The following is a 72,089-nucleotide window of genomic DNA, read 5'->3' on the forward strand; positions in this document are numbered from 1 at the left end:
CTCTCTCCCTCCCTCTCTCTCTCTCCCTCCCTCCCTCTCTCTCTCTCCCTCTCTCTCTCTCTCTCTCTCTCTCTCTCTCTCTCTCTCTCTCTCTCTCGTTCGTCGGAACAGAGTTGCCGGCGAGAGGTCGGCCGCTGGTTGGCCAGCAGCGGCCGAGCCCCTCCCCGCCGCTAGGTCCCCTCCTCGCTTCTTCTCTTCTTCTTCTTCTTCTTCTTCTTCTCTCTCGGCTTCTTCTCCTTCTCTTTCTCAACAGTGTTGGGCTCGGCCTAGCACTTTAGCAGGCAGCGTTGGGCCGAGCCCAGCACTGATGGCAGTGACTTATTATTTATTTATGTTAAGTTATTTTATTCTATTTAGGTTATTTATTAGGTATTTCCCTCTTAATTAATGCAAATAGATTATTTAGACATTAACTATTTTAATAATATTATATATTCTTCAATATGATTATTATTAATTATAATTTATATAATTAATGATTAATTAGGTATAAATACACGTAATACTTATATTTATTTATTTATATATTTATTTATATGTCTATTAGATTAATAGATAGATTTGTAAATTAAAATTATTAGATTTATATTCTAATATTCTTATGATATATATTTTAAGTAATTCTATTACGCTTTTAATTGTTGGCAATTGTGTACACAATATTCTAAGTGCATTTTTACATGTATATGAGACCAAGCTTTTAACGTGGAAAAACTCAAATGGGAAAAAGCTACGGATCCAAACTCGGATCAAAACCAATTACTAGAATACTAGTAGTTACAAGACGGACTCACAAAACAACCCGTTGAAGTCCAACCTCAGTAGCCCTCGAGATTGATCTTTCGTCTAGATAGCTCTTAAGACGAAAGATTAACTTTTGTAGATGAGTAAAACCTTGTTAGTTGAGGAACCGATGTAGCCTCAAGAAGTCTCCTTCAATAATACTTATTTAACCACCCTAGAGATAGGGCATCACAATCCTTATATATATGATCTCCAAGATAGAGCCAAATCCAAGTCTTATCCGAACTCACGAGAATCCAAGATTTTCAAACTTCGTTAGTGCGTTCGAATGCGGCCCAGGTGCGTTCGAACGCCTGACTTGATCTCAGGTGCGTTCGAACGGGCCCAAGTGCGTTCGAACACGACAGCTTGAATTCTTCAGGTTGTGTTCAAACGCGTTTTTGAACGCAACTCTCGGTCTATGTGAACGCAAGTACCCGTATTCGAACGCGTTTGTGAACGCGGTGTGAACTCAACAACTTTTCTCCAATAATCTTGCAATTCTTCAAACCTGCTTTCGTTCTTAATATTTCTTTGGACTTTTACTTAAGCGAACGAGTGATATCATTGCCTAGTATTTAGATACATACTTGTGTCTAGTAGTTTTTCAAATTCTATTACTTTATTATATATTATTATTCTGCAACAAATAAAATACTAGGCTTATTTAGTTATTTATTTATTATCTTATCGAGTAAAGACTGCATAGTCCCTAATTAATCGAGATAGAGTATGAATTATAAAATTAATTATAATTAGACCTTGTCTATACTTATAGTTATTTAGCCTTTTATTTTATTTTATTTTATTTTGTAATTATATATTTAGAAATATTCTAATATAAAAGAAAACAGACCTGTTCTCCTTATACTATAATTAACATTTTACGTTAATAGTATAATTATAATATTTGAATTGTATCTATAAGATAGATCTAGTTATGTAATCAAAAATAAAAAGAAGTGATTCTATACCTAATAAACCTTTATATTTTACTTGAATTAATTCTAATTAGATAAATGACTAACTTCATGCTACTTAAATATTTTCAGATCACGAACCCTCTTATTTGAAACCTCGTGGACCTTGCTAGCGATGAGTATCACTCGGTTGATTGCTAGATGTAAGGGATACGTGATTTGCATCTTTTGATCAGTGTGAGTAGTCTTATCCCCTAGACGCCTTTCTTAAATTAGGATATATTGTATATTATGTATTTGCATATTTTGGCCTCTAGTATGATTATATGACTTTATCTAGAGATGATTACAGGTGAACATATTTTTATCATGCATCTAATTAGGCTGATCTTGGATATGAGTATCATGATGATAAATAGGGATGATGAGAGATGATTATACTTTTCTAATGTTATATCTAGTATTCTATAGCACGAGTATGCATGTAATAGATTAGCATGAGTATGGATGTGTTGACTACATGATCGGAGACTATACTGCATTATTTTTCTCTTGATTTCTATTCCACCTAAATTCCTATTATGCATTGACTTATTATTGTACTGGATATATGCATATGATCTGTCATTTAGAAGGAAAGCATGAAATGTGATTGATAGGATAGTTGATAGAAAGCGTGAGGATTGTGAGGATACCCGAGTGGGCGCGAGGGTTAGGACGCGCTTGGTGAAGATTGATCGCTTGAGAATACCCGACGTCCCCACCGCCTCTCTCTTCCCCTTTATAGTCCTCTCTCTCTCCTTCTCTCAAACTCTCTTTCTCTCTCTCTCTCTCCCACTGTTATTGTCGCCGCGCCATCCTTGGAAACCACCGCCGCCGCAAGCGACGGTGAGCCCCTTTCCCTCTCTCTCTCTCTCTCTCTCTCTCTCTCTCTCTCTCTCTCACACTCGAGCTCGGGCTCGTCGGAGCCGAGCTACCGGCGAGAGGCCGGCCGCTGGCTGGCCAGTAGCGGCCGGTGCCCTCCCCGCCGGCTCGGCTCCGCACTTCCCTCCCCTCCTCTCTTTCTTCTCTTCTTCTCTTCTCTTCTCTTCCCTTCTTCTTCTTTCTTCTTTCTTATTCATTTCTTCTTCTTCCTCCTTAGCTGCTTCTTCTCTTCTTTTCCTACAATAGTACTAGGCTCGGCCCAACACTATAGTAGGCCAATGCTGGACCAAGCCCATCATCCTTATTTTTATTTATTTATTTAAGTATTTTTTCTTAATTAATGCAAATATATTATTTAGACATTAATTATTTTAATAATAATATATATTCTTCAATAAGATTAGTATTAATTATAATTTGTATAATCAATAATTAATTAGGTATAAATCTAAGTAATACTCATCTTTATTTATTTAGATCTCTATTAGATTAATATATATATATATTTGTAAATTATAATTATCAAATTTATATACTAATATTCTTATGAGATACATTTTAAATAATTCTAATAATTTATTATACATTATTATTTTGTAATAAATAAAATAATAGGCTTAAGTATTTATTTATTATTTTATAAAGTAATGACTACATAGTCCCTAATTAATCAAGATATAATTTAATTATAATTAGGTTCTTATCTATACTAATATTTTTATTTATCCTCACGAGGTTTCTATCAACTATGTCGGTGCCCGGTCTGGATGGATGTTGATACCCTAGGGGGTGGCGGGGTATGATTATATTTGAGATACTCTTGTGGGTCGCGGAATATGCTCTGAGCCTTCAGACATGATGTTGAGACCTGGTACTAAGTGTTGATTGTGCACAATGGTCTAGTATGATGATATTATATTGAGATGTCGGCGATGATTGTGATGTTGAGAAATACATATGATTTCATTATCATGTGGTTATTTGGTTATTGAGCGATCAATATGCATCATATATGGTTGTATTTGATATCATAGCATAGTCATGATCGGCATGTATCATGTAACATATTTGAGAGAGAGTTGTGATGATAGTATAACATGGAGATCTATTTACTCATTGTTGAGGATTATATACTTTTATCAGTTATGACATATTATCTACTTTTTATTTATATATTATTGAGGATATATTCATATACTCATTCATGACATGACGCTCTTGCTGATTCATATTATCCGGTACATGATTTACTCTCTGTTTGGCATCATTAATTCAGGGTAAGGTCTATTCACTAAGCGTTTTGCTCATGACTCTCTTTATTTCTTTCTTTTTAATCCCAATAGATATTATGATACGTGATATCTCCTTGAGATACCCTGATGAGATATTTTAGAACAAAGATGAGGTATATAGCTGCGAGACGGTATAGATGATAGTTTATATAGAAATTGAGTTGTACCAGTATTTGATATTTATACTCTTTTGTATTAGACGATGATCTATATGATATAGGTCGAATCATGGCGTACTCTTGTATTAGTTGTTTTAGTTGTATCCTGATGGTTTGTTGTGGTCTGTATGAGTCATGCCAGATTATGTAGTGGTTTAATGTATTAATTGTGAACTAGGATATTTATATGTTAACATGTTTATTTGGTTAATAGTATGATTTATCTAGTGATGGATTATGTGATCATGGTTAGGTTAGCATGTTTTATTTGATGTTGTCATGATTATATGTGCACAGGAGAGTATCTGTGAGTGACGGGCCCCGCCCGATTTGTCGCGTGTGCCGCGCGTGTCGTGTGGGCGCGTGGGTGTGCACGTGCCCGTGCCGGGCGAGGGCGTTACAATTCAGGTGGTATTAGAGCCTAGATTTAAGGATAATCGGGCAAACCATCAAGTATAGTAGTTGTCGGTTTATTTTAGGATTACGTTAGTAGTCGATCTCAATTAGTTTAATATTAATTGGTTGAGATAAAGATCTAGATTGTGATGTTGAGATTATTAAGTTTCGATACTTTGACTATATTGATAGAAATAATTTGTGATATTGGTATATTGAGAATTTATTTGAGCGACTAATAAATAAGAAGAGATCTTACTAAATCATGCATTGATGTTATCGATGTCGAGGTGTTATAATCTGTGAAGCATAATATTGGAGATGTAGACATGTTCATATGATGTGATAAATTATAGAAATTTCTAAACATATAGAGATATTTATTTATGCAGAAGAATTATTATCAGTATATTGGAGGTTATTCTGAACAGATATAGCATATTTTTGGGATTTTTGATCTTTTATGGATATATTTGAGATTATGAGATTGATGTAAAGAGATATATGTGCAGAGAGACTATTCTGATTCTTATGAGGATTATAATTATTGATTATGGATGAATAAGTAAGATATGTGATGATTTGGTATAGTTGAAAAGATATTAAGTGATGTAATATAGATGAATGTAGATTGTATACGGAAAAGAAATTTTGGGACGAATAGAATGATAAATTATGTTTGCAAGATACTTGTGTTAGTAGGTATAAAATTTTGATTGTACCGACAAGATGGATGATTTAATAGGGATATGTTTGTCGAATAGTACTACTAGAGGATTAACGTATTGCTTAAATCTTTAAGTTGATGATTACCAAATAGGGTAATGAGCATAGAAAATATAACATAGTTATAGCTATTGGATTATGAATTATTTCGATAGTGGAGACTTAATGTATATCTTTCTAGATGATATGATAGTAGGTTTAGTTTAGACGTTGCTGATTGTGTGAATTTGATTAGATGGAAAGAATGGTAATGAGATGAATTATATAGGGTGATGATAGTTGCTAAAGTTGATAGTCTCATGATATATCTTATATGACAGTGAAAATATATTTTGATTATTAGTTTAGTTTTGGACATTGATTGAGAGGATAAGAATATTATAGCATGAAGATCGTGTATTTTGGGTGATGAATTTTAATTACAAATATATAGACTTATTTTTTAATGATGCTATGGAAATTTTTTGATGATGCTATAAGATTAAATCGTTTAGTATATGTGGTGGACTTTACATAGAGGATGTGATAGAATATTAAGTTGAGACTCTTGATGAAATATGAGGTTTAAGTGATTTAATTAGAAATTAGATATGTTGATTTTTAATCATAGATGTTAAATTGAGATATTATGTGCTTTGACATGTTAGTTGTTTCGATGATACTAATTGGACAGATAACTTGATAGAGTTATTCATACAGCCTATAGACTTAATCATTTGTTATGACTGATAGATGGTTTGGAAGTTGAACTAATTGCTTCATAGGACGGATCGTGTTTAGTGTATTGATAGATGTTTATTATACTACTAGAAGATAAACATATTAGTGATGTATAGGAAAGTGATTATTTTAGTATTTATTTAACCGTTGGCTTTCAGGTTCGATTATTACTAGAGGTTATTGAGTGAGCCTTTTAGAATGATGAGATTGATCTTAATAATTGTAAAGATTTATAGGCTTACATTTGAGTCTTAAAATAAAGATACTTGATTGGGAGATAATGATTTCATGATCGGTTCCATTATAGTTGTGAAAATTTGATATTTTAATAAATTGCAAAGTTAAGGTTTTGAGTTGATCTAAAGTAAAATGGAAGATATACTAGTAAAGTTGTAATTTATATTTTTGGATGTCTTCTAATCTATATGAATCAGTTAGTGTCAATTATTTTATAAGCAGATCATAATAGCATTACCAATTCAGGAGATTAATCTTAGTAGCTTTAGTTCATGTACAATGATTTTATGAATTTGTCTAAGATATGTTTATATATTCTTAAAGATCAAGTATGATAGATAAGTAAATATTTGGTTGTCAATGGATTTATATTATGAATTGAATATTATATCTGTCGAGATATTGAAGAGATTATTTGATTACTTAGTTAAACTCAGTGGATAGTCTTTGGATCTGAATATCGATATTATTAAGTAATACTTTGGTGGATATACTAGTAGTAATAGTAATTTAAATTATGTGAATTGAGGAATGAATAGTTTGGATATAGAAAATGATTGATAGAAAGATTATTAGAAAGTTTATCATCTATTTTTCTTGAGATAGTTTGGATTTAACCTTTCAGATATTGCAGATTAAGGAAGATAATGTAGAGAATCAGAAGAGGATATAAATTCCATTTAAAGTTGCATTAGGATTTATATTGATAGGCTGAATTTGATCCATTGCATGTTATTCTTAAGAATGTATTATGAATACACGTTGATATTGTAGTCTTATATGGATAGGTGTGATCCCTTATATTGATTTATCTAGTAATTTGTATAATGATTTAAGCATATCAGCAGTGCACTTTAAATAAGAGACTTGGTGCTATTGCCTAAATTTTATGAGAATATCGGATGATGCTGAGTACGTTTAGATTAGTGAGATTATTGTCTAGAAAGAGAAGCATAAGTTAAGTATTTTGGATGTCCTTGAAATAACTTGTATTTATCGTTCTACTTGGTATTGGTGATAGTATTCAGGGATAATCCATTGAGTATGTTTGGGATCGGAGTACATATTTAGTAGATTGAAGATAATTTAATAGGTTGTATCGTATTATCATAGGTGATTAAGGCATTACGATGTTGTATTGTTGTAGTTAGCAAGAAAAATGATAAATTAAGACAGCTTGAGGTAATTTGGAGTAAAATATGATTCAATTAATAGGTGACGAAACTTTTTATATTGTAGAATGAATGTATGCTTTTTTGCATACCAGTGGTATTATTGATGTTTATGTGATTACATGACCGACCTAGATCTAGGAATTTTAAATTTTGTAAGTGAGTTACTTGTGGTTGTCTAATGTTAGGAGTTAATGAGTAAACTAATAAGTGAAGTATAAGTTATACATCTGAAAATGTGAGATTGCACAGTGGTTGATTTGATTAGAAAGTAGTGGGACTAGATATGTGGATTTTCTTATAATACCAGTGCGATTTAAATTTCGGGGTAGAAATTTTTAAAAAGGGGGAAGGAAAATGTAACAACCCAATCCAATCCCCAAAAAAATAAAAGAATTTTGCATGGCACGACGTGGCCGGCCTCGTGCCATGGCTAGTAGCACGGGCTAGGGGTGCCACGCACCCCCAGCCACTGGCCCGACCAACCAGGCCGGGCCAGCTAGCTTCGGTGGGCCCGCCGGCGCCGCAGCCGTAGCACCGATGTCCCTACCGCCTCTCTCTCTCTCTCTATCTCTTTGTCTCTCCCTCTCTCTCCCTCTCTTTCTCTCTCTCCCACTATTATCGCCGCTATCGCCGTCCTTGGAAACCACTGGCGCCACCTTCGTGAGCGACGGTGAGCCCCTTTCCCTCTCTCTCTCTCTCTCTCTCTCTCTCTCTCTCTCACACACACACACACACACACACACACACACACACCCAAGCTCGGGCTCGTCGGAGCCGAGCCGCTGGCCGCTAGCTGGTTAGCAGTGGCCAGTGCCCTCCCCGCCGGTCCGGGTCCGCACTTCCCTCCCCTCTTGTCTTTCTTCGCTTCTTCTCTTCTCTTCTTCTTCTTCTTCTTTCTTCTTTCTTCTTTCTTCTTCCTTTCTTCTTTCTTCTTCCTTTCTTCTTCTTCCTCCTCAGCTGCTTCTTCTCTTCTTTTCCTACAACAGTACTAGGCTCGGCCTAGCACTATAGCAGGCTAGTGCTGGACCAAGACCATCATCCTTATTTTTATTTATTTATTTAATTTTTTTTTAATTAATGCAAATATAATATTTAGACATTAATTATTTTAATAATAATATATATTCTTCAATAAGATTAGTATTAATTATAATTTGTATAATCAATAATTAATTAGGTATAAATATAACTAATACTCATATTTATTTATTTATATCTCTATTAGATTAATATATATATATATATATATATTTGTAAATTATAATTATCAAATTTATATACTAATATTCTTATGAGATGCATTTTAAATAATTCTAATAATTTATTATACATTATTATTTTGTAACAAATAAAATAATAGGCTTAAGTATTTATTTATTATTTTATAAAGTAATGACTACATAGTCCCTAATTAATCAAGATATAATTTAATTATAATTAGGTTCTTATCTATACTTATATTTTTATTTATAATTAAAAATCTAGCGAGTTATAAAAATAAGTAGAAATTCTAAAATCTAATAAATCATCATATTTTACACGAACGGATTATAATGGGATAAACAACTAACTTTATGTTACTTGAACATTTTCAAATCCCGAACCCCTTATTTGAGACCCGATGGACCTTGCTAGCGATGAGTGTCACTCAGTTGATTGACGAATGTAAGGGATACATGGTTTGCATCTTCTGATCAGGGTGAGTAGTCTTATCCCCTAAACGCGTTTTTAAAATTAGGTTATATTATGTATTATGTACATGCATGTTTTGGCCTCCAGCATGATTATATAACTTTATCTAGAGATGATTACAGTCGAGCATATTTTATCATGCATTTGATTAGGCTAATCTGAGATATGAGTACATTGGTGATATATAGAGATGATTGTACTGTTATGGTTTTATGTCGGGATGATCTCTATCATGAGTATGCATGTGTTGACTACATGATTGGAAACTATATTGCATTATTTTTTCCTTGATTCCTGTTCAGCCTAAATTCCTATTATGTATTGACTTATTATCGTACTGGATATATGCATATGATTTGTCATTTAGAAGGAAACCAAGAAATGTGATTGATAGGATAGTTGATAGAAAGCGTGAGGATACCCGAGTAGGCGCTATGGTTAGGGGTGCCTGGAGTGATGATTATGGTCGCTGATATGCGATATCTCGTGGCCCATGTCCGAGGTCAGTTGAGTCTGTGCGCACAGACAATCAGACACATGCCGTTCGCTAGAGCATATGTGGCGAGTTATCCTCACGAGGTTTCTATCAACTATGTCGGTGCCCGGTCTGGATGGATGTTGATACCCTAGTGGGTGGCGAGGTATGATTATATTTGAGATACTCTTGTGGGTCGCGGAGTATGCTCTGAGTCTTTGGACATGATGTTGAGACCGGGTACCGAGTGTTGACTGTGCATAGTGGTCTAGTATGATGATATTATACCGAGATGTCGGTGATAATTGTGATATTGAGAAATGCAAATGATTTCATTATCATTTGGTTACCTGGTTATCGAGTGATCAATATGCATCATATATGGTTGCATTTGATATCATAGCATGGTCATGGTCGGCATGTATCATGTGTCATATTTGAGAGAGAGTTGTGATGATAGTATAACATATTATCTGCTTTTTATTTATATATTATTGATGATACATTCATATACTCATTCATGACATGACGCTCTTGCTGATTCATATTATTCGGTACATGATTTACTCTCTATTTGGCATCACTGATTTGGGGTAATGTCTATTCACTAAGCCTTTTGCTCATGACTCTCTTTATTTTTTTCTTTTTAACCCCCATAGATATTATGGTACGTGATATCGCCTTAAGATACCCTGATGAGATATTTTAGAGAAAAGATGAAGTAAGCTATAGATGCGAGACGGTATAGATGATAGTTTATATAGAAATTGAGTTGCACCAGTATTTGATATTTACACTCTTTTGTATTAGACGATGATCTGTATGATACAGGTCGAATCATGGCGTACTCTTGTATTAGTTGTTTAGTTGTATCTTGATGGTTTGTTGTGGCCTGTGTGGGTCCTGTCATATTATGTAGTAGTTTAATGTATATTATTGTGGACTGGGATATTCATATGTTAACAAGTTTATTTGGTTAATAATATGATTTATCTATTGATGGATTATGTGATCATGGATAGGTTAGCAGGTTTTATTTGATGATGTCATGATTATATGTGCACAGGAGAGTATTTGTGCGTGACGAGCCCTGCCCGACTTGTCACGTGCGCCCCGCGTGCCTTGTGGGTGCGTAGGCGTGCACGTGCCTGTGCCGGGCAGGGGCATTACAGCGATCCTATTGGCCTTATGTCCGAGGTCGTTAGTTTGTGTGCGCAGCCGACTTTCGGACACATGCCATTCGCTAGGGCATTTGTGGCGAGTTATCCTCACTAGGTTTCTATCAGCTAGAAGGGTGTCCGGTCTAGATGGTTGTTGATCCCTTAGCGGATGATAGGGTATGATTATATTTGAGATACTCTTTGCGGATGGTAGGGTATGCTCTAAGCCTCAGGGCACGATGTTGAGACTGGGTACCGGGTGTTGACTGTGCATAGTGGTCTAGTATGATGATGACATATAGAGCTGACATTGATGACTAAGATGTTGAGAAATGCATATGATTTTATTATCATTTAATTACTTGATTATCGAGTGGTCAATATACATCATATATGATTGCATTTGATATCATAGCATTGTCATGGTCGGAATGCATCATGTGTCATATTTGAGAGAAAGTTATGATGATAGTATGACATAAAGATTTGTTTACTTATTGTCGAGAATTATATACTTTTATCAGTCATGACATGTTATCTACTTTTCATTTATATATTATTGATGATACCTTCATATATTTATTTATGATATGATGATCTTTCTGATTCATATTATTTAATACATGATTTACTCTTTATTTGGCATCACTGATTCGGGGTAAGGTCTATTCACTAAGCCTTTTGCTCATGACTCTCTTTATTTTTTTTTCTAACCCCTCTTAGATATGTGGTACGTGATAGCAACTTAAGATATCTTGAGAAGATATTTTAGAGCGATAGACGAGGTGAGCTATAGATGCGAGACGGTATAGATGATAGTTTATATAGAAATTGAGTTGTACTTGTATTTGATATTTATACACTTTTATATAAGACGATGATTTATATAATATAGGTCGAATTATAGTGTACTCTTTTATTAGTTGTTTTAGATGTATCTTGATAATTTGTTGTGGCCTGTTTGGGTCCTGCTAAATTACGTAGTGGTCTAGTGTATATTATTATGGACTTAGATATTTATATATTAACTGAGTTTATTTGGTTAATAGTATGATTTATTATGGACTTGGATATTTATAGGTTAGTAGGTTTATTTGATGATGTCATAATTATATGTGTACACCAGAGTATCTGTGCGTGATGGGCCCCGCTCGACCTATCGCGTGCGCCGCGCGTGCCGTGTAGGCGCGTGGGCGTGCATGTGCTTGTGCCGGGCGAGAGCGTTACATTTCTGCTACCCAAAAATCTTTTATTCTTCTTCATTACTTTTCTTCTTCCTCCTCCAACCCTTCTTCTTCTTCCTCCGGTCGTTTTCTAAACCTAAAATGATCTTCCTTATCAACCAAACTGAAACCAAAGGTCTTCTTCCTCAACCCAACCCAATTCAAATATCAAAATCCTTCTTCTTTCATAGCCAAAACAAATCATTTTTCTACAATGACTTCTAGTAATAACAGTATCAATAGCTACCAAACTCATCCTATGACAGATATTAGATATCATTCTGGAATCAAAGCTGGGACTTCATTTACAAAGAATTATCCTAGAAGGAGATTTTTGGGATGTATCAATTTCAAAGTGAGTATAACTTATTTGTAGTTGCTATTTTTTTTACTTATTTTCAACTACTATTTTTCACTTATTTTCAGCTGCTACCATTTTATTTTCTCTAAGTTTATTTATTTTAAGTTGTAGAATAATAATTCATTAGGTGATACAAGCCGGCTCGACCTAATTCAAGGTAAAAATTTATACGAAATTTTCAAGAGAGCTTTCAAAAGATCTAGTCATTGGATCGATATGAAATTTTGATAGGTTGCATCCTTAAAAAGATCTTTCTAAGGAATCTAATTTTCTGCAAATTGAATGGCTAGATTAAAAGATAATTTTAGAAAAGTGGATGAAGGTTGAGGGTCAGCGTTGATTCTAATGTTACAAATTAAATCTGGGCCGATCCGAAAGTAAGAAAATTATGAAAATTTAAATGGTGGTAGCCTCGAAAGTTAGTGTTCTAGTTCTAGTTTCACGTAAATCAGAGGTCGGGATGAAAAGATCTAAATAAAATAGTGGAGGATGGTTAGAATAGGACAGATTGGTAATATTCGACGTTGCGTTAGTCATCGGGGGGGGAGGTAAGGTAGGGTGGCTACTGAAAGGGATGGTGGCTACTCCTAAGAAAATAAATGGCTATGATTAACTTACTTCTACTCCTAGAATATATCTTACTCTTACACCTAAGAATTCAAGACAAAATAATTTATCAATGCTTGGATACTTGAATGAATAAATAAAAAAATCTCAGTCCCTTTATATATGATGATTTGATATAATGAGACATACTCGGACTTAGCCCTAAAGGCTTATACAAATCGAGCTAGGATTTGCCTAAGAGGCTTATATGATTGAATTGAATTTGTCTTAGTGGCTTATGTGATTTAATTGAACTTAACTTAGTGGCTTATATGATATAACTAGACTTTTTTTAAGAGCTTATATAAGATATAAGTATGAATCAATTAAAAGACAAATAGATTCGATCCATCGAGCTCAATGTAGGGTTGAAAATGGGTCGAATTAAGTCTGAACCAACCCGCTATCCGATCTGAATCAGATCGGATACGGATAACAAAATCCTATCCAATTAGGATTTGGATACAGATACTGGTATAGGTAAATTTATTGGATTCGGATCCGAATAATGAATATCCGTTTGATCACACACACACACACACACGTATATATATATACTCAAGATCCACCAACCTAACCCTACCAGCTATCTCCATCTCTTTCCTTGTTGATAGTCACTTTTAATCCAACGCCTCCACCAAAAGTGAGAAATCTCCGTCACCATCACCATCTTCAACTCTGGCACTCCGTTGCCATCACCTCTCCGACCCTCCGCCACCATTGCCTCTTCATCGTCATTGAGCTCTACCGCCATCTCCACTACGTCGCAGTGTCGCCAAACTTTGCCTCCTCCCTCCTCGAGCTCCACCGCCATCACCACTCCATCGTAGCATCACCAAGCTATGCCACCGTTGCCATCTTCACGATTGATAGGGTTGGCTGCCGCCCCCTCCTGCTCAAGTTACTCAATTTGTTCGTTCATTCGTTCTTAACTAATTATCCATAAAAAATTTAAAATTAATTTACCCTTCACTCCTCTAGTTATATCATTGTTAGTTTATTCTTGGAACATTAATCACCATTAAGTTTGGTTTCAATGGTATTGCTGCCAAATCGAGTGGGTACATGATCTTGGTGGTGGTGTTCATCTGCCTCACGGCCTTCGCATGGTCGTGGGGACTGTTGGGATGACTCATCCTCTGGAGATCCAATTAGCAGCGTAGAATATAATAGTGTCCTTCTACATGCTCTTCAACTTCATAGTTGCAGAGGTGTTCTTGTTGATGCTTTGCTACATTAAGTTATTCATCTTCTACTTTTCTGGGTTGTATGAGATCATAATGACCATCTTTATCTATTTCTTCCTCCCTTAGATGAAGAACATCCTCACTGGACCGAATATGGAAGAAGCATTGGTTCTGGTCCACATACGTCACTACTAATGGAGATGATCTAAAGATGAGGAACACCACCACAGCTGCAGCTGCTACCTCCTCCTATAATGTCATCTGAATTACAAAGTAGCTGGGTGGATGCAAAATTAATTGCATACATATACATTATATATATATATAGTCTTTAGAAGAGTACTACTTACTATTGCCCGTTGAAACACTCTTTGTATTATTTATGGAATTGTAATACCCGAACACTAAACACGTGCATGGCATGAACCTACACGGCATGTGCGCAGCACCTGACCATTTGGTTAGTTACTGACAATCAAATAAACTTGTAGCAACATCATAATTTTATCCATAACATCTACACTAAGAATAACTCAAGCCTAACTGTCAACAGCATACATATAACCCTACTTGGGCCCCACACAGGCCACAACATATTATCAAGAGCTTTTCACAACTATATATACACAACGGTGGTATATACATAATTATACAAGTACAAATTCTTCTGCTAAAATACAAGACAAGGGCACAGACACACTTTGGAGGATGTCCACTAATACATCATATAAGATAACTTATCTAGCATATAACACTAACCACACTCTACTCCTCACTCACTGTCAAGACCTCTAAGGGAATATCCTACTCCTCTCATTCACCTGGGTTTTTGGAAAGGAGAAAACAAAGAGAGTCATGAGTTAAAAGCTCAGTGAATAGATTTTACCCCGAATCAGTGAAGCCAAATAGAAAATAAATCAATTACTGGATAATATAAATGAGAAAAAGTATTATGTCATGAATGAGTATATGAATGTTCCTTAATAATACATAATTGAAAAGTAGATAACATGTCATAACTGATAGAAGTGTATAATCCCCGACAATGAATAAATAGATCTCTATGTCATACTTCATCATAACTCTCTCTCAAATATGTGATACGATTCGGACTTCACCGACGTCGTCTCGAGCATGGATTCACCGACGTCGTCTCGATCATGCGTTCGAACGCCTGCATCGCATTCGCAAATCCAGAAGAGCTAATTCAGTGCGTTCGAACGCGGTCGGGCGAGTTCGAACGCGGTCGGCTAAAATTGTGTTTTAGGGTTAATGTGAGTTGTTGGTTAGCCTATAAAAGGATGTGTAGGGCAACCAAGATTATTATGGATTATTGAGATTGAGTTTTGCCTTGCCTCCTTCGTCTTCTTCGCTCTCGTTCTCTCAATCCCCGGCGACGCCGCTTCTAACCTCCCTCGTCCTAGCTAATCACCCTAGTCCCTTAGGGGTGGCCCTCTTCTCCCCCTTCGTCTAATCTATCCAACACTTGCCCTAATCCTTCCATCAACCACAACCGCTCCACCATCACTTTTCACTGGTGCCACCACATTAACGCCGGTCCACCACCATCCACCATTACCTAGGATCTCGTGCCTCCATCCACGAATCCAAAATAGAGCATCCTGACGTTCGTCCACTAAACGAATGATATCTCGGGATCCCCAACTCCGATTCGCCTGTAATTAGATTTGTTGGAAAGCTCTTTTACGAGTCTACAAATATCAAAATCTCACGTCGATCCGACGACCGAATATTTTGGGATTTAATTTCAAAATTCCGTGCCAGACCGTATCAATCTAGTATCAGAGCCTTAGCCCCAAAGAGAAGATCGTACCAATCTGGTATCAGAGCTCCATAGTCAGAGGCGTGACCGTAACAATCTGGTATCAGAGCCACCTTTCCTCGGACAAGTGCTTCCAATGACGACAACCAGATCCATGGCTGCACGGCGAGATGATGAAGAAGAGATTCTCCCAATAGAGGAGGGAGAAACGATTGCAAGGACTTCCACCTGTGGAACCGCCCGATCTAATCAGAATACGGAAGAACCTAGCGTTCAAGCCATGTTGGGGTCTATTTCAGAGCAATTGGCCATCAACAACCAGATGATGATGGAGATGATGCGGGAACTACGGGCGAACGGGAAGGCACCATCGACCCCACGACGAGAGTCCACCCCCTTGAACCCACCGCCACCGGTTCAGCCTTTGCAACCACAAGAGCCGCTGCTACCACCACCCTATGGGCAGAGACAAGCAAGGATGGTTACACCAGGTCCAGTTGTAGGTGAACCCATCCGACGGGTGAACCACTATGGAGACCGCCTTGGAGATCAAGATCTGTGGGCGGGTCAATACGATCCGGAACCACAACTAGTTAATCAAAACCGAAGGAGGGATCATCAACCCTTCATGGTGCATCCTCCCCCGGTTAGACAAGGACATGATCCGGAATGAGACAATGGCATCCGTGGGCAAGTCGTGCGTCTCGAATTCCCCAAGTTCAAAGGTGGCGACCCGATCGATTGGTTGTATAGGGCAGAGCAATTCTTTGCATACCAAGGAACGGCGGAAGAGTACAAGGTGACGCTTGCGAGCTTCCACCTTGAGGATGCGGCGCTTCATTGGTTTCGAGCAGCCAATGCCACTGAGGCTATCGAAATTTGGGCTGAATTTTGCGCCGATATCACACGATGATTTGGAGCATCGTGATATGAAGACTTTGATGCTCTCCTCTCAAAGACGGTGCAAAAGACCACGGTTGGGTCAAGAAGAATTTGAGGGGATTAGTAGCCGATGTCATCCACCATGGACGGATCAGCAACTTCGCAGCACCTTCATCTCCGGGCTGCGGGGTAACATCCAAGCCGATGTGAGGGCTTTAAGGCCTAGAACTTTAAAGGAGGCCTTCGAAGATGCGGTGCTTATGGAAGACAAACATAGGGCTATGAAGATACACTTGAAACAGAGTTGGATGAGCCAAGGAAGCCGCAATCAAGCTCAACCAAACATAGCGGCGGGAAATACTATCGGAGTACCAAGGGTTGCTGCTATAGTGGTACCTCCTCGAGCACCCTTGAAGCCATCCCAAGATGTGAAGTATGCACCTAGAGGTCCGGGACGAGCACTCACACCAGCCCAAGTAGAAGAAAGAAGAGCCAAGGGCCTATGCTTCCGTTGTGATGAAAAGTTTGTACCCGGGCATCGCTGCGCTAAACCGATGGGATCGGTGATGCTAATCGATGGATTGGAGGAAGCGGAGGACGAGTTTGCAGCTGAAGGTGCAGATGTGGCTGGACATCAAGGAGAAGAAACTGAGGAGCAAACCGTGGAGGACATGATAGCCGAAATCTCCCTCCACGCCTATTCGGGGACAGCTGCGCCAAAAACCTTGCGGGTAAACGGGGTAGTCAAGAAAACCACAGTGAGAATCTTGATTGACACCGGGTCCACCCACAACTTCATTGACAAGAGGCTCCTTAGGAAGATTGGGCTCGAGTCGGAACCCATGGAAGGGTTCGATGTGATGATTGGAGATGGCACCACATTGCGAGCGGATTCTATTTGTGGAGGTGCAGAATTGAAGGTGCAAGGCCAAACTTTCACATTGGATCTTTATCCGTTGGCCTTGCAAGGTGCCGATATTGTTTTGGGGACCCAATGGCTTCGAAGCTTGGGGCCCGTGACATTTGATTTTACAAGCCTCACATTGACGTTTTGGAGAAATGACAAGAGAGTGCTGCTAGATGGAAGCCAACCGCTGCTTGAACTTCCAAATGAAGGGGTTGCAAGGGAGCTCGCTTCTTTCTCGGCGCCCACCTTTCCTTTCTTCTCAGATCTGCGGAGAGCTAGTGCAGAGGATAGTGAGCTGGTCCAACTCATGGAGGAGTTGAGAGAGAACCCCTCAAGCCATCCCGAGCACGAGGAGCGCGATGGGTTAGTACTAGAGTGCGGGCGAATCAAGGTACCCCGGAACGAAGAGCTATGGAGACTATTGATGGCACATTTCCATGATACTCCTATAGCAGGGCATGAAGGGGTATTACGTACCTACAAGCGGCTGGCCCAAAACTGTACATGGACAGCGATGAAGACGGACGTGAAGAAGTATGTGCGTGAATGTCAAATCTGCCAACGAGTCAAATCGGAGGCACTCAAGCCTAGCGGGCTGCTACAACCACTACCTATACTAGAGCGTATTTGGGAGGATATCTCCATGGACTTCATTGAGGGGCTGCCGGAGGTTCGGGGACAATCGGTGGTGTTTGTTGTGGTGGATAAACTGAGCAAATATGCTCATTTCATAACATTGTCTCACCCGTTTTCAGCAAAAAGGGTTGCTGAAATTTTTGTTCGGGAAGTGGCACGCTTGCATGGGATGCCTAGGACGATCGTGTCAGACCGGGATCGCATCTTCATCAGTGAGTTTTGGTCCGAGTTCTTCAGATTGCAAGGGACTCAAATCAACCTGAGTTCAGCTTATCACCCCGAGACAGATGGCCAAACCGAGGTGGTGAATCGTGGACTGGAGCAATACTTGCGATGCTTTGTGGCGGAATGACCAAAGGATTGGGTCAAATTCCTTCCATGGGCTGAGTGGTCATACAATACGGCTCATCACTCTAGCATCGGCATGACCCCTTTGAGGCGGTTTATGGGCGCACTCCCCTGTCTTGCGTGCCTATGATAGACTCGCGCGGCGGATAGGACCGAGCTTGACTTGGAGCTTGCCGATCGAGATGAAACATTGAGACTGCTCAAGACTCACCTAGCCACAGCCCAAAACCGCATGAAGCAAACTCATGACAAAGGCCGACGTGAGCGAGAATTTGAGGTGAATCAATTGGTGTTCGTTCGAGCTCAACCATATCGACAATCCACATTGAGACCAATTTTGAACCAAAAGTTGGGTTACAAGTACTACGGTCTGTACCGAGTGCTACAACGAATTGGTCCAGTAGCTTACCGGTTGGACCTACCTGAAGGAACCAGGATACATCCGGTCTTCCATGTATCAGCATTGAAGGCCCAGATCGGGCCTAACCATGTGGTGGGTTCGGCCTTACCCGAACTAATGGAGGAGGATGGCCCCACTGATTCGGTCCGAGTATTAGGCCGCAGGAGAAGACGCCATGGGACCATATTAGAGACTAAAGTGCTAATTGAGTGGCTGGGCAAATCTACTAACGAGTCTACCTGGGAGCTAGAGTCCGATATCATGGATCGCTTTCCGAACTTCAAACCTTGAGGACAAGGTTGCGGAAGCGTGGTGGATTGATACGATTCGGACTTCACCGACGTCGTCTCGAGCATGGATTCACTTTAGGAGTGTTTTTGCTTAATGTTTTAGTGTTTAATTTCCATTAAAATAAGTTTTCTGTAAGTCGCGTTCGAACGCGGGTGGAGTGAGTTCGAACGCGGTTTGTGAATGGGGTTGTGAACGTGGTGAAGAGAATGTACTGTGCGTTCGAACGCACTGTGAACGCCTGCATCGCGTTCGCAAATACTAACAGGCGCGTTCGATAACGCGTTCGAACGCCTACATCGCGTTCGCAAATCCAGAAGAGCTAATTCAGTGCGTTCGAACGCGGTCGGGCGAGTTCGAACGCGGTCGGCTAAAATTGTGTTTTAGGGTTAATGTGAGTTGTTGGTTAGCCTATAAAAGGATGTGTAGGGCAACCAAGATTATTATGGATTATTGAGATTGAGTTTTGCCTTGCCTCCTTCGTCTTCTTCACTCTCGTTCTCTCAATCCCCGGCGACGCCGCTTCTAACCTCCCTCGTCCGGCTAATCACCCTAGTCCCTTAGGGGTGGCCCTCTTCTCCCCCTTCGTCTAATCTATCCAACACTTGCCCTAATCCTTCCATCAACCACAACCGCTCCACCATCACTTTTCACTGGTGCCACCACATTAACGCCGGTCCACCACCATCCACCATTACCTAGGATCTCGTGCCTCCATCCACGAATCCAAAATAGAGCATCCTGACGTTCATCCACTAAACAAACGATATCTCGGGATCCCCAACTCCGATTCGCCTGTAATTAGATTTGTTGGAAAGCTCTTTTACGAGGCTACAACATATCAAAATCTTACGTCGATCCGACGACAGAATATTTTGGGATTTAATTTCAAAGTTCCGTGCCAGACCGTATCAATCTGGTATCACAGCCTTAGCCCCAAAGAGAAGATCGTACCAATCTGGTATCAGAGTTCCATAGTCAGAGGCGTGACCGTAACAATATGCCACATGCTGCATGCCGACTATGTCATGATATCAAATGCAATGGTGTATAAATTATGGTAATTACCCAACAATCAGGTGAAATTCTCCGTTTCACAATCAACACCGACATCTCGGTATACCATCATCACACTAGACCACTTTGCATAGTCAACACCAAGTACCTGGTCTCAACATTATGTCCGAAGGCTTAGAGCATACTCCGCGACTCGCAAGAGTATCTCAAATATAATCATATCCCGCCACCCGCTAGGGTATAAACATCCATCCAGATCGGGCACCCACATAGTTGATAGAGACCTCGTGGGATAACTCGCAACATATGCCCTAGCGAATGAGATGTGTCCAATTGTCTATGCGCACAGACTCAACTGACTTCGGACATAGGCCACGAGATATCGCATATCAGCGATCATAATCATCACTCCAAGCACCCCTAACCTTGCCGCCTACTCAGGTATCCTTACGCTTTCTATCAACTATCATATCAATCACATTTCATACTTTCCTTCTAAATGCCAGATCACATGCATATATCTAGTGCAATAACGAGTTAATGCATAACAAGAATTTAGGTGGAACAGGAATCAAGAGAAAAATGATGCAATGTAGACTCTAATCATGTATCTAACACATGCATACTCCTGCTAGTCTATCACATGCACGTCTAGGGGATAAGACTACTCACACCACTGCAAATACCAAACCACCACTCGTTCACGTTGCTACGATAACGATCAAGCCTCGATAGCTAAGTCCACGGGGTCTTGAACAGGGGGGTGGGGACCTGAAATTATTTATAACAAATAATATCAGTCTTTCTATTAATTAAAATTAACTCGGCAAAAAGATAGTTTCTTGTTGTAATTATGTACTCTTCATTTCTATATTTGTTTTATTATTTATTAACCATAATTATATTATTTAATAGTATATTTAAAACATAATTATCTGCCTATTATTCTCCTTGATAATTAAGAAAATAAATAATTAATTTACTGTAATTAATTACGTAAGAATATACGTACATAACCCTAATAATTACTATTACCTACCTAGGATTAAAATAGTAACTGATATTGCAGGTATTTTGCTAAACATGATATAATTAGAATTATTTACTAACTATGATATAATTATATTTAATTTATATAAATTAAATACATTAAATTAACTAAACTAATTGAATAATTAATAACATAATCAAATATAATTAGAAATTAATAATGTGCATATATGTATATATAAACTATACATAGTGCTAGGCTCAGCCTAGCATCATGCGCAGCTCGGCCCAACACCTTGCGCTGCAAGGTGCAGTCTAAGAGGAAAGAAGGGAAGAAGGAGGAGGAGAAGAAGAAGAAGAAAAAGAACAAGAACAAGAACAAGAACAAGAAGAAGAAGAAGAAGAAGAAGGAGAAAGTAGGGAAGAGGGTTGGCCCGCAGGGGAGGGGTACAGCTGCTGGTGGCCACTTAGCGGTCGGTCTCTCGCCGGCGGCTCAAACCTCCAGGGTCTCGAACAACAACTGACAAAGAGGAAGAGCAAGAGATAGAGAGAGAGAGAGGAGAGAGAGAGGAGAGAGAGAGGAGAGAGAGAGAGAGAGAGAGAGAGAGAGAGAGAGGAGAGAGAGGAGAGAGAGAGAGAGAGAGAGAGAGAGAGAGAGAGAGAGAGAGAGAGAGAGAGAGGAGAGAGGAGAGAGAGAGAGAGAGAGAGAGAGAGAGAGAGAGAGAGAGAGAGAGGAGAGAGAGAGGAGAGAGAGAGGAGAGAGAAGGAGAGAAGAGAGAGAGAGAGACTCATCAGCGGACAGAAGGGCCAACGGCGGCTCTTCTCGGCGGTCGGTAATTATTTGTGGACTAGAGGGAGAGAGGGAGAGAGACAGCTAGAGAGAGAGAGAATGCGGGGAAGAGAGAGAGAGATTATTAGAGAGAGGAAAAGCGGGTCACCCGGCGGCAGTAGAGTGGCCGGTGGGCCGGGTCCCACCTCCATGCATCGCTGCGGCGTGGAGAAGAGTGGCTCGGTGGGGGTGCCACATGCCACAGCATGCATGGCATGCTGGGCACGAGGCCGGCCAGAGCGTGGCCGGTCGCGTCATGCCCAGCAAGCATTAGTTTTTTTTTTAACCCTACTTGGGTTGTTACAGGAATGACCCTTGTTAAGCTTGTATTCAATTACAACTTGTTGTTTTTGCTTAGATTTTAATGATAATAATTTCATTTAATTTGTTGGAAGAACTACTTGTAAGTGGATGGGAGTTGCGAGATTGGAAGCACATTGATAGTGCTAAATTTATTTTAAAATCTTAGCTTGTTAGAAGTAGAATATGATTTATTACCAATGATGTGTTCTATCATTTTCTATTGTTTGTAGAGATTAGTTTTACTAACTTTATATATATTTGACATGCAAAAAATTATTTTTTGACACTATTAGTATATTATGTTAATTGTGTCTAAAAATAAAAGTTATAATCCAATCTATATTTATTTAAGATCTGATATGTATCTGTTTAAGATCCGATTTGTATTCGAAAATTATTCGATCCATATTAAAAACTTATTCAATCCATATCTGAAAATTATCCAATCCGTATCCGAACATTATCCGTATCCGTTTAGTTAGGATACGATTTTAAATTTTGTCATCCGTCTAATATCCGTATCAGAACTAAAAATATGGATCAAGATATGGATTGAGCACTATTTGATTCATTTTAACCCCTAGCTCAATGTCCTCATTATGTGATCCAATCTTATCCGATTTGCATTATGTAGTTTTTTTAGTTGGATTGATCCTCCTCAAAGCAATGAAATTCATAAGGAAAAGACTACTACTTATAACTTACTCAAGAGGAATGACGAACTAAAAGTTTACATTAGAAACATACAAACAAAGCACATGAGAGTTTATTTATTTAGTTGTTGTATAATTATTATTTTATGTTTACTTATTTGTATTAAGCAATCAAATGCTACAAAGCTTTATAAGCAGTCAAGCACTACAAATCTTTACCTACTTTGAATAGAAAGCAGTCAAACACTACAAATATAAATCTTGTAAGCACTTTTTCATACACTTCTTTGTAACATGTCCAGAACTTTATAAGCACTCAACCTATTCAATTTTATAACAACATGTCCAAAACACGTCTAACCCAGAACTATTAAACATACAAATATGTCTAGAACATTCAGTCAATATCAACATAAACATACTAACAACATCCAAAAACAACAAAATCATATTCAGAACAACATATCCAACATAGATTTGCCATTATATAAACATCCAAAATGATATGAACCGGGTCAAATCAGATCACATCAAGGGGAGATTGGGCTCAATGGATTGAGTCTAGTTATCTTATCTACTTATTTGCTTTAATTAGAGTCCTATTAGGTTAGAATTGTTAGTTAACTAATTCAGCTCTGCATAGTTTTGGAAAGATATTCGAAGGATATTCCATAGATGACTAAATATTATGAAACCACTTAGAAAATATAAGACATCATAATCTACAACTTTCGTATTCAAGATTTCTCCAGATTCGAACTCTATCTATGGCAGAATGAAAAATCATTCCGAGAAGGATAAGGAAGACTGATTTAGCTAAGCCATGACAGCCCTTAAGGTAAGTCTAGTTAACTCAAATAAGTCTTTAAGGCAAGTTCAATTAAGTCATATAAATCTTTAAAGTAAATCCTAATTCAAGTTGTGTCAGCCTTTAGAGCTAGTTCTAGTGGGACTTGTTGTAACCGACCTCTATATATAGAGGGGTTGGGCTCCTTTGTTAAATATACAAGCATTCAGAAAGTATTCTAGCTTTGAATTTATCTTAGGAGTAAGAGTAAGATAGCCTAAGAGTAGAAATAAATTAATCTCTCTTCATCACCGCCATGGTAGCCCATCATCTTCCTCACCATCACCACTATCATCATCCCTTCTTCCACCCTCCTCTCCATCTACCATCCTTCACTCTAATTAAAGCCTACATTCCCTTATTGTGGATCATCTCTAGTGGTTCGTAACACAGAACATCCAATACATTGTCTTAAACACATATAGAACATTCTGTCCGTATCAACATAAATCATTGTTTTAAACACATCCAAAACACATCCAGATAACATATAAGCTATTGTCTAAACATCCAACACATTCATTAAAAAGGCAATTATTACTTCTTCGCAGCTAACTCTTGAGTTCCCAAAACATATTGTCTCTCACATTGGCTCCTCTGGGTGCATCTAGATATTTGTGAAGGCTTCTCAGTGCTATTTGATTTCTTTATAATCCTCTTTCTTCCCCACCTTGTGTTTTCATTGTGTTTTCATTCACTCCTTTTCTTTTAGAAGATTTTCTATCCTAAAATAAACAATTATACACCTTAGTTAAAGGTTGCAAAGGATAATGACATAATTAATTAAATAAATTACTATCACCTATAATGTAGAAGAACTAGGTGCTGATCTACCAATTGATCTACATATCCTAGAACTGTGACCAATCTATTTGTAGGGATTGTATTTTAGTAAGGCAATTTGTCTCCTAGCTAAGTAGGCTTATTTTGGCTCATCTTCGACTCTTTTACTATTTTTTGCCAAGCTATCTTTCTGATACGATTCGGACTTCACTGATGTTATCTCGAGCATAGATACACTCTAGGGGTGTCTTTGTTTCTTTTTTTAGTGTTTAATTCTTAAAAAAAAATAAATTTTCTGTATGTCACGTTCGAACGTGAGTGGAGTGTGTTCGAATGCACTTGTGAATGCCTGCATCAGGTTCACACATCTAGAGAGTGTGAAATGTGCGTTCGAACGCGCCTACGAACACCTACATCGTGTTCGCACATACAGAGAACGCAAAATGTGTGTTTGAACATGATCGGGCGCGTTCGAACACGGTCAGCGAAAATCTACTGTTTTAGGGTAAATAATCATTATTTTTGAATTGTTTGGTTAGACTCAAAATATGTGGATGACAACCATGGAATCATTATTGAATGAATTGAGTTTTGCCCTTGTCTCCTTCGTCTTCTTCTCTCCCGTTCTCTCGATCCCCGGCGTCGCCACTTCTAGCCTCCCTCGACCGGCCAATCACCCTAGTCCCTTAGAAGCGGCCCAGTCCCTCCCCTTCTTCCGATCTATCCATCACTTTGCCCTAACCCTTCCACCACCATTTATTCACCGGTGCCATCCCATTAATGTTGGTCCACCAACCTCCACCATCACCAAGGATTTCGTGCCTCCATCCACGGATCCTAAGATAGACTTTCCAATATTTGTCCACTAGTCGGATGATATCTCGAGATCTCAAATTCGATTCATCTGAAACCTGATCTATTGGAAATTTCTTTTCTGGGGTTACCATATATCAAAATTTCATGTCGATCTGATGGTTGAATATTTCGAGATCTAATTTCAAAGTTCTGTGTCAGATCCCTTCCATATCTGAAAAATCAGAAAGGATCAAACCTTGGCCTAAGGGGAGATCGTATCAAGCTGGTATCAGAGCCACCATTTCTCGGACACATGCTTCCTATGACGACAACCAGAGCCATGGCTGCATGGCGAGATGAGAAAGAAGAGATTCTCCTAATAGAGGAGGGGAAACGGTTGTGGGGACATTCACCCACAGAATCGCCCAACCAAATTGGAATACAGAAGAGCCTAGCTTTCAAGCCATGTTTGGGTCTCTTACCGAACAAATGGCCATCAACAACCAGATGATGATGGAGATGATACGGAAATTATGGGCGACAAGGGAAGCCATGGCAAACGGCAATACACCATCGACCCCACGACGCGAGTCCACCCCCACGAACTCGGCGCTATCGGTTCAGAACTTGCAACCACAAGAGCCTCTACTGCCATCATCCTATGGGCAAAGACAAGCAAGGATGGTTCCACCCGACCCAATTGCAGGTGAGCCCATCCGACGAGCGAACCACTATGGAGATCGCCTTGGAGATCTAGATCAGTGGGCGGGGCAATACGAACCGAAACCGCGTCGAGTTAATCAAAATCAAAGGAGGGATCATCAACCATTCATGGTGCATCCTCCTCTGTTTAGACAAGGACTTGGATATGATCCAGATCGAGATAATGGTATTTGTGGGCAAATCGTGCATCTCGAATTTTCCAAATTCAAAGGTGGCGATCCGATCGATTGGTTGTATAGGGCGGAGCAATTCTTCGTATACTAGGATACAACAGAAGAATACAAGGTGACGCTTGCGAGCTTCCACCTTGAAGATGCGACGCTTCATTGGTTTTGAGCAGCCAATGCCCATGAGGCTATTGAAACTTGGGCTAACTTTTGCGCCGATATCACGTAGTGTTTTGGAGCGTCGGGGTATGAAGACTTCGATACTCTCCTCTAAAAGATGGTGCAAAGGACCATAATTGGGGCATACCAAGAAGAATTTGAGAGGATAAGTAGCCGATGTCAGCCCCCATGGATGGATCAGCAACTTCGCAACACCTTCATCTCCGGGCTGCGGGGAGACATACAAGCCGACATGAGGGCTTTAAGAGAACCTTAAAGGAGGCCTTCGAAGATGCGGTGCTCATGGAAGACAAAGCTCGAGCCATGAAGTTACGTTTGAAATAGAACTGGACGAGCCAAGGAGGCCGCAATCCGGTTCAACCAACCATAGTGGCAGGAAATGTTATCGGTGTACCAAGAATCGCTACTGCAATGGTGCTTCCTCGAGCTCCCCTAAAGCCATCCTAAGAGGTGAAGTACGCACCTAGAGGTCCGGGACGAGCACTCACACCAGCTCAAGTGGAGGAATGTAGAGCCAAAGGCCTATGCTTTTATTGTGATGAGAAGTTTGTACCCGGGCATCACTGCGCTAAACTGATAGGGTCGGTGATGCTAATCGACGGATTGGAGGAGGTTGAGAATGAGATGGCAGTTGAAGATGAAGGGGTGGCTAGACAGCAAGGAGGAGTAGCTAAGGAGCAACCTGTGGAGGACATGATAACTGAAATCTTCCTCCACGCCTATTAAGGGATAGCCGCACTAAAGACTTTGCGGGTGAACGGTGTAGTCAAGAAAATCACAGTGAGAATCTTGATTCACCCTAGGTCCATCCACAACTTCATTGACAAGAGGCTCCTTAGGAAGATTGGGCTCGAGTCGAAACCCACGGAAGGGTTTGATGTGACAATTGGAGATGGCACCACATTGTGGGCAGATTTTATTTGTGGATGTGTAGAATTGATGGTGCAAGGCTAAACTTTCACATTAGATCTTTATCTGTTGCCCTTGCGAGGTGCCGACATTGTCTTGGGGACCCAATGGCTTCAAATCTTAGGGCCTGTAATATTTGATTTTTCAAACCTCACACATACATTTTGGAGGAATGGTCGAAGAGTGCTGCTGGATGGAAACCAACCGCGGCAAGGGCCGACGTTGCAACCACTTTTGGGACTTCTATGTGTAGGGAATCGAGCTCTACCATTGCAAATGGCTGTTACTGAACCAGAACATCCACCATCAAGGGAAATAACCGCCGACATGCAAGAGCTGCTGTAGGAATTCAAGGATCTCTTTGAGGAACCCCGAGGACTGCCGTCGACCCGTCGTCACGACCATCGCATCTAGATCATTCCAGGGGTTGAACTAGCAAATGTTCGGCCCTATTGGTACCCGCATGTCCAGAAGGAAGAGATCAGCTAATTGGTGGTGGACATGCTAGAGTAAGGGATTATTCAACCGAGTAGAAGTGCCTACTCATCGCCGGTGCTGCTGGTTCGAAAGAAAGACAAGAGTTGGCGATTTTACGTTGACTACCGAGCCTTGAATGCGATCACCGTCAAAGACCGATATCCAATACCAGTGATTGAAGAGTTGTTAGATGAACTTACAGGGTCGGCTTACTTTAGCAAACTTGACTTAAGAATGGGGTACCATCAAATCCACATTGACCCAGAAGATGTGCACAAAATGGCATTTCGTACTCATGATGGCCACTATGAGTTTCGAGTCATGCCATTTGGGCTCACCAATGCACCGACGACCTTCCAAGGGCTGATGAATGACCTTTTCCACCCGCGCTTGAGTTTGTACATGCTCATCTTCTTTGACGATATTCTAATGTATAATAGGAATTGGAGCGAGCACTTGCGGCATGTGCGTGAGGTGTTGAATATCTAGCGACAAAATTAGTTAAAAGTCAAGATGAGCAAGTGCCTTTGGGGTGAGCCATGAGTGGAGTACTTGGGTCATATAATCTCAGCGAGAGGAGTGGAAGCCGATCCAAGCAAAATCAAGAATATGGTGGACTGGCCGATTCCCACTAATCAACGGGAATTGAGGGGATTCCTTGGGTTGACGGGGTACTACCGGCGATTCGTTGCCAACTACAGCAAGATTGCTGCTCCACTGACCCCTTACTCAGGAAAAGAGGGTTTCAATGGACGGGCAAGGCGATGGAGGCCTTCGAAGCATTGAAGACAGCCATGTCTACTGCACCGGTTTTGGCTCCATCGGATTTCAGCAAGCCTTTTGTGGTGGAATGTGATGCTCCGAGTGAGGGCATTATAGCTGTTTTGATGCAAGGGGACAGGCCCATGGCATATATGAGCAAGACATTATCAAACCGGTCGTGACAATTATCCACCTACGAGCGTGAAATGCTAGTAATTCTATACGCCATCACCAAGTGACGACCCTACTTGATTGGCCAATGGTTTACTATCCGCACGGACCAGCGTAGCTTACTCTACTTCATGAAGCAATGTGTGCACACTCCAGCACAGCAACGGTGGGTCGCAAAACTCCTTAGGTATGACTACGAACTAGTCTACAAAAAGGGGATCGAGAACCGAGCGATCGATGCCCTTTCGCGCCAACCGGACACAAGTGAACTCGCCTCCTTTTCAGCACCAACCCTTCCTCTATTTTCAAATATGTGAGGAACCAATGCAGAGGATCAAATCATGGAGGAGCTTGAGTCAGAGTTCAAAGATCGCTTCACTAATTTCAAACTTTGAGGACAAGGTTGCGGAAGCGTGGTGGATTGATACGATTCGAACTTCACCAATGTCGTCTCGAGCATGGATACACTCTAGGGGTGTCTTTGTTTCTTATTTTAGTATTTAATTCTTAAAAAAATAAGGTTTCTATAGGTTGTGTTCGAACGCGAGTGGAGTGCATTCGAACGCGCTTGTGAACACCTAGAGAATGTGAAATGTGCGTTCGAACGCCGCGTTCGAACGCACATTTTAGGCTTTTGAGTTGTGAGGCTTCAACTCATCCAATTTTTTCTTAAAATGCATATGTTGTGTAGGCCGATACAATTGCCCACATCATATCTTTGTATTGTTATTCTTTAAATATCTTTGCAAAGTTTGCATATAGGTGTTTAGCACGATATCTGTGCACTACTCCAAGCATTAGCTCTTGAAAAGTCTATATAAGATCCTGCCATAATAGATAGAAAAAATATTTAATATTTAATTTTTATTAGATAAAAATAAATGATTGTGCAAAATATACCTTTTGTCTATCTAAGAAAAAATTCTACCCTTTATCCTCAGGCCTTCCAATGATAGCAAGTAGATTCTCCAAAAATCATGTTCAACTATTCTTGTATTATGCTTCAGGTACTTGTATAGCTAATAGATACATCTGATTGTTCTCATCCATCCCTACTGCACGCAATAGTTGCCCACCATATGGTCATTTTAGGTGACAAGCATTTAACCCATTTATGGGTATGCATCTATCCAAAAATCCTTTAAATTGTGCATCATACATAATAAAAAGTCGTCTAAACACTAGTTGTGCATCCACAGTAGAACTATCAACTTATAACATGAGATTTTATTTTCTTAGTACTTCACAATAATCTCATAACTTATCATACTGCTCCACATAACTTTCTTCTATTTTCTACAAAGCCTTAATTTTTTGCCTATAAATTTGCATTCTTAATTTATTTAACTTCCAGTCTCTCCTAACTGTCTTCTTCATAAAATTAACTTTCTAATATGGGTTGTCAATTGCTATATCTATTTTTTGGAAAGCCATGTACTTATTGCTACTGCATTTTTATAGACACTTCCACAAGAATGAGACCCTTTAAAACATTAATTTGATAAGTAGAGCTATTTGCTAATGATGATGCATGGCATCTAAATCTACACCCTCTCTTGCATACAACAGTCACTCTAGATGACTCATTTTTAATGAATTGTATTCATAACCGTTCTTGATATGAAATTTCTTAAGAAGTAGTCTAAATGTTTGCACATTAGAAAAAGTCATACTAGCATATAATCTAGGGCTCTCCGAGTCCTTCTCACCCATATATTCTTCATAATCAGGTTCATCATCATCAGTTGAGCTCCCCCTCAAACCTTTTGTCTCTTGACTACTAGCAGAGTCATAAAAAGCATCCAAGTTCTGGGCGCCCGTTTCGTTTGGTAGAAATAGAGATAGAGATAGAGGTAGATCTGGAAACTGTAAACTATTGGCATTTATAAATTCACTTTAACTTGATGATTCCTCTAAATCTGGTTTCTCTTCACTATCACTGGGTAGGTCATTATGACTATCATAACTATACCACTATTTATCACTAAAAATATCATCATTCCATAAATTATCAAAATATGCATCTATTCCATCCTTAGATGAATGTGTTTTTGGCTCCAAAGGTTCTTTTGCTGGCTTAGGTGGTTCATGCACTGTCTCCATAAGTTTTGTTGGATTATATATGTATAATAGTACACCCTCTAACCCAACATGTGTACCAAACATAACTAGAACCTCATTGTCATTAGTAACCTTTCTTAATCCACTATTCAAGTCAAGACAAGGCAACTTGTAAAACAATTTAGCTATAGTGCAATTTAATTATTTCAAAATATCTAACACTTTTATATAAGAACATCAAATCAAGGTCCACTATCATATATGATACATTTTCTCCACCCCTACTAATACAGGGGACACAGTCACACTAAAAGAATTCAACTTTTTAAATCTAGATATCTAGGATCACAAAGAGAAAAACAATCATATTTTTACAAGAAGGAACCAAATGATTCCCCCAAAACAGAGACAACCATATATCCGCACTAAAAATTATATATTTTTTTAATTTTTAATCCTACAAAAATTACATTACCTCCAGGATATTTGTATAAAAAATATTAAATGTTAGGGTTGTCAAAGTATACCTTTAGTGTATAAGAAGAGACTCGTCTTTAAAGTAAAGCTGCTAGTTTTTTAAGTAACGACATACACGGCGACGATGGGAGATTAGGGCACAGAGGCGAGGCAAAATGCTTAGATGAGAATAAATGGTTAGATGAAAATGGAAAGAGAAAATTAGATTTCAAAATGGAGAAGAGGTTATTTTGATATTACGCTATAGTACAAAAGTATTACTTAATTAAAATTTTGAAATAAATAGTAATTCTTGTTAGCATGAGTTTTCAGCTTTAAAGTAAGAGGCTAAGTAGTTCAACATTGTTTAATTGAGCCTATGAGATATTTAATTTGGGAAATTAACGATATCGATAAACAGAGTTTCCGAGGCTTATTTTGGTGGGTCTATCTGAACAAGGTGCTAGTGCTAAATTCCAACTAACTTTTTCAATGCTGAACAAATATTTTATTACATAATCAACAAAGAAAAAGAAAAACAAAGAAAAGATTGAGATGATGAGTGATAATATATTTATATGTATATATTATTCTATTCATGGCTTTTAGTTTCCACCATCTCTGTTCGATGAACAACTACATCATTTTCTAACCTTTTGTTGCTTTCCCATTGAAATGCTATGATCAGATCAATAGTAGTTGCACTAAGAATAAGATTGCATTCATTTGTGGCTCTCCTTTAAAGTTTGTCCCCGGCCCTCTCATCAATGATCGGAACCTTGAATTTGACCATCCATTCGCCTTCTTCTTCCTCTCATGTTTTAATAAAATAATAACAGCAAACAAAGTAAAATAAAAGAGATTTGGCACTAAGATTACAAGATCTCCCATCCACCACGCCACGCGTGGCAGCCTATATCATCCTTACAAATTTTAGGTCCGGTAAATTATAATTTATCTATCTTAGTTTTGCTCCATTTTAATTTAGCTATTATTAAATGCTTAAGCTTCAAGTAGGAAGATGGAAGTTGATATTGGCCAAACCATGACGAAGCAAATTGTAATTTGCCCTACCAAGTGTCGTTCTAAACTCTCACTTATACCTATGACACTTCTTTGTTTTAATTATATTCAAATATCTAATAATAGTTAAATTAATTTAAAAATAAAAGCACCACCTAATAATTTACAATAATAGTTAAAAATAGTTATTTCCCTTTAAATCTTTTTCATTTCTAAAGTTTGGATATTGCAAACATATCAACAAATGATAGACAAGTGCTTCAGAGCATTGGCCTTAGCAGAATACCTCTCTTAGGGTTGTGAAATTTCTTCTCGGGAGATAGGGAGAACTTCTGGGTTAAGTTAACTGTACTAAATTTTTTTTAAAAATATCCTCAATTAAGTCATACTAAGGACATTTTGGTCATTTTAGAAATAAGTATTATTTAGTCATTTTAGAAATATTCTCACGGTGTTAGTCCAAATTTAATTTAGGTATTTTTTGCACATATTCACTAAATCATATAATTCAATTTGTAAATAGTAAAAATGTAAGGTGTAAATCACAATTATGTTAAAAAGCAGAGTGTTATATACAAATTTTCATATTATTATTATTATTATTATTTTATATGTTTGCTTCTTAGGCTTGATTGGATTCATTGTGACCACGTTGGAATCATTGCTTGCGTAGAATCTTTACTTTATTTTGTAATGTGTTCTTAAGGCTTGCTAAAATGTTCCTGTTGTTCTTGTTCAAATTCTCCCCTATTCCTTGGGTATCAGACTTGTAATCATCCGATCAAAATGAATAATATAACCTACAGGCAGTTGCTACCCAAAAAAAAAAGTATGACAGTGTTAACAACGATTTACTCTACTCATTAACTTTAAATAAAAAAAATTTAACAGTTACACATAAGTCGAAAATACAAAGCTAGTTCTCATATAATTTTTTCTCTTCCTTTTAGGAAAAGTCCATATATATATATAGACAGGGTTACAATTCCAATCCTGTTCAATAGTACCATTCAATATTAATCTACTTTTAGAAGCCCTGCTATGATCCCATGACCAACTTTATTTCTCCTATATACCTTTCTACTTTCTTTTCTTTTCTTTTCTTTTTCCAGTTCTTTTTCCTTGCAGACAGTGGAGTTTTTAGAGTCCACAATATGGCCGACCATATCTTGTAATCCTTGTTCATGTCCATCTTGAAACAAAGAACCCGAAAAAACAAACACTCCATACTCCATGGTGATAATTAAGTTGCATATCTGAGGGACATATCATTGACTTATGCTTCCAAACAACAGGCCCACCATTGTCTTTTAAGTTGATAACTTAAACTGATGCCTCCCACTAGTAGTAGAGATTGCAAAGAAGTTGTTGTTGTTATTGTTGATGATTGTGAATTATGATGATGATGATGATGATGATGATGATAGCCCTTTACCATTCTCTTCTCCTTCTTCCCTTCTTCCAACTCCTCTTCCTAGCTTTGCTCACTTACTTGGTTAGAGAAGCCTTAAAGAGTTTGGCAAATGGTAGTAGGATGAGGAGGGTCTCATGCTATCCACCTGGGAGTAGTGGACTTCCTTGGATTGGAGAGACAGTGGCATTTATAGCAGCAAGCAACAGCAGCAAAGGGTTCTATGAGTTTGTTAGAACAAGACATCTTTGGTAACATCTTTTTCTACTTCATATCATATATATGTACCTTACTTTCTCTTGATATTATGTTATTTTCAGTATACATTTGTTTATTACAACAGTGGGAACTCCACTGCCTTTTCCTCAGGATAGTAAGATTTTCTTTTCAGACATAGTAACAGCTTATAGCTTCTCAATTGAACTATAACAATCACTGAGGGCAGTCGAAACTCCCAACCTCTATCTCAATGGAGAATTGGGCGTCTCAAATCCCCTTCCTCTTCCACTTCTCACAGCCTTTGCAAGAGAATGGAAAAACTAAGTTGTTACAAGGAGTGAAAAAATGAAAGAAAAAAAAAAGAGGAATTATATAATTTGCTAATGTGTCAAATAGACGCCTTTTTAATGTGGTTAAGTAGGCTTTAGGAATAAAATGGCATTTTAATTAAGTTTCAAGCTAGACAAAACTAAAAACAAATCATTAATGTTATGGAATAAGTTCCTATAATCTGGCTACGAGCATAGCAGTTTTTTGTCTTGATTTTTAATTCAGCCACATATTCTAAAACATCTATTATGACTTTTATATAGGTATGGTGATTGCTTCAGGACCAACATTTTAGGAGAGACCCATGTTTTTGTCTCAAGTACAGAAGTTGCCAAGGCACTACTTGGCTCCGAATCGTTTGAATTTTCAAAAAGGTATATAAGATCAATCGCAGAGCTCTTGGGAGATGAGAGCTTGCTTTGTTTGTCCCATGATCACCATAAGTTTTTAAGGCGCCACATCTCCAATCTCTTCACGTTAGATTCGCTGGCATCATCAGTGAAAATATTCGATAAGTTGGTAATCGATACTATGGGCGAATGGAAGGAAAAAGAATGTGTTGTGGTGGTTGATGTTGCTTTGAAGGTGATAAATTTGATCCATTTTACAAGTGATATGGAAAAAAATAAACTCTAGCTTTATATTATTTACACATGCAAATAAAATTGCATTAATTGATCAGTATATATATCAGCTACATCAATTACCTCTTTTTTCTCCTTATCTTATACTGCAGATTACCTTCAATGCAATATGTAAGATGCTAATAAGCTTAGATGAAGAGGACAAACTGGAAGTGCTAAGAAAGGATGTTTTTGAAGTAAGTGAAGCTTTGCTAGCTTTCCCTTTGAGGTTGCCTGGGACAAGATTCTACAAAGGCCTACAGGTAATAAATTCACATACCTCTATGTTTAATTTCTTATTTAAGAAAAGGATATAGTCAAGAGGTTTCGTTTATTAATGTGTTAGGCCAGGAAAAGGATCATGAATGTGCTAAGAAAAGAGATAGCCTTGAGGAGAGAGAGTTTGGAATGTCACAAGGACTTCTTGCAAAACCTTCTTGAGAAAGATAAATCGGAAAGTGACGAATCGTTAACAGATGCACAAATTTTGGATAACATCTTAACCCTTATAATCGCAGGTAAGATAAAAGAACTTAACTTTTGTTCATCAAACAGATATGGGCATTCATGATGATTTAATTTACTGCAGGACAAGTTACCACAGCGAGTGCAATTACATGGATGATCAAATACTTGGATGAGAACAAAGAAGTTCAAGAAACATTAAGAGTAAGTACAAGATAAGTAAAAAAGAAAGGTGCATGCTGTAACAAGACATATCATTGCATATTTGTATGATATCACTTTCAAGGGCATAGTGTTTATTTTTTGTTCAGTACCAGACAATGCAATTGGAACATGCAATGAAAAATTCTGGTTTATCTCTACCTCTTGAAGCACTTAACGAAATGCAGTATGCTTCTAAGGTATGCAGTTGCGGAACTTTGTAATGCTACACCGATTAATGTTTGATGTATGATAAACAAAGGAGGTTCATCCTCATCCTGCATGTAGCCTTTATATAAGTCAACTGCCAAACTTTGATATTTACGGTCTTCTATTCATTTCCTTGTAGATTTTGTTGATTTAGCTTTTTCCTTGACCGTTCCTAAAATAACTTTTGGTTTGTAGATTGTGAAGGAATGCTTAAGGATGGCGACTATTGTTTCTTGGTTTCCAAGAGTGGCGCTGAAGGACTGTCAGATTGAAGGTCTGGATGATGTACATAAACCCTGTGCTTTATGTCTAGCATTCCAAGTCTAAAAGGGTTTAAATTCTTGAAGAATATTGCTCTGATTACTTCGATTTCTTTTTCATTAAATTAAAAGACGAGGTGGACTTTCATTGTTGAAACAAAAATTATCAGATCTGATATTTGCTGCAAAGGTAGGACACATTGCACAATTAATAGAGCGCTGAACTTAAGAAGTACTATTACTTTGCCTAATTAATTGCGATGCTCTTGAAATTTGCGAGATTGATCGTCGATGTGATTTTTATTAAAAATATGACTCCTCAAGGTCAGATAATTTCTGAGTATTCCAGTTTCTTTCTATTAAACTACTCTGGATCAAATATTATCAATTATTCACCTAATATTTTGCGTCGACTCAATTCTTTTTCTGAACATTACATTTTCTAAACTCATTAAACAGAACACCCATTTATCTTCTGCAAGATTTTCAATAAATCCTACTAGTGAAAAATGCATGAATTTCCTGGTGTTGTTAAGCTTTGAATCATACAGGATTCCAAATTCGCAAGGGTTGGATTGTGAATGTTGATGCAAGATCGATACACTACGATTCAAAAGTGTACGACGATCCAATGGAGTTCAAACCATCGAGATTTGATGTAAGAAACTAGAAGTTATGACCCCCTCCCTATATTTCAATTATTGAAGCATAATACAACTATACATTGCATTGAAGTTCCCTGTTAGATACCAAGTTGTTACTCACTATTTATATACAAAGAGTTAAGTATATCATTCCTTCTCACCAGGAGGACCCCAAGCCTTATAGCTTCTTAGCTTTTGGAGCAGGAGGGAGGATTTGCTTAGGGATGAATCTAGCCAAAGCTATGATGTTGGTCTTTTTACATAGGTTTGTTACAAGCTACAGGTTGGTTCTTTCTTACTTCCACATATACTTAAATACCATAGTTCAAAGTTTCAGTTTTAGCTTTGATTTCATTTTCAGCTTGATTGAAAAATGAAACATTTCGGTCAGTTTTGGCTAGTTTTTGAACTTTTTTTTTGACAAATATTCTTATTTATCTTATTTTTCATGTAACATTTAAGCAATGAGGTTAATATTGAGTTAGGTATAAGTTGGATTCAAGTCAAATCCAGCTTTGATTTCAAAATATACATTAACAAATTTATTACTATGGTTATTTTTGGTTGGATGCTAGTTTCGAGAGCCAATTTCATATCGGATAAGACCAAGACGCAAACCGTTTTAGAGAAACATATCGGTTTTGGACAAAACTTCAAACCTTGTTTAATACACACACTTTTATAATATATATGTATATATACACAAATACATGTATATATACATGCATACACTGATACTACTTAGATACATATAGATATAAATATATGCATGTCTGTATTTATATATGTATATGTATATTAGCTCTTACAATTCTGAGATGCAACCAATGTACAGAGAAGTGTAAAAGTTTTTCATTTGTAGTAACAAGATTACAAAAGAGAGCTTATACCAAACTCAATATAAGTTTTCATGGAAGAACTAGATATCTGAAATGAACTAATTTTTCCTTTATCTTTTTCTTTTTGTTTATCAGATGGAGGGTGACTGATGAAGACACAAGCCTACAAAAATGGGCAATGTTTCCAAGGCTAAGGAGTGGGTGTCCAATTAGTGTAACTCCCGTTTGAGAAGGGCATGCATTTGCCCCAGAATTATGGGGAGTGGACTCAATTAATGTGAATTATTTGCCTTGATCTGCATTATTAGCTATTAAATTGAGAGGATTTAAGAATCCTATTGTTGTTGTCATTAAGCAGTTGAGGTAGTGCTTTGTTTTCTTGGCTCATGGAGAGCAGAGACAGGTATAGATACCAATTAAGAATCTATTTTCTATGATTATGTCATTCTAGCTTCTCCTTTTTCTTTTTCTCAGAATTATGTCATTCTGCTTCTCTGTATAACATTACATATCTCATCTTTTACTCATAGGATTCCTAGTTATGGAAAGTTAAAGTCAAAATCAAAACCAAATCCGATTTGAACTTGAAAAATTAGATCCTACTTGGACTGGAAAGGTCGATTAAAAAATTATTTTAAAATTTGAAACAAAGTAGGAAAGAGAATGTGGAGTAGGAATATGAAAAGTAAAAATACGGTAAGCAGACAACTATGATTTCTTTTAACATGGAAAAGTTGAAAACCACTCTGAGAGGAAAAAAAATCATGGATCCACTCAAACTAGATTTTATATCATCTGTAGGCGCAAGACGTACTTACAATCCCTTAGACAGTTCTATGTCTAAGTGTTTAAACTCTATTTCTTGCCCGCGATACGTCACAATTAACTACTCTATTAATATATTACCTCTACATCCGACACGCTATATGTCCCTATGGATCGCTCCTCAAATCTTCATGTTGGTGTTGATGTTGATGATGACAACTTCGATTTAGCACTTTCGATGCTTTTGGATATCTAATGTAGACTTAGCACTCCGACATAAGTTTGATGTAAAGGCTATTCTTTGACGGAACATAGAGTTATGCTAAATTTAGAACTTGATTTTCCTTTTAAGTTCTCTTTGGATAGATACTTCCTTATAACCTGTGAGGCATTAATATAAAAATGTGGAACATCTCTTATTCATACTAGAGGAGTTTCTAAGAAAATTCATGTTTCATATTTATTGTCTCCTAAACCTACCTTCTTCTTTCACAAGTCTTTCCAGTTCTTTTTCTTTTCTGTAAAATATTTTGGTAACTAAATTTCTATGATTTACAAAATAAATAATGCCAAATTTATGTAAACCTACACCAAATGCAAATCCAATTCAGACAAGCTACTTGTGAATTTAAAACAAATTAGAAAGGGCAGAGGGAAAATTGCCTCCTCTTAACTTCAATAGAAGATAGAGTTACCTATTTAGAGTCCAGTCAAGCTTGATCCTTTTTTTTTTTTTTTCTCTTTTTGATACTCAATTTTGCGTCAAAACTAATGAATCAAACTCGACTCATTGACAAACAAGTTTTATCAAGTAGAGCTAGCTTGATTATTTGACAACCATAACTATAGGTGAAAACGGACCATGTACTGATTGAATAGTGGCTGAATCCACTTCTTAATTTCTGAATACAAATATAGATACAATCAGATGGAGGATATATCCACACCTATTGTGTCAAGAGATATATATTTCTCAAATAGCATTGTTAGTAACTATATAAAAATATGTTTCAAACTCAAGTTTTAAATGTATATATATGAACTAATGCAAGATAAATTCATGTGTGAATTGAATCAAGCTTGATTAGGATAGAGTCATTAGATCTTGATCTAATCACTTTAAACTATATACATATATTTCGTGCCTCACTGAGCTGAGCCTAAGCAAACTTTCCTATGATTATGTCGGATTGAAATCAATTGTGAGTCTAAATTTCAATGCATATAATTTATGAGAAAACTTCCCTATGTATAATTTATATATTGACCTAATTGGATTTGAGTACAAATACTGAACTAGATTGAAACTTAAACCTATCGTGTGTGACGTCATGCCATGTGCGTTTTAGGCACAATAAACTCTCCTTTAATACAAATTTGATTGTCTCCATTCACTTCTCTAATTCGTTGTCACCATTATCAACTCCTCTTCTAAATCCTAACCCTAGCCCTAACTCTTCCTATTTCTAATGACTATGTCAAACATGGCAACGAATGATGATTGCTTTTGACCTCACGGCCATCCTTTCCTTACTCCTGACCTACCTCTGCATTCGTGTCTCCCTCCTCTACTACCACTTCCACTATCTTTGAGGCATTGTCTGTTACAGATTAGATCTAGACTAATCCGGATGTAAAATAATTATAAAAATTTATGTAATTGTAGCCTTAGAAGTTAGGGTTCTAATGATTTTAGTTTCAAATAAATTAGAGGTCGAGATTAAAAGACATAAATAAAATAGTGGAGGAAGATAAGAACGGGACAGATTGGTAAATATCTGATGTTGCAGTAGTCGTCAGAGGGTAGCGAACGACCAAGGGTGGTAATGGACAGCCATGTAGTAAGGTGGCTCATGGTAGTTAGGGTTTAGGTGTAACAACCACAGAAAGAGAAAACCCCTTTCGTCCGTTTTCCTTTCCTCTCTCTTTCTTCTCTTTTTCCTTCTTTCTTTTTTCTTTCTTCCTTCCTCTCCCTGCTAGCTCACTCTCTCCCCCCCCCCATCTCCTTCTCGCCGCGCTAGAGCACTACCAACACCGCCGACCCCGTGGATTGAAGTGCCAGAGCTGCCTCCCCTTTTCGGTAAGTCACATCTATAATTAATTAATTATTTTGAGTTTTCTCTCTAAAACATTCCCCTCTCGGTCTTGCTATGATCCGGCCAGCCGACGATTTCGTGCCTTGCCGCGTTAGTCTGGTGAGCTCCCTTCGGCGCCTTCATGGCCTATGCCGTTAGGTGGCACTTCGCCTTGGCCGGCGGCCAAGGCGAGGTGGGTGCTCACCGCCGACTGCCTCTGGCAGCTCGGCTTTCCCTCGGCTAGCTTCTACTAGCTGAGGGAAGCATGTTGGTGCATTCCACCAAGTTGCCAGTGCCGGGTTAGCCGACAACCTGCCCTCTTCCCTCCTTTCGGTCGACGTGAGGAAGAGGGGGGGTTAGGCTAGGTGCGGCCTAGCTTGGGGGCTCGCATTTCGGGCCGGGCTAGGTGCGACCCATCCCGAGGCCCGCGTGCCCTAGCTCGTGTGCTAGTTTGGGTGCTGCCCAGCTTGAGTGTCGGGCTGGGTTTGGGCGCGGCCCAGCCCGAGTGACGGGCTAGGGTAGGCACGGCCTAGCCCATATCCTAGGCTGGGCTAGGTCCAACACAACCTGAGCTTTGGGTGGGTTGGGTTGCATGCAACCTAGCACAAGTGAGTAGTGGGTTTGGAGCTGCAAGCAGCCTAGCCCTAAATTGTGGGTGTAGCATCGCCCATGTGGCTCGGTGGATAGTGTGGGCTTCGGGTCCATATCTTAGTGGATCAAGTTGGTGGTCTTTGGGTTAGTTGCAGCCTAGCCCCTTTCTTTAGGCCTAATCTAAATAGATCAATTAATTTTTATCTATTTTAATATAATCTCAAATCCTTGGTCTAATTATCGATGTCAATGAAAAATGTATTTAATTATTTTAGAGGGTTGCTTGCTAGACATATTATGGATGTAAATTAATATTATTGAATTAGACCGTGAGCCTTAATTAATTAATGTTTCTAGTTGATGGTTGTGTTCACAACATAATTATTCTATAATTAATCTTAATGAGCTAGACCATTGCCTAAGAGTGCCGTTACAAATAACACACATCAGGAACTAGCTACAAGTGGATATTAAATTTTGCTGATTATAATTTTGGGCTAATTTAATATAATCAAAGGAGTCGGTGGTCGGGTGTATCTTGTATTAATTGCTCCTATCGAAGAATTAATACAGATAAATATAGGAAAATGATATCAAACAAGTTGCATTATTTGACGAAGCTTATTAATTAAATATTGTTCATGTGATCTTCCCTAAATTTAATAATAGTGATTGGGATAATAATTTGAGAAAAATATTTTTATTACATTTAATAATGTGTCAAGCCTGTAGTAGATGTCAGTAAGGTTTTGTAACAACCAAAAAAAATTCCTTCACTTTATGGCACGACAACTCGTGCTATGCAGTGGCAACTAGGATGGGCGCCACGCGCCCCAAGAGCTGGCTAGGCCAACCTGGCCGAGCTAGCTGGCGTGGTGGGCCCCGCCGCTGTACCCTCCCTCCCCACCGCCCCTCTCCCTTTTCTTCCTCTCTCTCTCTCTCTTTACTCTTTCGGGCTCTTTCTCACCTTTCTCTCTCTCTTTCTCTCTCTCTCAAACACTCTTTCTCTCTCTCTACCCGCTATCGGCACCACCTCCACTAGCGCCGGTGAGCCTCCCTCCTTTTCGGGGCCGCTGAAGGATTGAGCCGTCAGCGAGAGGCCAGCCGCTGAGTGGCCACCAGCGGCCGCACCCCTCCCCCATGACTGAACCCTCTTCTTCCTTCTTCTTTCTTCTTCTTCTTCTTCTTCTTCTTCTTCTTCTTCTCTTTCTTCTTCCTCCCCTCCTCCTTCTTCCCTTCTCTCCTCTTTGACTGCACCCTACAAGTGGTGCTGGGCTCGGCCTAGTGCCCTTGCAGCGCCAAGCGCTGGGCTCGATCCAACGCCCTTGCAACGCCCAACACTATATATAGTTATATATATATATATATATATATATATGCACAATTACTTTAGCTTAGTTAATTTAATGTTTAGCAAAATACCTGCAATATAAATTACTATTTTAATCCTAAGTAGGTAATAGTAATTATTAGGGTTATGTACGTATATTCTTACGCAATTATTTGCAGTAACTTAATTCTTATTTTCTTAATTATCAAGGAGAAAAATAGACAGATAAATTATATTTTAAATACACTATTAAATAATATAATTATGATTAATAAATAATAAAACAAATATAGAAATGAAGAGTACATAATTACAACAAGAAACTATTGTTTTTTGCCGGGTTAATTTTAATGAATAGAAAGACTGACATTATTTGTTATACTCTTGGCTTCTTTACCATCTAAATTCCTGAGTTGCATGATCTATTGTTGTACTAGATATATGCATATGATTTATCATGTATAGAAAATTATAAAAGTACATATGTATGTGATGTGATGTGATATGATGTGATGGCTGGAACTGTATCTGATCCGGACTAGTACTGGACATACTCTTAGCGTATGGCAGAGTATTATGATGGCTGATGATTGTACTCTTAGCGTATGATAGGGTACAACTATCATTGATATACCTTTAGCGTATGGCAGGGTATGATTACTTTCTTCTAAGATACCCTTAGCGTATGTCAGGGCATAATTTATCTACAGAGATACTCTTAGCGTATGACAGGGTATGCTCTGAGCTTGTGACATGATGTGTATCGAGTTTGAGGCCGAGTATCATAGTCCAGCATGGTGGATGATATTCAGAGTTTGGATGATTCTGATAGTGAGAGATATGTGGATTATATCTGGCTCTGACATATTCGATTATCTAGTAGTTGGCATGCATCATGCATCATCAATAATGTGACTAGTATTATTGGATCATAATTGTTATACATGATATGTTGTTATATTCGGTGATGTTATATGGTAATTTTATCATGTGATATATTTTTAGTTGAGGATATAATATGCTCATTCATGAGAATTTATTTCATTCATATATATGTCATTGAGGATACATATATACATGTTCATACATGACATCATGCTGCTTTCTAATTCATATTATACAGTACATGATTTACTCTCTATTTGGCATTCATTGATTCGGGGTAAGATTTAATCATTGAGTCTTTAGCTTATGACTCTTTTTGTTTTCTCTTTTCCAAAAACCCAAGTGAGCGAGTGGAGCAGGATACTCCCTTAGAGACCTTGCTAGTGGGTGAAGAGTAGTGTGTGGTTAGTGTTTTGCGCTAGATGACTTATCTTATTTGATGTATCAGTAGACATTCTCCCAATGTGTCTTTATCCTTGCTTTATATTCTAGCAGGCGACTTTGTACTTGTATAATGATGTATATACCACCGTTGTGTGTACGTTATGGTGAAAAGCTCTTGATGAGGTGTTGTGGCTTGTGTGGGGCCTAAGTAGGATTATCCGTGTGTTGTTGACAGTTAAACTTGTTTTATTCTTAGTTTAGATGTCGTGAATAATTTATGATGTTGATGCAGGTTTGTTTGATTGTTAGTGACCAACCAAATGGTCAGGTGCCGTGCAGTGCTATGTGGGCTCATGCCATGCACGTGTTTAGGGTTGTGGGTGTTACATTTTAGAGTGGTATCAGAGCTTAGGTTTATTAAGTATCCGACATATCATTAAGAGCTTTTGTACATTATCACCTTAAGTCCAGGAAAATGCTGCGATCTTAGGGTTACGCAAGAGATAAATTTTAGAATTTTACTTGATCACTAATCAGTTGATGAATTTGACTATTTTCGCAGAAAGATTCCACCCCGCCGTAGAGGTTCACAGTCTAGGGTGACCTCCATAGCTGAGGCCCCTATTAAAACCCCAGAAGTTCCTCCATCTGTAGAGGAGCGTGATCCTATTTCGCGCCTCCTAGATAGTCAAGAAAGACTTATTGAGGAACTCCTTCAAGGTAGAGGAGCTGGCATATCAGCAGAGAGTTTTGAGCCACCTCCTATGGAGGGCATCACCTTAAATAAGTTTATGCAGTTGAATCCCCTGATTTATAGTGGAGGTGCTGATCCACTAGAGGCCAGTGGATGGTTATCAGACATAGAGAAAATGTTGGATACTTTAGGATATAATGATCAACAGAAGGTAGCCTTTGCTGCCTTTATGCTTAGAGGTGAGGCGGAACAATGGTGGAAAGCCATAGAGAGACTGATAAAATCAAGGATAGGGGACGCAGTCATCACTTGGGAATTATTTCTTGATGCCGTTGATCAAAAGCATTTCCTAGCCTAGAGGAAAGAAAAGATGGAAGAAGAATTTCTGCATTTACATAGGGTCTTATGACGGTGGCAGATACGAGGTCAAATTCAATGCTTTAGCCCGTTTTGTACCCCATCAAGTTCTAAATGAAGTAGCCAGAACTCGACGTTTCAAGCATGGGCTGAATTATTCTATATATCAGAGTTTAGAGGCAGCAGACCTCATCCCTTATGCTGATACAGTGGAGAGGGCGATGGCACTTGAGGGGGTGATTCAGGTTAAGAGGGCTATGGAAGCTCGGCAATCCGGAACCCAATCTGGGCGAGGCGGGAATTCTAGGGTACTTTCTGCAAGCCAGAGCCTACCGCCTTCGCAGACACAACGTCGCCTTTCCTACCATCCTTATCGGGGAAGTTCTAGCACTGGTTCATCTATTAACCGATCTGATTCATGGGGATCTAGAGGACTCAGCTAGGCAGTGTCTCATGTCATTGTGAGTGGGCCGTCCTCGGTTGGTAGAGGAAGTGGATTTCCTAGGGGACCGCCGAGTCAAGGTCATCCTTGCTCTAACCTAAATATGGTCATCATCTTCGAGATTGCTCTGACCTACATTTGTGTTATGAGTGTGGGCAGCCTGGTCATATCCGTCGTGACTGTCCACGTGCTGCCATCGCCCCGGTTACGGCTGCTGCAGTATCTTCTAGAACTGCACCTTTTGGGGTATCTGCTACGGTTGGTCAAGGTAGAGAAGTTAGTGGGGCAGGTTCCTTTCAGCCTGGTCGAAAGTCTAGAGGTGGCTGGATCTTCACGATGATGGAGCACGACGCTTTGGCATCTAATGATGTGGCCATAGGTACTCTGAATTTTTTTTTTCATACAGCAAGAGTTTTATTTGATTCGGGTGCCACACATTCCTTTATTTCAAGTTCTTTTGCTTGCCATTCCGATATTCAAATGGAACCTTTAGAGGATATTATGTTGATTGCCACACCACTAGGAGAGATAGTTGTTATTGATTCTGCTTATAAATCTTGCATAGTTAGTTTTGAGGATAGGGAGTTCAAAGTAGATCTTTTGCCACTAGAGCTGATAGATTTTGATGTTATCTTGGGGATGGATTGGTTAGCTACATATCATGCCAATATAGATTGCTATAGAAAGAAAATTGTGATGAATTTAGCTGATAGGACAGAATATAGAATTAAAAGCAATAAATTCAGCAATCCTATAGAGATAATCTCTATATTTGAAGCTTGCAGATTATTAAAGAAAGGATGCATAGGTGTCTTAGCTAGCCTATCAGGAGATACTGATAAAAAGATCAAATTAGAAGATGTCCGAGTTGCTAGAGAGTTTCCTGATGTTAGATGATCTTCTCGGATTACCCCCGGATAGGGAAGTGAAATTTTTAATTGATTTAGCACCTGATGAATAGAGTTTTTCAACCTTATTTGGATCAATTTGTAATAGTTTTCATTGATGATATGCTAATATATTCAACTAGTGAGGAAGAACATGAGTATCACTTAAGGTTAATTCTCCAGATCTTGAGAGGAAAGAAATTATTTGCCAAATTTTCAAAATGGCACCAATATATTCAACTTATGCTTTTTATTTACTTTTCTTATCGAGGAGGACTTCGTACCCTATGAGATTATATTGTGGCGTAATTGTAGCTAGTATTAGGAAAACGTTTCAAGCAAGTGGAACTCCTATAATCTAAAGTAGTGTAGAGAATGAAATATCGTACTTTATAAATCATCTGATCCATATCATGCATGTGTATATATTTTTCTTACCATTATTATTGCACTATTATGCATAGTAATTATATTTTGCGGTTCGATACGATTTCATATATTATGATGTCTTCGCATACTTATTGGGCATGATCAGGTGTTTAGCATGCAAAACAAGATAATGATGGGTGTTACATTATGTTTGCTGTGTCAGATAATATCATGCCACTTGCACACGTGCACAACCATAAAGAGGGTGACTACTACGTCTCGATAGTACCCAACACTTCCCCAACCAGGGTTAAGGGCGGGAGATATTCTTATACTTATATATATTAGGGCCTATCAAGGTCTTAGTCTATTGATCCCAAACAATTAGACAGCCATTTCACCAGGCGATGGGCGATTTACTATCGATCGACGAGAGCCATACCCCGTTTAGGGTATTTAAAAGAGAGAGAAAGAAGGGTAGGATGACGTAGACCTAGCGATACTTGATAACGCAAGGTGAGGGCGTGTATGAGCGACGACTCATGATTTTCGCACGGTGGTGCGATGATGTGGAGTCGAGGGCTTAGATGATAGTATCGATGTGTGATACTGACCTTTGTGGTGGGTTTATGACTGAAGTTCTTAGTCTGCGGTGGCGGACAATTGGTCATGCTGTTCGCTAGGTGATGGGCTATCGATTCTACCGCTAGGGTCTACCCTCCTTTAGGGTAAGTGTGTGGTCGGGTGTAAGGATTAATGTAGCCTTCGGGCGTGGTTCTACATGGGCCTGTGTTGTAGACTTGGTAATCTGAGTTGATGCATATTATGCGGTGTGGTGTTGACATAACCTATGGGCGAAGCTTAGTGTGAGCTCGAGTTTGAGGACTTGATAGTCCGGATTGATTGCATTGTAGGTTATTAATTGCTGATGCATTGATTTGATCATGATGGACATATTCATATTTACTTATTGTTGCATCATTCATCGCACTACTCTTAGACAGTAGAAGTAGAAATTTTCTGGGCTTTATGCTCACCACCTTCTCGTGGAAATAATTTTAGATTAGTGGATGAGCTGGAGTTCGTGGCGGACTTAGCGAAGAGTGGCTTGAGTCTTCTCTTTTTAATTTTTATTCTTATTCTTAGTTTATCGATTTAGATTAAGCTAAAGGGTTTGTAGCTCCTGTGTGGGCTTTATCATATTTTTTGGTTATGGATATGTATTTTGGGCTTATTGTGGCTTGGGTGTTATCGGCTTCTTATTTGTATTATTTGTAGAAATGTGGGTTTTTTGCTTGTATATTATGTTGAGACATTGACTAGCAGATCATGTGGTAATCACGTGGGTTCTGCCCACATGAGGGGCACGTGTTTGGTGGCGGGTGTTATATTAGGTGCTCGAAAGAGTTCTACGGTTATAATATACTCCTATGAAGATAAATATGATCTAGCTATAGTAAAATGATAAATGTGATAATAATAAAATTACTAAACTGAATTATTTATCAATGCTTAAATACTTGGATGACTAATAAAGAAGCCCAGCCCCTCTATATATAAAAGTCGGATATTATGGGTTCTACTCATACTAACTTTAAAGGCTTATACGACTCGAACTAGAACTTGCCTTAGATTAGCCTTAAAGGCTTATACAACTTGAAGTAGGACTTGTCTTAGAGGCTTACATGACATAATTGGACTTACCTTAGTGGCTGCTTACATAAGCATAAATCAATTAAAAGATAAATAGATTTGACTCAATCGACTCGACTAATTTAACCCATGTGGTCGAATTGTAACATCGTCCCATTCTACGACCTACTGCTATGATACCACTTGTTATGCACAACCTAACACTAACAATTAAAAGTATTCCCGCACTTCGTGTGTGTTCTAATCTCAGTGAGCATCAAAGGAGAACAAAAATAATCACAATAAACTCAGGCATAAAGATATACTTGAAAACTCTCTTAATAAGAAAAACTACAAACTAGAATTGAAGGACAAGTCTTGATTAAGAGTAGTAGATTGGAGTCTATACTGAGATCATATGGTGATAGTGAAAAGGCCAAGTGGAAAGTGATGATGGTATCAAACAAAAAATGATTCGTCAGACGTGACAAAAAATTTCTTATTGAAGGACAATAGAGGTCAAAGTAGACAACGTTGTGATGATTTGTTGATTGGGTAAGAGATCAATGAGCAAGGGGAAAGAGGAGTCCTAGTCTGACTGTTAGAACTAGGAAAACTAAATTTTTTATTTCATTAATGGAGTAGGAGACATTGGGAGCTCTAGTTAATTTACGAGATTATAAGTGTTCTCATAATGTGATTAGGAGTGTACTATAATTTAATTAGGAGGACATAAACTTTATGAAAAACCCTAGACATAAGTATGTATCTAAATACTAGGTAATGATATCACTCGTTCGCTTAAGTAAAACTCCGAAGAAATATTAAAAACGAAAGCAGAGATGAACGCCAAGATTTTCATGTGGAAAAACCCAAACGGGAAAAAACCACGGATCCAAACTCGGATCAAAACCAATCACTAGAATAGTAAAAGTTATAAGACTGACTCACAAAACAACTCGTCGATCCAAATGACTTTGTTCCTCTTAATCTTATTCTCTAGAACCCACGATTCACTGCTTCTCGTGATTGAAATCCAACCTCAGTAACCCTTGAGATTGATCTTTCATCTAGATAGCCCTTAAGACGAAAGATTAAATTTTTTAGATGAGTGGAATCTTGTTAGTTGAAAAACCAATGTAGCCTCAAGAAGTCTCCTTCTATAATGCTTCTTCAACCACCCTAGAGATAGGGCATCACAATCCTTATATATGATCTCCAAGATAGAGCCAAATCCAAGTCTTATCCGAACTCACGAGAATCTAATATTTTCAAACTTTGTTGGTGCGTTCGAACACGGCCCGAGTGCGTTCAAACGGTATGACTTGATCTCATGTATGTTCGAACGGGCCCAAGTGCGTTCGAACGCGACAACTTGAATTCTTCAGGTTGCGTTCGAACGCGTTTGTGAACGCAGCTCTTGGTCTGTGTGAACGCAGTACCCGCGTTCGAACGCATTTATGAACACAGCTCTCGATCTGTGTGAACGCAAGTACCCACGTTCGAACGCGTTTGTGAACTCAACTCAGCTTTTCTCCAATAATCTTGCAATTCTTCAAACCAGAGATATTCTAGATTTGTATAAAGCTCATATACATGAAAAAATACACTTAGAATATTTCGTACACAATTGCCAACAGTTAAAAACCTAACACTTTGGATGCCTATTTAAAGACATAAAGAGCTAGCTAGCCTTTCAGTTGGCGAACAAAGGTCTATGGTTGGCATATCGAGAATCCATATAATGTGCCATGATGCATAAAGAACCACATGGAGGTCCACAGTGCATGAGACATATAGATGATGCAAGATGAGAGTGGGAACGCTCATGTGCTGCTTTATAGAAGGCCTATATTGAGCTATTACATTGACAATATAAAAATATGTTAAAAGGCAGCCTCTCATGATCTATTGTATAAGACATCTATACTAGCTAGTTATGTACAAGTGGCTATGTTTTCTCCCATTTGTTTTATCCAAGATATTTTATGTAACACCCGAACCCTAAACACATGCATGGCACGAGCCTACACGGCACGTGCGTAGCACCTGACCATTTGGTTAGTTACTGACAATCAAATAAACCTATAGCAACATCATATTTTTATCCACAATATTTAAACTAAAAATAACTCAAGTCTAACTGTCAACAGCATATAGATACCCTACTTGGGCCCCACAAAAGCCATACCACATCATCAAGAGTTTTTCATAATTACATATACACAACGGTGGTATATACATAATTATGCAAGTACAAAGTTATTTGCTAAAATATAAGACAAGGATACAGACACAATTTGGAGGATGTCCACTAATACATTAAATAAGATAACTCATCTGGCATATAACACTAACCACATTCTACTCCTCACTTACTAACAAGACCTCTAAGAGAGTATCCTGCTCCTCTCGTTAACCTGAGTTTATGGAAAGGAGAAAACAAAGAGAGTTATGAGTTAAACATCTATCCAGAGCATACTCCGCGACCTGCAAGAGTATCTCAAGAGTATCTCAAATATAATCATACCCCGCGACCTGCAAGAGTATCTCAAATATAATCATACCCCGTCACCCGCTAGGGTATCAACATCTATCCAGACCGGGCACCCACATAGTTGATAGAAACCTCGTGAGGATAACTCGCCACATATGCTCTAGCGAACGGCATGTGTCCGATTATCTGTGCGTACAGACTCAACTGACCTCGGACATGGGCTACGAGATATCGCATATTAGTGACCATAATCATCACTCTAGGCAACCCTAACCCTGGAGCATACTCGGGTATTCTCACACTTTTTATCAACTATCCTATCAATCACATTTCATGCTTTCCTTCTAAATGTCAGATCACATGCATATATCTAGTGCGATAACGAGTCAATGCATAATAGGAATTTAGGTGGAAAATGAATCAAGAGAAAAATAATGCAATGTAGACTCCAACCATGTATCTAACACATGAATACTTCTCCTAGTTTATCACATGCACACTCATACTAGAAGATCATCTTCATACAAAATCATAATAGTATAATCATCTCTAATCATCTCTATTTATCGTCATCATACTCATATCCAAGATCAGCCTAATTGTAACACCTGTAAAAAAAAAAAAAAAAAAAAAAAAAAAAAAAAAAAAAAAATTGGCGCACGTGCTACGCACGTGCACCCTACCCGCAGCGCACGCGCCAAGCGCGTGCGCTGACCCCTTCTTCCCTTTCCCCCACCTCTCGCAGTTAGTTGCGAGAGGTGGGAGAGAAGATCGCCGGAGTGGAGTAACTCCACTCCGATTCTCTCTCCCCTCTCCTCTATTTAACTCCCCTTCTCCCCTAAGTTTTTTTTTCTTCTTTTGCGGAATCTCCCCATCTTCATTGTTTCTCTACTCTCCTTTTCTCTTCCGAGCCGCCGAGGTCTTCGTCGCGGGCAACGAGCCACCGGAACGCCGGTAGTCGACCAAAACCCTCCCTCTTCGATCGTTAGGTCAGCCTTCAGCCCCTCACTAATTTAATTCAAAAATAGTTTAGTAAGCATGCGTATTTAGGATTTTATTTTTAGTTTACCTTCGCCGGGAAATTCGCCACGGCGACCTCGGGTCGACAAACCACCGGGTCGGGAAGCTTCCTGGTCTCTTCCCCTAGCCGTAGGTACCCAAATTGGGTACCCACGGGCGCGTGGGAGGTGATGCCATGTCGCCTCCCACCGTCGGAATCCTTTGGCACTAGCGGCCACCGGCGGTGGTGGCCTCGCTCTTCGTTTTCGGCTGACCCACCTCTTCACTTGGAAGGGTTGGGTATCCGAGGATCGGGCTTCGAGCCCATCTTGCACTAGGTTGAGAACTCCATGGCCGTCGGCCATGGAGTCCTTCAACTCACACCCCTGGTCGCACTAGCCGGGAGGTTCTTTCCTCTTCGCGCCCAAGTCGACACGGTCGACTTGGGGGTGTTGCTTTGCTAGAGCCGGGGGGGGGGGGCTGCTGGCGACGAGGAACGCCGGCGGCAAGACCCCTCTCCTCTGTTTCTCTTTCCCGGTCGTGGAGACGAGGAGAGGGTGGGGGGTTGGGTCCCCCCACCGCTCTCTCTCTCTTTCCCTTGGACTGTGGCATGGGCTGCGTTGCAGCCCAAGTCCACAGTCCCTTATTTTTTTTTCTAAGGGTCTCGGTGGACTGTGCTCTGGAGCCCAGTCCAGCACCTTCCCTTAGCTTCTGGTGGGCTGCGGAGGGCCCCGCAGCCCACCTCCTTTTTGTTGTCAGACTGGGCTCTGGAGCCAGTCCACCAACTCCGCCCGACCGGGGCTCGGAGCCCAGCCCTTTACTGGGGTCCAAGGGGCTGCGGGTGGGTCTGCGGCCCACTCTCTCCCTCTCACCCTCACTTAAATTCTTTGGGCCTTGGGCTCAGCCCAACCTTTAACATTTTTCTTTAACCCTAGTCTAATTAATTTTGAGTATGTTATTTTCTTAAATTCGATAGCTTGCACAATTTGTAATTATTATAATTTCTCAATCATGTTGTTAATAAAATTAGTGATTTTCGCAAGATCAAAATAATATTGAATATTAAGTCTTCTCTATTATCTTCACATTTACAATGCGAACCGCTCTAATGACCATTATTATAGTAATTAGGACAAATAATATCTCGGACCTAGAAAATCAAACTTAATATACACAACAACACGGTTAGTTTATAAGTCCATTAACTTATTGTTTATTTATAAATTATTAGATTCAGCATTGTGCGGGAAGGATCTTGAAATTCAGGGAGAGCCGACTGATTAGGAGAGTAAGACAAATTCCAGAAATACACCAGGCGAGTAGAATTCTATAATAGTCTTTAAATTGCATGCTTATGCCATATCTTACCTGTGGTAGTTAAATGATGCTTCTTACCTACTCAACCCGAGGTTAGGGCTAGAGTGTATGTTATATGGTATTATATTAGCGGCCTACACCTGAGGTCGGTAGCAGGTGGAGCATTCAGGTGATTACACTGCCCTAATTGGAGACTAGACTAGTATGATATTAGAAAAGATGATTGAGAGATTGGGATTGTAGTTCTAGCGGTACCCGAGGACGCAGGGTCAGGGCGTCTATTGAGCTGTGTGCTCTTCTCAGCCGTATGTGATGGTTTCGCTCTGTGCGATGATTACTAGAACGGTATTGATGGGCCTACGACTGGGGTCCTTAGTCTGATGGCCACAGACAACCAGTCATATGCAGCGTCGCCAGGCATGTATGGGCGATAATACCGCTAGTTGACTAGTCCTCCTCGATTTTTGTGATGCTGTGTGAGATATGTTATTGTGACTCGACTCCTGTGTGGATTTTTCTATGCAAGATAAGCTATGATCACCAAGTACTTTACCCTGACATGTATGAGCTGCATTTTTACTTATCACGTAATATTTCTTAGATTGTTATTAGATTCTACTTGCTGGGCCCTGTGCTCACCGCCATTTTTGGTGGAATTATTTCAGAGATGATTGTAGAGGATGCGGACATTGAGGAGTAGAAGATTTAATTCCCTATTTTTCCTGCATTTGTTATTTCTATTTATTTCAGTAAACTTAGCCCCTGCGAGGGTATTTATGTTTTAGCAAATTAGAGAAGAACTTGTAACCCTAGAGACTTGTTGAGGCCTGTGACATTATTAATTCAGGACTTTTGTTGGTTTATTATGGTATTGCTTGGTTCGTTTAAAATACTTGGTGAGAATATTTCACTGACCGGTCACGTGGGAATCACGTGGACATACCCACGTGAAGAACACGTGAGTTTTGGAAGTGGGTGTTTCACTAATTCTATGCATGATAAAAATATGCTCGACTGTAATCATATCTAGATAAAGTCATATAATCATGCTGGAGGCCAAAACATGCACGTATATAATATATAATATATAATATAACCTAATTTGAGAAAGATATCTAAAGGATAAGACTACTTACCACCACTGCAAATGCCAAACAACTACTCGTTCATGTTGTTACGACAATGATCAAGTCTCGATAGCTAAGTCCACAGGGTCTTGAATCCGGGGGTCTAGATCTGAAATTATTTATAACAAATAATGTCAGTCTTTCTATTAATGAAAATTAACCTCGCTAGAAAATAATTTCTTATTATAATCATGTACTCTTCATACCTATATTTGTTTTGTTTATTTATTAACCATAATTATATTATTTAATAATGTATTAAAAACATAATTATCTGCCTATTATTCTCTTTGATAATTAAGAAAAATAAGAATTAAGTTACTGTAATTAATTACGCAGGAATATACGTATACAACCCTAATAATTATTATTACTTATCTAGGATTAATATAGTAATTTATGTTGTTGGTATTTTATTAAACATGATATAATTCAATTTATTTACTAACTATGTCATAATTAGATTTAATTAATTTATATGAATTAAATACATTAGATTAACTAAACTAATTAAATAATTAATAACAAAATCATTTATCATTTAAATAGTATCAATAATATGAGGAGAAAGAAGGGAAGGAGGAGGAGAAGAAGAAGAGGAAGAAAAAGAGAAAGAAGAAAGAAGAAGGAAGAAGAAGAAAGAAAAAGAAGAAGAAGATGGTTGGGTCGTAGGGGAGGGGTACGGCCATTAGTGGCCACTCAGCGACCGACCTCTCGCCGATGGGTCAAACCTCCGGCGATCCCGAGAGGAAGCCGACAAAGAGAGGAGGAAAGATAAAGAGAGGGAGAGAGAGAGAGAGAGGGAGAGAGAGAAAGAGGAGGGAGGCTCACTGGCGTTATTGGAGGTGGCGGCGGCAGCGGCAAGCCGAGTGGCAGCGGTAGTAGAGAGAGAGAGAGAAAGAGAGAAAAGTGAGAGAGAGACCGAAAGAAAAACAGAGAGAGAGAGAGAGAATTAAGAGGGAGAGAAATGGTGGGGAGGGAGGCCGCGGTGGGGCCCACCGTGCCAGCTGGCCGACAGGTTGGCCGGGCCGGCGCTTGGGGCGCGTGGCGCCCTCCCAGCCTGCCACTGCATGGCATGAGGCTGTCGTGCCATGTAGTGAAGAACTTTTTTTTTGGGGGTTGCTACATTTTCCTTCGCCCCTTATAAAAATTTTGACCCCGAAATTTACATACCTCTAAATAATTCTTGATATTTGGATCGTATCTCATCCTCACGTTCCCAAGATGCTTCTTCTACTGCATGGTTTCTCGACAAGATTTTTACTAAATGTATAACTTTGGTTCTTAGTACTTATCTCTTCTAGCAAGGACTTTCATAGGTTGCTCTTCATATGATAGATTTTCCTGCAGCTGAACTGGTTCATAATGAATCACGTGCGATGGATCTAATATATATTTTCTTAATACTGACACATGGAACACATTATAAATTTGTGCTAAATCAGATGGTAAAGCTACTCTATAAGCTACAGGCCCCACTCGTCCAAGAATCTCATAAGGTCCTATATACTTAGGACTTAACTTTCCTTTCTTTCCAAAGCGAAACACACCCTTCCAGGGTGAAACTCTTAAGAATACTTTGTCCCCAGCCTGAAACTCCAAATCACGCCTCCTATTATCAACATAACTTTTCTGTCTACTTTGTGCTACCTTCATATGTTCTCTAATTGTCTTTATCTTCTCAACTGTAGCTTGCACTAGTATTGAGTTTTCAATCTTCTTTTTTCCAACTTCTTCCCAATCAATTGGTGATATGCATTTCCTGCCATATAATGCTTCATAGGGAGGCATACCAATGCTAGCATGATAGCTATTATTATAGGCAAACTCTATCAATGATAAATATTTGTCCCAACCCAATCCAAAATCAAATACACATGCTCTCAACATATCCTCTAATGACTGAATAGTACGCTTAGATTAACCATCTATTTGAGGATGATATGTTGTACTAAACTATAGTTTTGTTCCAAAAGACTGATGAAACTGCTTCAAAAATCTGGACACAAAATGAGGATCTCTATCTGAAGTGATATTAACAGGAATTCCATGGTGAGCAAAGATTTCATCTCTAAACAAGATAGCTAACTTTTCCATTGAATTAGTAGTACTAACTAGTAAAAAGTGTACTGATTTGGTTAGTCTATCAATAATCACCCAAATTGCATTCTTCCCTTTTTGTGTCTTTGATAATCCTGTCATAAAATCCATGTTAATATGTTTTCATTTCTATTCAGGAATCTGCAAAGGTTGTAATGCACCTGCAGGCCTCTGATGCTCAATCTTGACTTGCTGATAAGTCAAACACCTAGCCACAAATTCCCCAATATTTCTTTTCATCCCTTCCCACCAAAATTTCTTTTTCAACTCATGATACATTTTTGTTCCCCCGAGGTGCATGACATAAGCAGAAGTGTGAGCTTCATTTAAAATTTCATTTCTAAGTTCTTCACGATTAGGAACATACAATCTGCCTTTAAAACGCAGTATCGTAGTAGAGTCTATAGAGAAATCTATTTTACTGGAATTCTGTACTTGTTTCATAATTTGCATAGCCTTAGTATCAGTCTTCTAAGATGCATTAATTCTATCTATCAATGTAGGTTTGACAGTAAATTGTGCTAGTAAATCAACTCCACTTCCCTTGGTCACAATTAGAACTTCTAGCATTTGTAGATTCTTAAGTATCATAGTTTGTTGGGTAACTAAAAATGCTAGACTCCCAGCTGACTTCCTACTTAAGGCATCTACAACAATATTTACTTTACCTGGATGATAATTTATGGTACAATCATAATCTTTCACTAATTCTAACCATCTCCTTTGCCGCAAATTAAGTTCTTTTTGAATAAACAAATATTTAAGACTTTTATGATATGTAAAAATTTTACATTTTTCCCCATATAGATAATGTCGCCAAATTTTTAGAGCAAACACTACAGCAGCCAACTCCAAATCATGAGTAGGATAATTCTATTCATAATCTTTCAACTGTCTAGATGCATATGCCACTACATTACCATTCTGCATTAATACACAATCCAATCCCTTGTGTGAGGCATCACAATACACTTGGAATCCTATTCCACTACAAGGAATAATCAGAATTGGTACACAAGTCAATCTTCTTTTCATTTCTTGAAAACTATTTTCACACTCTTCATTCCACTCAAACCTTTGATTCTTCTAAGTCAACCTGGTAAGAAGCATAGCTATCTTTGCATTCCTTCTACAAACCTCCTATAATACTTAGCCAGACCAAGAAAACTTTGCACTTCCGTGATATTAGTTAGTTGACTCCATTTTAATACAACATCTATTTTGGACTGATCCACACTGATCTCTTCCTATGATACTACATGTCCCAGAAAAACCACCTAATCTAGCCAAAACTCACATTTTGAAAATTTGGCAAATAACTTCTTTTCTCTCAAGATCTAGAGAATTAACCTCAAGTGATACTCATGTTCTTCCTCACTAGTTGAATATATTAGTATATCATCAATGAAAACTATTACAAACTGATCCAAATAAGGTTGGAAAACTCTATTCATCAGATCCATGAAGATAGCTAGAGCATTGGTCAATCCAAATGGCATGACCAAAAACTCATAATGTACATATCTAGTACGAAAGACAGTTTTAGAAATATCCTCCTCACGGACTTTTAGTTGATGATAACCAGTCCTCAAGTCTATTTTAGAGAATACTCTAGCTCCCCTTAACTGGTCAAACAAATCATCAATGAGAGGTAGAGGATATTTATTCTTTATTGTCACTTAGTTTAGTTGTCTATAGTATATACACAACCTGAGTGTTCCATCCTTGTTCTTAACAAACAGAACAGGTGCTCCCCAAGGTGAGACACTAGATCTTATAAAGCCTTTTTATAGTAGTTCTTCTAACTGTACCTTAAGTTCCTTCAATTCTATTGGTGCCATTCAATATGGAGATTTACAAATAGGTGAAGTATCAAGAGCTAAATTAATTGAAAAGTTTACTTACCTATCCGGGGGTAATCCGGGGAGATCATCTAGGAAAACATCAGGAAACTCTCTAACAACTCGGACATCTTCTAATTTGATCTTTTTATCAGTATCTCCTAAAAGGCTAGCTAAGAAACCTATGCATCCTTTCTTTAATAATCTGCAAGCTTCAAATGCGGAGATTATCTCTATAGGGTTGTTGGATTTATTGCTCTTAATTCTATATTCTGCCCCATCAGTTAAATTCATCACAATTTCCTTTCTATAACAATCAATGTTTGCATGATATGCAGCTAACCAATCCATCCCCAAGATAACATCAAAATCTGTCAACTCTAGTAGCAAAAGATCTACTTTGAACTCTCTATCCCCAAAGCTAATTGTGCAAGATTTATAAGTAGAATCAATAACAATTGTCTCTCCTACTGGTGTGGCAATTAACATAATATCCTCTGAAGGTTCAATTAGTATATCGTCATGGCAAGCAAAAGAACTTGAAATAAAGGAATGTGTGGCACCTGGATCAAATAAAACTCTTGCTGTATGAGAAAATAAATTCAGAGTACTTATGGCCATATCATTAGATGCCAAAGCGTCTTGCTCCATCATCGTGAAGATCTGACCATTCCTAGACTTTCGCCCAGGCTGAGAGGGTCCAGCCCCTCCAGTTCCCCTACCTCGCACAGCAGTAGTTGAGGCCCCAGAAGGAGCAGCACCTGAAGATACCCCAGCGATAGGGATGAAAGTGGAGGCGACCCAAGGACAATTACAACGCATATGACCCGGCTGTCCACACCCGAAGCATAAGAAAGGTTTGCGACACTCACGAAGCTGATGGCCAAACTTGCCACATCCATAACAAGGTTGACTATGCCCTGATGATTCCCTAGCCATCCCACCTCCTCTACCAGTAGATGATGGCCCAGTCACACTAATCGTGATACTTGCTAGCTGAGTCCCCTAGATCCTCGTGAATCAGATCGATTAATAGATGAATCAACACTCTAACTCCCCCGGTAAGGATGATAGGAAGGGCGACGCTGTGACTACGAAGAGGTAAGCTCTGGCTAGCAGAAAGAGCTCTAGAACTCTTGCCTCGCCCAGACTGTGTCCTAGATCTCCGAGCATCCATAGCCCTCTTCTCCTTAATCACCCCCTCAAGTGCCATAGCCCTCTCTACTATATCAGCATAAGGAATGAGGCCTAGCTTCCAAGCTCCGATGTATAACATAATTCAGCCCATGTTTGAAATGTTGAGCTCTAGCTGCTTCATTTGGAATTTGATGGGGCACAAAATTGGCTAAAGCATTAAATTTGGCCTCATATTCTGCCACCGTCATAGGACCCTAACGTAAATGCAGAATTTCTTCTTCCATCTTTTCTTTCCTCTAGGCTAGAAAATGCTTTTGATCAAAGGCATCAAGAAATAACTCCCAAGTGATGACTGCGTCCCCTATCCTTGATTTTATCAGTCTCTCTGTGGCTTTCCACCATTGTTCTGCAAAGGCTACCTTCTGCTGATCATTACATCCTAGAGTATCCAACATTTTCTCTATGTCCGATAACTATCCAGTGGCCTCCAGTGGATCAACACCTCTACTATAAATCGGGGGGTTTAACTGCATAAACTTATTTAAGGTGCTGCCCATTGTAGGAGGTGGCTCAGAACTCTCTGCTGATATGCCAGTTCCTCTGCTTTGAAATATTTCCACAATATGTCTTTCTTGACTGTCGAGGGGGTGCGAAATAGGATCATGCTCCTCTACAGATAGAGGAACTTCTAGGGTCTCAATAGGGGCCTCAGCTGTGTAGGACACCCTAGACTGTGAACCTCTGCGACGGGGAGGCATCTTTCTATATAAATAATCAAATTCGTCAACTGATTAGTGATCAAGTAAACTTCTAAAATTTGTCTCTTGCATAACCTTAAGATCACAATACTTCCCTAGACTCAAGGTGACAATGTACAAAAGCTCTTGCTGATATGCCGGATACTTAACAAACCTAGGCTCTAATACTACTCTAAAATGTAACGCCCGAACCCTAAAGACGTGCATTGCACGAGCCCACACGGCACGTGTGTAGCACCTAACCATTTGGTTCGTTACTGACAATCAAAAAAATTTGTAGCAACATCATAATTTTATCCACAACATCTAAACTAAGAATAACTCAAGTCTAACTGTCAACATCATATAGATACCCTACTTGGGCCCCACACAGGCCACAACATATCATCAAGAGCTTTTCACAAGTACATATACACAACGGTGGTGTATGCATAATTATACAAGTACAAAGTCATCTGCTAAAATATAAGACAAGGATACATACACATTTTGAAGGATGTCCACTAATACATCAGATAAGATAACTCATTTGGTATATAACACTAACCACACTCTACTCCTCACTCACTAGCAAGACCTCTAAGGGAGTATCCTGCTCCTCTCATTCACCTGGGTTTTTGGAAAGGAGAAAACAAAGAGAGTTATAAGCTAAAGGCTCAGTGAATAGACCTTACTCCGAATCAATAAAGCCAAACAAAGAATAAATCAAGTACTAGATAATATAAATCAGAAAGAGTATTATGTCATGAATGAATATATGAATATTTCTCAATAATATATAATTGAAAAGTAGATAACATGTCATAACTGATAGAAGTATATAATTCTCGACAATGAATAAATAGATCTCCATGTCATACTATCATCATAACTCTCTCTCAAATATGACACATGATGCATGCCGACTATGTCATGATGTCAAATGAAATGGTGTATAAATTATAATAATTACTCAATAATCATGTGAAATTCTCCATATCACAATCAACACTAACATCTCGGTATACCATCATCACACTAAACCACTATGAATAGTCAACACCCGATACCCGATCTCAACATCATGTCTGAAGGCTTAAAGCATACTCCGCGACCCGCAAGAGTATCTCAAATATAATCATACCCCGCTACCCGCTAGGGTATCAACATCTATCCAGATCGGGCACCCATATAGTTGATAGAAACATCATGAGGATAACTTGCCACGTATGCTCGAGCGAACAGCATGTGTCCGATTGTCTGTTCGCACAGACTCAACTGACCTCGGACATGGGCCATGAGATATTGCATATTGGTGATCATAATCATCACTCCAAGCACTCGTAACCCTGGCGCCTACTTGGGTATCCTCACGCTTTCTATCAACTATCCTATCAATCATATCTCATGCTTTCCTTCTAAATGCCAAATCATATGCATATGTCCAGTGCGATGACGAGTCAATGCGTAACAGGAATTTATGTGGAACATAAATCAAGAGAAAAATGATGCAATGTACACTCTAACCATGTATCTAATTTATGCATACTCCTACTAGTCTATCACATACACACTCATACTAGAAGATCATCTTCATATAAAATCATAATAGTATAGTCATTTCTAATCATCTCTATTTATCATCATCATACTCATATCCAAGATTAGCCTAATTCTATGCATGATAAAAATATGCTCGACTGTAATCATCTCTAGATAAAGTCATATAATCATGCTGGAGGCCAAAACATGCATGTACATAATATATAATATAACCTACTTTGAGAAAGACGTCTAAGGGATAAGACTACTCACCACCACTGCAAATGCCAAACAACCACTCGTTCACGCTGTTACGACAATGATCAAGTCTCGATAGCTAAGTCCACGGGGTCTTGAACCAGGGGGTTGGGATCTGAAATTATTTATAACAAATAATGTCAGTCTTTCTTTTAATAAAAATTAACCTCACTAGAAAATAATTTCTTGTTGTAATCTTGTACTCTTCATTCCTATATTTGTTTTGTTTATTTATTTACCATAATTATATTATTTAATAGTGTATTAAAAATATAATTATCTGCCTATTATTCTCTTTGATAATTAAGAAAAATAAGAATTAAGTTACTATAATTAATTACGCAGGAATATACGTATACAATTCTAATAATTATTATTACTTATCTAGGATTAATATAGTAATTTATGTTGCAGGTATTTTATTAAACAAGATATAATTCAATTTATTTACTAACTATGGCGTAATTAGATTTAATTAATTTATATGAATTAAATACATTAGATTAACTAAACTAATTAAATAATTAATAAAAAAATCAATTATCATTAAAATAGTATCAATAATATGCATATATATATATATATATATATATATATATACAGTGTTGGGCTCAGCCCAGCACCATGACCTAGCAGGTGCTGGGCTAACCTAGCACCTCGTGCGGTAGGGTGCTGGGCCGAGCCCAGCACCCTGCACCAGCCTAGCACCTTGCACCGAGAGGAGAAAGAAGGGAAGGAGGAGGAGGAGAAGAAGAAAAGGAAGAAAATGAGAAAGAAGAAAGAAGAAAGAAGAAGAAGATTCGAATTGTAGCAGGGACGAAAATACAGAATAACATGGGTGATGGTGGTGGTGATAGGTGGAGGGGATGTTAGGGTTATGGATTGGTATGGAGATGAAGGGAATGAAGTGGTCGAGATAGGAGGCAAGAAATCTTGCCTCCTATCTCGATAGTTGAGAGAGATTAGAAGTTAGGAGAAACCTTGCCAACAGTAGAGGTGGAAGGATGGTGAAGAGGGAGGAGGGAGAAGTCTAGAGAGAAGATAGGAGGCAAGAAATCGATAATCCAATAGCATAATGAAGTTGGCCGCCATCAACATATATATAGAGGCTAGCCAACAAGTCATAAAATAATATGAAACCCTAATTCTAGAGGATTCCCGTCGATCGCGTTCGAATGCGTCCGATCGCATTCGAACGCACCAAAAGACATTCTCTGTATGTGCGAATGTGATGCAAGCGTTCGAACTCCCTCGACCTTGTTGGAACGCACAATATGTGTTCTCTGTATTTGTGAACCTATTGCAGGCGTTCGCAAGGGCGTTCGAATGCGACCACACTTGCGTTCGAATGCGACTTATATAAATTTTATTTTAATAAAAATAAACAACTAATGCAGTAAGTAAAGATCCTAACTAAATGTATCAACCTACCACGCTTCCCCCACCTTGCCCTCAAGGTGAAAAGTCGGAGAAACGCTCCAAGATATCAGTCTCCAACTCCCATGTAGCCTCATCGGATGGCTTGCCAAGCCACTCAACTAGAATCTCCATTTCCAATCTAGTACCATGTCATCGTCGGAGTCTAGCAAGTACTCAAACTGGCTTTGCGATCTTTGTCTCCATCAATGGCTCTAGTAGAGCTGATCCAACGATCTCATGATCTCCAATCTGCTCCCTCAGTAATGAAATATGGAAGATAGGATAAACTCTCGACCCTTTTGGCAACTTCAAACGATATGAAACCAGACAAATACGCTTCAACACCCGAAATGGACCAAAGTAGCGATGTGCTAAAATTTAGTTTTGTGCCAAATGTAATGTCACCTGTCGATATGATTGCACCCTCACAAACACACAACTGCCGATGTCAAACTCCTGCTCCCTATGGCTACGATCATAAACTTGCTTTGTGCAATTTTGCGCAAGTTTAAGATGAGCATACAACCTTCTCAATATGGCGTCTCTATCCATCAGCGCTAAGTGCACCTCCATCTGATATGCAGATGCCACTAGATCATAAGCGCGTAACGTCGGAGCCGTGCGTCCATACACCGCCTCAAATAGAGTCATATCAATACTGCTATGGTAGCCGTGCGTCTATAATCACACTGTTGCCGAATTAAATTTCAATTGAGTCCCCTACAATCTAAAAACCTCAATCCAAAAGTCACTCATAAATACACGATCATAATTCGAGACAATCGTGCGTGGCATGCCATGTAACCGAGCAACATCTCTAACAAAAATTTCAGCCACCGACTTGGCTGAAAACAAATGTGACAATGTCGAAAAGTGTGCATACTTGCTCAATCTGTCAACCACCATAAAGATAACGGAATAACCACGTACCAGCGGAAGACCCTCTATGAAGCCCATAGAAATATCTTCGCAAACATGGTCCGGTATAGGTAAAGACTGTAGTAATCAGGCCAGTTGTAATGTGGTTGCCTTAGCCCTTTGACAGACTGCACAAGCACGGACAAAACTCCTCTCATCCCGCCTCAATCCTGGCCATGTGCAACTCTGAGATATCCTCCTATAAGTCCTCAAGACACCCTCATGTCTAGCCTCTGGAGTGTGGTAGAAGTGCTCCAACAATTTCTGCCTTAATCCATCATTTGCGGGCACTCAAATGCATCCGAAGTCCAGCAGCAAACTGCCTCGATTTTCAAACTCTAGATGGCGCTCCAGATAATCCATCACATCCTATAACATTCTCAAAATATCTGGGTTAGATGTACATGCATACCTCAGCTCTTCAAGGAAGAGAAAGGTAGGAGATGAATAGGCTACAAGCTCGGCGGTATCGGGTTGGCACGATAGTGCATCCGCTGCTCTATTTAATGTTCCCTTCTTGTATTCGATTTCATATTCATATCCTAGCAATTTTGTGACCCATCGCTGCTGTGCCAGAGTGTGTATGTGCTATCCCATAAAGTATGGAAGGCTCCTTTGATCGGTTCGGATAATGAATCATCTACCGATCAAGTAAGGCCTATACTTTGTCACCGCATGCAAAATTGTCAACGTCTTTCTCTGATAAGTTGATAATTACTAAGATTTTTGTGACAAAGCCTTACTAAGAAAAGGCTATGGGATGTCTTCCTTATATAAGTACAGCTTCTATACCAACACCCGATGCATCACAATCCACAATAAACTCTTTGATGAAGTCTGGTCGCGCTAAAACGAGTGTCATCGTCATTGCTGTTTTTAGTTTTTCAAAGGCTGAAGTGGCTTCATCCGTCCATCTAAAACAATCATTCCTCAAGAAAGAAATAAGAGGAGAAGCGATCTTGCCATATCCGGCGATGAAGCGTCGATAATTCCGGTCAGCCCTAAAAATCCTCTCAATCCGGTAGTAATAGTAGGAATAGTGTAACACCCCCGCCCGGCACGAGCACGTGCATGCCTATGCGTCCACACGGCACGTGCGGTGCATGCAATAGGATGAGCAGGGCCCATCACGCATAGATACTCATGTGCATATATAATCATGACATTATCAAATAAAACCTGCTAACCTATCCATGATCATATAATTCATCATGAAATAAACCATACTAATAACCAAATAAACCTGTTAACATAAGAATATCCAAGTCCACAATAATATACACTAGACCACTACATAATCTGGTAGGACCCACACAGGCCACAACTAACTATCAAGATACAACTAAAACAACTAATACAAGAGTACATTATGATTCGACCTGTATTATACAAATCATCGTCTAATACAAAAAGAGTACAAATATCAAATACTTGTACAACTCAATTTCTATATAAACTATCATATATACCATCTCGCATCTATAGCTCACCTCATTATCGCTCTAAAATATCTTCTCAAGATATCTCAAGTCGCTATCACGTACCACATATCTGAGGGGTTAGAAAAGAAATAAAAGAGTCATGAGTAAAAGGCTCAATGAATAGACCTTACCCCGAATCAGTGATGCCAAATAAAGAGTAAATCAAGTACTAGATAATATGAATCAAAAAGAACATCATGTCATGAATGAGTATATGAATGTTCTTCAATAATACATAAATGAAAAATAGATAACATGTCATCACTAATAAATTGTATAATCCTCGACAATGAATAAATAAATCTCCATGTTATACTATCAACATAACTCTCTTTTAAATATGTCACATGATGCATGCCGACCATGACGATGCTATGATATCAAATGCAGCCATATATGATGTATATTGACTACTCGATAATCAGGTAATCAAATGATAATGAAATCATATGCATTTCTCAACATCTCAGTTATCAATGTCAGCTCTATATATCATCATCATACTAGACCACTGTGCACAGTCAACACCCGGTACCCAGTCTCAACATCATGCCCGGAGGCTCATAGCATACTCTGCCATCTGCAAGGAGTATCTCAAATATAATCATACCCTGTCATCCGCTAAGGGCATCAACAACCATCCAGACCGGGCACCCTTCTAGCTGATAGAAACCTCGTGAGGATAACTCGCCACATATACCCTAGCGAACGACATGTGTCCGAATGTCTGCTGCGCAGACAGACTAACGACCTCGGACGTAAAGCCAACAGGATCGCGACTATGTCAAGCGATCAATCATCCACCAAGCGTGTCCTAACCCTTGCGCCCACTCGGGTATCCTCATGCTTTCTATCAACTATCCTATTAATCACATTTCATGCTTTCCTTCTAAATGACAGATCATATCCATATATCTAGTACGACAACAAGTCAATACATAATAGGAATTTAGGTGGAACAGGATTTAAGATAAAGATAATATAATATTGTCTCCAATCATGTAATCAAGAGATGCATACTCATGCTAATCTATTACATGCATACTCATGCTACAGATCAACTCGACATAACATTATAACAGTATAATCATCTCTCATCATCTCTATATATCACCAATGTGCTCATATACTAGATCAACCTAATCAGATGCATGATAAGAATATGCTTGACTGTAATCATTTCTAGATAAAGTCATATAATATATAATATAACCTAATTTGAGAAAGGCATCTAGGGGATAAGACTACTCACAGTCTGATTAGAGGACATGAACCACGCATCGCTCACGTCTGTCAGTCTAATATCAACTCATTGTCAGGGTCCACAAGGTCTCAAATAAGAGGGTTCGGGATTTAAAATTTTTTAAGTAATATAAGGTCAGTTATTTATCCAATTAGGATGCGTTTGTGTAACATATGATGAGTTATTAGGTTTAAAATTCCTTCTTTTGTTTTTATTAAATAATTTAATCTATATCATATATTTAATTATAATAATATTAGTATGTTATTATTCTAATTGTAGATTTATTTATAAAACCATAGCTTGCTAATTATATATTAAGTATATAAGAGTCAATCTCTTTTGATGAAAAAATGTAAAAGAGCTCCATGTACAATAATATAATTTAAGATACAAGCACCTATATTATATAATATTATATAATTATACTTTAATTACTTTGTCACTACTACCCTTACTAAACAAATTAAGAGTTACATATAAAATAATCTTTACTTAATCATGTAATATAAACATATAGTAAGCCTACTATTATATTACATGCATAATAATGTATAATAAGTTGTACATATATATATATACCTAATTATAAAGACATGTATTAATCTAATAAAATATATGAACTTAAAAATATATTTATGTACAAATATTTATAATTATAATTAACAGAAATTACACTAATTACACTTACCATGTTACTAGATATATCTATTTTTGACAAATTAAATTAAAGATCTAATTTAGATTAACTAAATAACATAAGTACTTTACACATGTTTTATTACTACAAATGGTAAAACGAACAGAGGAAAAAGAAGTAGAGGAAAGGAAGAAGAAGAAGAAGAAGAAGAAGAAGAAGAAGAAGAAGAAGCTGGAGATGAAGGGAAGGGAGGGAGGCTCACCTCGGCCGTAGCGGCGGCGGTGGCAACGGCGACGACGACGACAGCGGCAGGCTGGCGTCGATAAGCAAAGGAGAAAGAGAGAGAGAGAGAGAGAGAGAGAGGTGATTGGGTGAGAGAGGAGGGTAAGAGAGAGAGAACGAGCCTTTAGAGAGAGAGAGAGCTATAGAGAGAGATGGTGAGGGTGGTGTTGCGGCGACAACGGCAGCAACAGCAATGTCAGCGACAGCGGTGGTAAGCTTGCGTCGGCAAGAGAATATGTGAGATAAAGAGAGGGAGAGAGAGAGAGAATATGTGTGTGTGTGTGAGAGAGATATATATATATATATATATATAAAGAGAGAGAGGGAAGGCGGTGGAGGAGGGTTAGCGGCAGTGACGGGGCCCGCTGCAGCCAGCTGGCTACAGCTGGTTGGCTGCGGCAGCGGTAGTGGGCGCGTGGCGCCCCACCACGCAAGCTGCATCAGCAGCTTGCTTGTGTACAAGGCCGGCCATAGTGTGGCCGACCACGTCGTGCCCAAAATTAATTAATTAATTAATTAATTAATTTTTCTTAAGATTGGGTTGTTATAAATAGGCCAAGCGGTCATACATGCAACCTTTTGAGAATCTACCGCTACACCATCCGCTGAAATGATGTGGCCTAAATACTCCACTTCTTATACTCCCCATAGGCACTTGGAAATTTTGATCTTTAGTTGGTTTTGCTTTAATAAATTTAGCACGTCCTCCAAATGCCGCCAATGCTCCAATTCAGTCCTGCTATACACCAAAATGTCGTCAAAAAATATAAAGACATACCTTTGCAAAATAGGCCAAAATATATCATTCATGAGGCGTTGAAAGTTAGCTGGAGCCTTGGTGAGACCAAAAGGCATCACTCGAAACTCATAATGTCTATCTAGAGTCCACAATTCAGTTTTGTGCACATCCGCCCGGTAAACTCTAATTTGATGATATAGTTGCCCCTGCAAATCAAGCTTACTAAATATAGTCGCCCCTGCAAGCTCGTCCAGCAACTCCTCGATAACTAGAATAGGATACCGGTCCTTAACGGTAATAGCATTTAGTGCCCATAGTCAAAATAAAAATGCCATGTCCCGTCCTTTTTTCGTACCAATAGCATAGGGGATGAGTATGAGCTATGATTTGGTTGAATAAGACCTTGCTCAAACATCTCGGCTACCATCTTTGAGATAACTTCCTTTTGCACATGTGGATACTGATATGGCCTCACGTTCGCTGGAGCAGCCCTAGGTACAATCTCTATGCGATGGTCCGCCGCCCTCCTCGGTGGTAACTCCTATGGCTCCTCAAACAGTCCAGAAAAACTATCTAATAAATTAGACAATTCAATGATATTACTTGAACTTGTTTGAGGCTAATCTCCTGCTGCTCCTAACTAAAGAAGATAGACCAAATCGTATGCACAATGCAGCCCCACCATAGGCTGCATCGCAGGAATCGACAAAGACCTAACACCATCAAGCTGCACATCTTTGTTTCCTTGTCTATATTTCATCCACATGCTCCGGAAATCAAATGTGACGGGTCACAAACTCTGTAACCACTGAGCACCAAGGACAATGTCCGCTCCTCACAGCGCCAACGGATACAAGTCCACAGTGATATTGTGCCCTTGCACCCGTATACCGACTCAACGACACAAGCTCTCCACCCTAAGTTTCGTGCCATCTCCAATAGCAACATCAAATCCCGTGGTCGACTCGGCATCCAAACCCAATCTCCTCACTAACCTCTCATCTAGAAAGTTATGTGTACTCCCCGAATCGATGAGAATGTGCACACAATGCTTTCTAACGAGTCCGTCTACTCATAACGTCCTCGGGACGGAAGTACCCGAATATGCATGCATCGATATTTCAGGTTGGATATCTTCCTCCATGCCCTCCTCAACGGTCTACTCATGGACTTCCTCTGGACACTCTCTATTATCAACAACCTCATCATCCTCCTCAAGACCGTTGATAAGCATCACACTCCCAATCAGTTTAGAACACCGATGACTCGGGGTGAAACGCTCATCACATCAAAAGCAAAGGACCTTCGCTCTTTGCTCCTCCACCTGTGCAGGTGTGAGAGTTCTAACGGGGGGTCTTATGCCTCCTCTAACATCGAAGAAGGTCTCAAAGGTGGTCGTGGTCTAGTAATTGCAACTATTATTTTTGAAATCGCAGAATTTCCAATCGGCGTTCTAGGTGCAATGAGTCTTACTCAAACTTAGTCCTAAAGGCTAGCATGACTCGAATTAGGACATGCCTTAAAGTCTTACATGACTAAATTGGACTTACCTTAAAGGCTTATTTGACTTAATTAGATTTACCTTAATGGCTATCATGACTTATTTGGACTTGCCTTAACTAGACAGTGCCTTAAGCGCTTTCATGACTTATTTTGACTTGCCTTAATGGCTCATATGACTAGACTCGACTCGACTCGACTCGACAAGACTCTCAACTTAACCCATGTGGTCGGATCATAACAATCCACCATGCTTCCGACACCTTTTCCTCAAGGTTACTAGTCTCTCACGTCCTTGTACTCTTACAATTTGTTGTGCCAATCAGTGAATTTAGGTTCATCTTCCTCGAGTCCACCTAGGAACATGACGTCAGCTGGCTAGCGCTTGCATTTATGATTGGGGTAAATTGGTCATCGCAGTAAAAATGCAAGCCTTTTCTTTGGCCCTCTTCCAAGTCATTGGGTACAAAGTGGTGCGTGATCATCTTTTGGTTAGGCTGAGCCGTTTGTGCATGCTGAGTCGGGGCAGATACTGTCACTAGTGGGCCGTGGGTGTGGACCATCTTTTTTCTTTCCTCATTGCGGATCTAGTTCAGCTGATCCAACTTGGACTCTATCAGGACAGCTAAGGAGAAGGCCTCATCAGAAGTAGTGGGCCTCAAAGCCTTGACCTCAGCCTGAATGTTAGGCTTGAGCCTACTAATGAAGGTACTCTTTAGGGCCAAGTTAGACTAGTTAGTGACTCGGTTGCATATCTGCTTGAACTCCTCCCGATAAGCTCGAACTATTGTTGACTAAGTCAGCTTAGTCAACATGACCTGAAACTCCTCATACTAGGTCGGACCAAACCGAGCACAAATCGCATCCGCAAAGTCCTGCCACAACTCGAATGGTCGAGTCCACTCAGCTGACTAATACCACCTAATCACCACGCCCTGTAAGTGGAATGAGGCTAGCTGGACCTTCTACTGGTCAGGCAGGTCATGATATGTGAGAAACTACTCCGCTAGATAGGTCCAATCTAGTGGGTCTCCTCTAGAAAATTTTAAAAAATTAAGCTTAACGGTTCGAGCTTGGATCCCAAAATGTGGTCTGTCATCACGGGCGAAATGACCTTGGGGTCGAGGCTGATTTCGTGGGTCATAGGACCAGAGGTTTGGCTCATGTCGCCAACAGGCTACACGCAGGTTCAGCTCAATCTAACGACAAGGACCCACCGGATCATTCCATCATTCTTCCTCGCGCTCGTACTCGTGCTTGGGGTCTTGTTCATGGGTTCCAAATTAGTTCACACAAGGTGGTCAAACCGATTCATGAAAATTTGGCCTACCTCAAAATTTTGGCCTGCCTCCAAAAACCTAACCCTAATCCTAAGGCTTTGGAATTCGGCTTAGGGGCACCTCCATAGGGTGCATGGGGGGCGACGGCGAATGGGTTTGCTCGGGGGTCGCTAGTAGTCAACCCCTGGCTAGTCCTCACGGTTGTGAGCAGCGGTGGATGACCAAACTCGACTGGTGCAATGGTAGCCCTTATGTGTCATTGGCCAATACACCGGCCCTCGTCGGCTATGAAAGGGACTAGTGGCCCCACAACAGCGGAGCAACAACGGTGGGAAGCCGCGGCAGAGCCACCCCAATGTAGGGGTGGCTTCCCCAAGCTATGGCTGTCAAGTTCGGCCACCCGGGTTCGGCCACCTAACAGTCGCTTAGGGCTTTGGTGGCCTCCCGACGGTCACCTGCGGCTACGGCGGCCACCACTGGCGGGAAGTCAGCCCGAGGAAGCCGGTCGTGGTCACTGATTGGCATGTGAGCATCGGACCTGCGACCGCCAGCCGCAAGTTTGCTGCAGCATGAATCGCCATTGCTAACAGTCTTCTGTATGGTGCCTGCGTGAACGGTGGTCGGAGCTCGGGTGTGGGGGTTCCATGGGAGGGACCGGACGTGGCAGCAGGAACCGGGAGCAATCGGATGGCTGTCGTCGGAGGCTAAGGTTTTCAACCCTAGCTCCCATCGCGGGTGGGGAAGACAGCTCGGGGGGTTGTCTCTGGCGGCTGCTCCGGCATTGATGCGACGATGAGCTCGACCTGTAGGGATGGAAGGCATTCCTCCACGACCGAAGGAAGGGTTCTCGCCTGGTAAAGCAAATATTATTACAGGTGCCTTAAGTAGGAAGTCAGCTAGGAGTCTGGCATTTTTAATTACCTAACAAACTATGATACTTAAGGATCTACAAAGGCTAGAAGTTCCAATTGTGGCCAAGGGTAGTGGAGTCGGT

General features: G+C 39.3%; 1 protein-coding gene across 4 annotated transcripts; it reads left to right on the forward strand.

Moving 5' to 3' along the window:
* The first annotated feature begins 33,574 nt into the window (after positions 1-33,574).
* LOC140792840 (abscisic acid 8'-hydroxylase 2) lies at positions 33,575-38,072 on the forward strand. 4 transcript variants are annotated; one of them, XM_073144076.1, is made up of 10 exons: positions 33,575-34,087; positions 34,649-34,970; positions 35,122-35,271; positions 35,355-35,526; positions 35,598-35,677; positions 35,785-35,874; positions 36,080-36,158; positions 36,696-36,802; positions 36,953-37,071; positions 37,763-38,072. In XM_073144076.1, the coding sequence occupies exons 1-10, from the start codon at positions 33,822-33,824 to the stop codon at positions 37,854-37,856; spliced, it is 1,479 nt and encodes a 492-aa protein (XP_073000177.1). In that variant the 5' UTR covers positions 33,575-33,821; the 3' UTR covers positions 37,857-38,072. The 4 variants fall into 4 exon arrangements, with proteins under 4 accessions (XP_073000177.1, XP_073000183.1, XP_073000163.1 ...); XM_073144062.1 differs by having other exon boundaries at positions 33,770-34,087; positions 36,681-36,802; XM_073144082.1 differs by lacking the exon at positions 35,785-35,874 and having other exon boundaries at positions 33,769-34,087.
* The last annotated feature ends 34,017 nt before the right edge of the window (positions 38,073-72,089 follow it).

The sequence above is a fragment of the Typha latifolia genome, chromosome 1 (assembly GCF_019914945.1).
Source record: "Typha latifolia isolate L0001 chromosome 1, TyphaL0001v2, whole genome shotgun sequence".
Taxonomy (NCBI): Eukaryota; Viridiplantae; Streptophyta; class Magnoliopsida; order Poales; family Typhaceae; genus Typha; species Typha latifolia.

Excerpts from the sequence above, each read along its gene's own strand:
- LOC140792840 (XM_073144062.1), top strand. The coding sequence starts at position 33,822 with ATGATGATGATGATGATGATGATGATGATAGCCCTTTACCATTCTCTT. Across the intron at positions 34,971-35,121 it reads TGGTTGATGTTGCTTTGAAG|ATTACCTTCAATGCAATATG; the intron begins GTGATAAATTTG and ends CTTATACTGCAG. Across the intron at positions 36,803-36,952 it reads TCAAACCATCGAGATTTGAT|GAGGACCCCAAGCCTTATAG; the intron begins GTAAGAAACTAG and ends CCTTCTCACCAG.